Source organism: Schistocerca serialis, chromosome 3 (genome assembly GCF_023864345.2).
Source record: "Schistocerca serialis cubense isolate TAMUIC-IGC-003099 chromosome 3, iqSchSeri2.2, whole genome shotgun sequence".
NCBI lineage: Eukaryota > Metazoa > Arthropoda > Insecta > Orthoptera > Acrididae > Schistocerca > Schistocerca serialis.
Genome location: NC_064640.1, coordinates 119,345,030 through 119,417,118, shown reverse-complemented (window position 1 = coordinate 119,417,118; position 72,089 = coordinate 119,345,030).

Genomic DNA, 72,089 nt, shown 5'->3' with positions numbered 1-72,089 from the left:
GAAACTTCTACTATTGCTTACTATGAAATAGTTAGATGACGTTAGTAGTCTTTTGCTACACTGAAATATTTTGGTGAAACGCAATTTGATTATTATAGAAGTGACAAGGCATTACATGGGCAGCGCTCTGCACTGCGGCGACAAAAGTCATTGGATAGCTATATGCTCATATACAGATGTGTACCGCGTACGCAAGGTACAGAAGTACAGTGCATTGTTGGAGCTGGGCGGCGCAGTGATTAGCGCACTGGAGTCACAATCGGGAGGACTGCGGTTCAATCCCGAGTCCGGCCATCCTGATAAAGGTTTTCCGTGATTTCCTTAAATCGCATCAGGCAAATGCCGGGATAGATCCTTTGAAAGGGAACGGCCGATTTGCTTTCCCATCCCACCCTAATCCAATGGGACTGATGATCTCGCTGTTTGGTCCCCTCCCCCAAATAATCGGAGCTGTCATTTGTACTACGGTGATTCATCTTAATGGGTTTTCAACGTGATCATGACCGCACGACGGGAAGTGATAGACTTTGAACGTGGAATGGTAGTTGGATCGAGATGCATGGGACATTCCATTTCGGAAAACGTTATGGAATTCAATAATCCGAGATTCACAGCGTCAAGAGTGTGCCGAAAATACCAAAATTCAGACATTACCTCTCACCACGGACAATGCAATGACCGATGGCCTTCACTTAACGACCGAGAGCAGTAGCGTTTGCTTAGAGTTGTCAGTACTAACAGACAAGCAACACTGTCAGAAATAACCGCAGAAATTAATTTGGGACGTAAGACAAACGTATCCGGTAGGGTAGTGCGGCGAAATCTGGCAGTAATGGGCTATGGCAGCTAACGTCAGACGCGAGTGCCTTTGCTAACAGGTCAACGTCGCGTGCAGCGCCTCTCCTGGGCTCATGACCATATCGGTTGGACCCTAGAAGACTGGAAAATCGCTGCCGGGTCAGATGACTACCGATTCCAGTTGGTAAGAACCGATGGTAGGGTTCGAGTGTGGCGCAGACCCCACTAAGCCATGGACCCGGATTGTCAACCAGACACTATACAAGCTAGTGGTGGCTCCATAGTAGTGTGGGCTGTGTTTACATGGAATGGACTGGCTCCTCTATTCCAAATGAACCGACCATTGACTGAGAATGGTTTTTTTTTTGGCTACTTGGAGGCAGTCTGCAGCCATTAATGGACTTCAAGTTCTCGAACAACGATAGGCTTTTCACCGGCCATAATTCTTCACCATTTGTGTGAAGAACATTCTGGGCAATTCGAGCGAATGATTTGGCCACCCAGATAGCACGCCATGAATTCCATCGAACATTTCTGGGACCTAATCGAGAGTTCAGTTCGTGCACAAACCCCACACCGGCAACACTTTCGCAATGATGGAAGCTATAGAAGCACCATAGTTCAGTATTTTTTCAGGGGACGTCCATCGACTTGTTGAGTCGATACCACGTTGAGTTGCTGCTCTACGCCTGCGAAAAGAGGTCTAACACGATAATAGGAAGTATCCCATGACTTTTGTCACCTCATTGTAGGTCGGCAATGTTGTGCTTTTCCTGCAGGCGAATCCTTGGTAGTATACATTGCAAACAAGGCATGTGCTGTGCTACAAGGACGGTTACGATAATTATAGTGACATCCTCTCTCATTTCACACTGCACCAATCAACCATAAGATGAGGGCGTGCCGCCAAGTAGCACTTTCTTAATATTCCACAGTACTCTGTTGTGATCCGTCAGAAAGTTAGTGCCGCATGTGAGATGATATTTAAAACGATGGTACTGATGTACATGGATTATTCAATCTAAGTTTTCACTTTAGCTCATTATTTATAACGTTTTTAAGGTGGCTATAATTTCGTACCTTACAAGCACCGATCCACATACTTTGCCGTGACCTACAAACACAATTAGGTATCATGTGATAGGTTGTACATTGTATATATGAATATATAAAGGAGACAGACGTTGTCACGTATGCCTTGTAAATAATTGCTAACGTTTATTGCATGAAAAGTGACGGTGTGTCTTTATTATCATACTAGTAGAGGTTGGAACGACAGTGGAAATGAAATAGGCGGAACTCAGGCCCTGGGTGGAAGGCCCACACAGGTGTGTTGGTCCTGCTTAAACACAGGAAGTAGCAAGACGGACGTTGGGAAGCTGAGCGCTGGGGCACAATATAGTCGTGACCGGCCGGCTGGTAGCCGGACGGGAAGGATTATACTTCGGAAACTACGAAAATCTTGGATGCAGCTGAGAGGAACGAGGAAGCATCGCCTCGGAAACCACGCGGGCTGGGTTATTTCCAAGGATTTTTACTCAGAAGCGTCCCATTGTATGAGTATAGGTTTTTCCTCGCAAACTTTCCGCGCTGGAGACAAAAGACTAAAATTGGTTGGTCAGCTTTCGGAAGAATCTGTAGAGAAGGAGAATATTCCATGGTTTCGAGAATATGATTCGTTTTCGGAATTACGAGGGTGGGGAGCCGAGCCTTGCTGGGAGGCCAGCGGTGGAGAGACGAGGCCTTCTGCTGTGAGTGCCCGTGTGTGATGGTCACTCTATATCAGCTTTGTTGGTACGGATGGACTCGCTGTCTTTGCTCTCAGGAGAGTTTATAAAAAATGGCTCTAAGAACTATGGCACTTAACACCAGAGGTCATCAGTCCCCTAGACTTAGAACTACTTAAACCTAACTAACCTAAGGACATCACACGCATCCATGCCCGAGGCAAGATTCGAATCTGCGACCATCGCAGCAGCGCGGATCCGGACTGAAGCACCTAGAACCGCTCGGCCACAGAGGCCGGCAGAGTTTATAGTTAGAACAGTTAGGCACTGTACTGTTGCGAACCTATACGATTCTGGAATTCACCTCCGGGTTGTAAGTCGTCATTGAGTACGCAGCGTTCAGTAATTGAGAGCACTTACTTTGTCTATGCTTACGTTGAGACGTTATCTAAACTCCGTCCTTGTGGCTGGGAGTTCGCGTTTCTCGTCTGTAGAACACACTGAGGAGACGACAGTATTAGAGTATATTAGTCAGAGGACCGCCTTCTGCCGTCCTAGTGTTTGAAAGAGTTTATTTTTGGCTGGAGTTCTTCCTTCCTCGCAGACGAGTACGAGAACCATCACTTCGACGCACCGGACGCAGTACATACAGTGGTATCGCAAATTGCTTCCGCTTATTAGAGCTATAGGAGCTAAACAGCTGTGATCACGTTAGTTTATTTCCACTGAGGTTCCACACCACCGTAGATCATCTTTGAAAGTAGTGTCTTCTAGTGTTCGGTACATAGATGATGTCAGTCATTTATTGATATTAGACCGCACAGTCATAATAACTGGCAGAGTTGGGCAATTGATTAGTAATTTTACTTAGGAAATATAAACTTTGTAATATAAAGTTTTTTTTTCAATCTACAATAAATATATAAGCAGGAACAACGTTTATCATTTAGTAGGGTTAGTTGCCTTCATCATTCTATTATGTTTAGATTATAATTTATAGTATTAAAGAGATCCTAAGATATGCTTCCGGGAGTAGTCAGACAGGGCCAAATCTTCATTTTAGCGTTTATTATTTTCCGTTGCGCACATTCATTTTACACTCGCTTGGAGTAGCATATTGGGCGTTTACCACTTCCGGAGTCTCTTGCAGCTGCAGTACAAGCACAGTTTCGACTTTAGACATGAAGACATGTAAGATATCGTAAAGTTTATCATATTAAAATTGCATATTACTAAATTTTACAACTTCCCTAAAATTTACATTTACCGGTACCGTACTTCCAAATATCCCTCTTTCTAACTGGTAAAGACAGATTATTTCAACACCAAATACTAGATGTCACCATCCTTATGAGCATCTCAGTCTGAAGATGAGTCAGATCATCTTGCCACAGGTAACGGATCAAAAATAAAAACAACTAGCGCAAGGTAACAGTCTGATGTTACCTTCTGGACGTACTGCGTAGCACTTTCGAAGTATAGATAATTTGATGCACAGTTTCGGCAGGATTACAGGGTACGGGTCACTTAACGTAAACCAGTATATTTCGTTCCTCAGCTTTATGCATAGATTATAGAACAGGTTCATAGCCTTTAGTCAGAATATCTCTTTTTCTAGGCAGCATTCCCTGTTAGGAAAGAACGTCATTGGCATGGGGTACTCAGAGATCGGTATTACTATAACATCAGGCCAAATCACCAGGTCATACTTATGCTCCGACAGTTCAAAGAAGAATCTACAGAAAAAGATCGAGAATTCAGATCAACCAAATGAGCCTAGTGTAACCTCCGCGTGACACAGTACTCGTTAAAGCCTGTGCTATGGTAAGTGAGCGGGGTTCATCTTATGAGAAAGGATTTTCGTATAGATATCGACCGCGTGTACCTGAATGGTGGCTAATCAGACTTACACCCACTCTGTAATAATGATACGTCAAGTAAGTTCGAAATGCAATTACACGTCAGGATGGACCAAAAGCAACTCTGAAGATGCTATCAATTTCTTAATAATACGGTCGCCAGCCTAATTAGGCATTAACTGAGTTTCTTCCCTGTACAAGTTGGTATATATTCAGGCAAAACAACAAGTAGTAACACTGCATAATATAGTAGAATTTTAGAACCAGAAAATCTATTGAACTGATAGTCTCACGTCCTGTACTGATATGGAAAAACCATGAATACGTAACACTACACTACAATACATACTACAAAACTTTATACTGTCTATTAATCTGATTAAAATCGGGCATAGGTTACCCTAGAAATAGCACTTTCGAGCCACACACAAAATGTCAATTTTGATAAAGATAAAACACTGATAAATTTTGACTTTAACTTTTGCTGGTCAAACCAATTTAGAACACTTCAGAATTCAAGTGAAAGGGGGGGGGGACCTTGAAACTGTTATGATCGCTGTATTTAAAAAAAAATTACTGAATTTATTATGCGTTCAAGATTTCCAGTATACAAGTTACTACTCTTTTCATCTTATTTACTGCTCACTTAAATACCTTTATATCTGTCTCGAAATAATAAACTTCATTACTATATCAATATTAAAGTTATCTTTCAACTTCGTTAGACCTTCGTTATTCATTTACTGGTTCATTAACAAAACATTTCTTTAAACACCATTCTAACATAGCTAGTTCTACAAATAATTATTATTAACACAAAATTTAATTTTTCATTTCGGGACACTCGGATTGCACAATAATTGGAAAGGACCCTGTCTAGGTTAGTTGTGAGGATCATTAAATGATGGGAAAGTTCTGGTAAAATTTAGGTTATTATTGCACAGTTCACTCTCTGATCCATACGAATACAGTACTAAAAGTTTCAACCTGCTAGTATCGATGCGGCGGTTGGCGGGCGGCGTGATGACTAGGCACAGAGCACACATACAACCACAGCTATGGCTCTTGATGTATCGGCACTTTAATTCTTCTTAGCGTCGCAATACTTTTCCATTTAGTGCCTATGGAATTTTGCCATGCTGTGTGGTCGTTGGAACAGCATACCCGAGGCTCAGTGAAGCTATGTCTTCCAGGATAGCCTCCTCGCTCCAGAAGGTGTTGCTCAAACCAGTGCCAAACTCCAACTACTATTGCTGAGCCCGTTGTACCGTGCAGTGCCCGTGCGCATTTTCCCGCGCTCGCCTGCCGTCCACCTTTTACCGCTCCCTGATAAACCGGGTATTCACCCGAGGTTTTGCATTCTACATATCCTAACACATTGCCTACGTATGGACCAGACGCACAGTTACAATTTTAAACATCTTAAGACAGTTTCAACATTAGTTGCATTTCAATTCTATTACAATATTGCTTGACATTTGACATAAACATTACTATTCACATTGAAGCTTATTTACAGTTCTCTTAACATAATGACATGAAACAAAAAAGAAATGAAATCAGAACATCAATTACACAAGTTTATCGAAAAATCAGAAGAAAAAAATTACTAATATGTACAACAGTGCAGCTTCGTTGTTGTTACACTTGTACTAAAGCAAATAAACATTCTACTTAATTTATGCCAACTCACAGACGTCTCAATGGTTTTATATCGCTATTAGGTCATGAATTATTGTACAGACATTTATGACTGACGGGTTCTTTCAATCCTGTCTCATTAAAGGAGGTTGTTTTTACTGCGTATATGCTATGAACTCTTCAGCTTCTATAACATACCGCAGTCGATCTCGTTGCCAATGAGTGTCCCTGTTTGCAGACAGTTATTGACGAACTCCAGCAGAAAAGTTCTGCGATAAGTCTTCTACGCTATAAATAAAGAATAAGACAGATTCTCTAACAGATTTCGCTTCACTTTAGAATCAAGTAATGTCAGTGTATTCCTCAAATACTAATTTGATCACAAATTGGCAGAGAAAATGCTGAGAGAATTAAATAGTGAACTAACAATTAGAAAGTTCATTTTGGCGAGTAGAAAGAGCGGATAACTGGTTGCAGTACCTCCACTAACTATCGTAAGGGCTCTTAGTCTCAGTCAATATTGCGGCTTTTAAGACAAGATTTAATTTGGTATAGTCAAAATACAGAAATATTTTTGGCCATGGTTCGTTACGCAGAGTGCCCACTATTTGACCCGAAACTATGCACTATATGGTCATGCTACATAAATCGCAGATAAGCCCATGATAACTGAGGCCAATAAGAGAAGCCTCTAAGGAAACGACCCACTGACATATAGTCAGCACGCGTAAGGAAAATATCGTTCTTGTGAAACACACTAGCTCTCTGTTTAAACGAAGTAATGGAGTGCTATTGATAGGGGAGCTCGAATAGATTCCTTATTTCTAGATTTACAGAAGGCTTTTGACACCGTTTCTCACAAGTGGCTTCTAATGAAATTGCGTGCATTTGGAGTATCGTCGCAGCCCTGCGACTGGATTCGTGATTTCCAGTCAGAAAGATAGCAGTTCGTAGGAACCGACGGAAAGGAAATTGGAAATTTGTGGTAAGTTCGTATGGGACCAAACTACTGAGGTCATCGGTCGCTAGGCTTACACATTACTTAATCTAACTTAAACTAACTTACGCTAAGGACAACACACACACACACATGCCCGAGAGAGGACTCGAACCTCCGACGGAGGGAGCCGCGCGAACCGTTTCAAGGCGCCTCAGACCGCACCGCTACACCCTGCGGCCCCAAGGAAAGTCATCGAGTAAAACAGAAATGATATCTGGCGTTCCCCAAAGAAATGTTATAGGCTCTCCGCTTTTTCTAATCTACATAACCTGTTTAAGAGACAACCTGGGCAGCCCTTTTAGATTATTTGCAATGATACAGTCTTTTAGTGGCTCTGAGCACTATGGGACTTAACAGCTATGGCCATCAGTCCCCTAGAACTTAGAACTACTTAAACCTAACTATCCTAAGGACATCACACAACACCCAGTCATCACGAGGCAGAGAAAATCCCTGACCCCGCCGGGAATCGAACCCGGGAACCCGGGCGCGAGAAGCGAGAACGCTACCGCACGACCAGTCTTTTAGTGTCTTGCAAAGTATCAGAAGATCAAAACCAACTGCAAAAGGATTTAGACAAGATATCTATATGGTGAGAAAAGTGGCAATTGACACTAAATAATGCAAAGCGCGAGGTGATCCACATGAATGCTAAAGAGAATCCGTTAAATTTCGGTTACGGGATAGATCACACAAATCGGAAAGCTTCCCACTCAATTAAATACCTAGGATTACAATTACGAACAACCTAAACTGGAACGATAACATAGAAGAAAATGTTGTATAGAAGGTGAACCAAAATTGCCTTTTATTGTCAAAACACGTAGATGATGCAACAGATCTGCTAAAGAGATTTTGCTGTCTTCCTCTGGAGTATTGCTGCGCGGTTTGGGTTCCTTATCAAATAGTACTGGCGGGGGACATCGAAAAATTTCAAAGACGGACAGCTCGTTTTGTACTATTGCGAAATGGAGGAGAGAGTCTCACGGATATGATACTCGAGTTGGGGTGTCAAGCATTAAAGCAATGGCGTTTTTCGTTGTGACGAGATGTTCTGACGAAATTTCGATTACCAACTCCGTCCAACGAATGCGAAATAATTTTGTTGGCGCCTGCCTACATAGAAGCCCGCATGAAAAGATTTAAGTGTTAATTTTACCGTGCGCTGTTCGGTAGTGGAAGGGTAGATAAGTACATCAGTGCAATGGCTGTATTTGACAGTGTCTGTAAAGATCGATGCATGCATGTCCGAAGGAACACTGCATCGATCTTTACAGATACTATCAAATACAAACACTGTAATAATATATTTCATACCAAAGCCGAGACAATCTGACGAGGAAATTACACTGATGAGCCAAAGAAACTGGTACACCTCCCTAATATCGTGTAGGGCCGCCGCAGAAGTACCACAACATGACGTGGCATGGACTCCATTAATGTCTGAAGTAGTGCTGGAGGGAATTGACAGCATGAACCCCGCAGAGCTGTCCATAAATCCGTAAGAGTACGAGGGGATGGCGATCACTTCTGAACAGCACGTTGCAAGGCTCAATAATGTTCGTGTCTGGGGAGTTTAGTGGCAAGAGAAAATGTTTAAAATCAGAAGAGTGTTTCTGAAACCACTCTGTAGCAATTCTGGACGTGTGGGTTCTCGCATTGTCTTTCTGGAATTGCCCAAGACAATTGGAATGCGCAATGGACATGAATGGATGCAGGTGGTCAAACAGGGTGCTTACGTACGTGTCGTCTGTCAGAGCCGTATCTAGACGTATCAGGGCCCCATATCACTCCAACTGCACACGCCTTACACCATTACAGAGCCTCCACCAGCTTGAACAGTCCCCTGCTGACACGCAGGGGCCATGGATTCAAGAGGTTATCTACATATCCGTACACGTCCATCCGCTCGATAGAATTTGAAACGAGACTCGTTCGACCAGACAACATGTTACCAGTCATCAACAATCTAATGTCGGTGTTGACGCGCCAAGGTGAGACGTAAAGCTTTGTGTCGTGCAGTCATCAAGGGTACACGAGTGGGCCTTCGTCTCCGAAAGCCCATATCAATGATATTTCGTTGAATGGTTCGCACGCAGACACTTCTTGATGGCCCAGCATTTTTTTCAGTCGTCGTTGGTCCCGTTCTTACAGGATCTTTTTCCGGCCGCAGCGATGTCGGTGATTTGATGTTTTACGGGATTCCTGATATTCACGGTACATTCGTGAAATGGTCGTACCGGAAAATCCCCACTTCATCACTACCTCGGAGATGCTGTATCTCATCTCTCGTGCGCCGCCCATAACACCACATTCAAACTCACTTAAATCTTGATAATCTCCCATTGTAGCAGCAGTAACCGATCTAACAACTGCGCCAGACACTTGTTGTCTTATACAGGCGTTGCTGACCGCGGCGCCGTATTCTGTCTGTTTACATTTCTCTGTCTTTTGTTGCTTCAGTGTATGTCAGTCTAGCGCTACAGTCTGGAACTGCGCGACCGCTACGGTCGTAGGTTCGAATCCTGCCTCGGGCATGGATGTGTGTGATGTCCTTAGGTTAGTTAGGTTTAAGTAGTTCTGAGTTCTAGGGGACTGATGACCTCAGCAGTTAAGTCCCATAGTGCTCAGAGCCATTTGAACCATTTGTATGTCAGTCTCTCCCTGTGCGGGAATCACATAAATGTGCGAGCACTATGGGTAACAGCAGACACTGGGACATATGGAAGTTTGGGTCTGTCCGTGAAGCTTGCTCAGATTGCCGATTCGATTAAGCGACCACTCGCGTAGATTGGGAAATCCTGGTTCGAGTCCTAGTCCGACACAACTTTTCATTTGCTTCCATTAAATTGTATAGCCGTGAGGGTGCCGCATTTGCAATCTGTGAATACATTTAATGGTCGAGAAATAGTGTTAAGCTGGTTCGATGAAACCTCTGCCAGGCACTTCCGTGTGAACTGAAGAATAGGTATACAAATGTAAATGTAGAAACATGTGAGTTCAGATAAAAATTAAATTATATTGTATGTATTTTTGTGACATGTGAATGAGGCATGACACGGGAACAGGCATAGTACTCACCTAGTTGGAGATCTTTCTCGGCTTAATCAGCTGCGGGCCCAACACGTATTTCCAGTATCAGCGGAGTTCTATCTGCAAAGAAGTGATCTGTTCCTCAGTGTAGACATTGTTAATCAATGGATTTCGCAAAATGGCGGCCCTGAGTTCTAGTACACATTCTTTTCTAGCAATGTAACCACGATTTTGTACTTTTCTCATGTCAAAAATATGATTCCGTTGTTTATTTTTGTAACATACTTACGATCATGGAACTGAGTGAGCCAAACAATGACCTAAGGTGTCCTGACAAATGAAAATTTATTCCAAATCGAGATGCGAAATGTTATCCTCTGGTTATCTTGAGCAGTCTCTTCAAATATTAAAGGAATTCAAGTGGTCCTTCAGCACTTCAATTTTCCTCGTATTTACTCGAACAAACAACCAGGGAAAATTAGTGGGAAATTTAAGCAGTGTACCGTAATGACATGAGAATGCTTCCCATTGGTGGTCAATAGTCATACCGACTGAACTGCCCGAGAATGATACACAAGTCCTCCTCACAGTTTCAGTTATGTCAGTAACGATCTCCTTTTTAAGAAGGAGAAGCTCTTCTGCTTATCTTGATGGACTAGCGCTTCTGGATGATACGAATCGCGAAAAACAGGCCGCACTTCAGCTTGGGGTTTGTTTTCGGAATGAATCATTCACTCTGCAGCAGTGTGTGTGCTCTTTTGAAACTTCCTCACAGATTAAAAGTGTGAGCCGACTCGGGACTCGAACCCGCTAGTGCCGCAAGTTATTCGAGAAAGCTTCTGTGGAGGTTGAAGAAAAATAGAAGGAAGTAAAATTAATGTTTACGTGCTGTCGATGTCGAGGTCATTAGAGACGGAGCACAAAGTCGGGTTAAGCAAGGATGGGGAAGGAAAACGGCCGTATCTCGTCAAAGGAACCATTCCGGTATTTACCTTGAGCGATTTAGGGAAATCACTGAAAACCAAAACCAGGATATTCGGACGGGCGCGCGCGTTTTCTGTTTTCCATTGTAACAAAGAGCGATATTTTGACAAATTTAACAAATTGAAATACGATGCTTTTTTGAGGATTGCTTGCTTATGAACCAAACCACGAAACGTAAATTGACATTTATGATTATAATAAGATAATGGTACTATAACGTATAACGTGGAGTTTCATTTTCGCTGGTGACCTCTTGGGATGCGTCCCCTAGTATGTTAAGTTGGCAAGAAGAGCGCGCAGGTCCGCATTGCACCTTATTGATCCGTGGTGTCAGTCTTAGGGAACGAGGTTATTTACGGAAATTATGTAAAATTTAAGTAGCGTTCATCGTCTCCGGCATCGATCGTGCAGGGGTGGGAACAGATTTGCGGCAGATGGGAGCTCTGTCGCCTGCGCCCGGGAGAAGCACGAACCCTTTTTCTAGCCTACTTCCGTCGCAGTCTACTCCAGTCATTTCATTTCAAGTAACTGTTCTATACATTACATCATTCTCCACGAGAGGAGTGCATCTTCCACCTTTTGACAAGGACCAGAGTAAATATCGCCTGTGATCGTTTTGTTGCAATGGTGGAGGCGGTGCAGTGAGTGAGTCTGCCAAAGCACCAGTCTAGATATCTTGTCACTGTTAATAAGAGCACAGGTGTTTTAACCTCGTTGTTTTTTCTTGTCGTTCAGTATGTGTAACCTGATTGTATTTATTAAAGATTGTACTTCTCCTGAGAAAAAATCGGTTATTGGTTTTAACAATACTGTAATATTCAGACACAGTAGAAGCCATTCGATTGTTAAGGAACATTACTGTTCGTGCCAGTAGGTCAGCGTGACAGTGAAAATACATTAAACTGATGATAAGAATGGATACAGAGTTTGCAGATATTGCCAACTCAATAATAATGCAGGAATGATTTTAGAAAGGGACATTTTTTTGGCAAGTGTGGTTTTCTGTTTGTATGGAAAACCAAGGTGTGATGCAAGAGCAACGAATGTTGTTAACAAGTGATTCTGGTAGCAGGATGAAGAATCTGATCTGGTCTATCGAATGTAAGGACGCTTCCGGGCAAATTTTGCAGAACGCCAGGAGAGAGAGGAACTTGTCCTCTTATAGTGACAGCCTTCGTTGCTAGGCCTGATGTGACGCGCTTTCAACATGTGCTGGGATGTTGTCCATAAGGTGTTCAACAAATGTGGAATGACAGCTGTTATTTTAACATTTGGTGAACACCTTATGGACAATAAACATAGACCAACAGACATCAACACTGATTTGAAAATTTTCAAATGCAGCAACAACCCCCTACAAAATCTAATAATTGAAGAAAATTACCAAATACAAAACGCCATAGTTGAACGAAAGCAAGTAATAAATGAACACACAGCTCTCTGCAATGGAACTCTGTTCTGTGCCCTCAAAGAATTATTAGATAATACCAACCTATAGAACTCCCCCCCTCCCCCCCCCCCCCACGTACACACAGACACATATATACATATACACACATACACAAATAAAACTATATATATATATATATATATATATATATATATATATATATATATTCTATAATAATGCTAAATCCTCAAAGCTACTCTCTACCTCTCTCTCTCTACCTCTTTCTTTTCGCACAAAAAAAAGTGGTTCAAATGGCTCTGAGGACTATGGGACTTAACAGCGGAGGTCATCAGTCCCCTGGAACTTAGAACTACTTAAACCTAACTAACCTAAGGACATCACACACATCCATTCCCGATGCAGGATTAGAACTACGGCCAATGACAACTTCAACTGTTCCACTGTCTGCCACCTTCTTTTCACAGTTTCTACTATTCCACTGTCCGCCATCTTGTTATACAGCTGGTAAACAGTGACAGTGACAGCGACAATTCAATACATAGAACTTGACAATGAAGAAGATGACGAAAAAAGAAACCGTAAGTGAAAAATAATGTAAATAGCTACACACACACAAAAATGGCTCTGAGCACTATGGGACTTAACTGCTGAGGTCATCAGTCCCCTGGAACTTAGAACTACTTAAACCTAACTAACCTAAGGACATGACACACATCCATGTCCGAGGCAGAATTCGAACCTGCGACCGTAGCGGTCGCGCGGTTCCAGACTGTAGCGCCTAGAACCGCTCGGCCACTGCGGCCGGCTACACACACACACGTACACACAAACAAACTTTAACATGAATAATTAATCGGAGGCATAGCCATAACAATTTAGAAATCGTAATTTTTACGTAAATGCTTAGCCTACATTAAGTTGTATATAGTTGACAAACTGTAAAGATAAACAGTCACTGTAAAAACGTAACACAGCAGGAAAACGACACCATGTGGTAAGAAGGTAGGAATACACAATTTTATGTGCTTTTCAAAAACCTGTAGTTACGTTTTAGAAACTAATATTTATATGTATTTAAACAGTAAAGAACATTCCTTATGTTTAACAGCCATAATAATAATAAACCCACTGATGATACTGCAACTGCAGTGAAACATGTCTGGGACAAAAAATAAAGTTGTGTTTTGCTAAAGGCGGACCCCACTCAGAAACATATGTTGTTGTTAAAGCAAACACAGACAAAAGAGGTTCAACATCAAGATGATTATCACATTTTAGCAGTTTGAGACTACATTCTAACGAGAGGGCAGCAGAAAATTTGAGCGTAGACCTGTCCTCTATTTTAGCTGATGATGAAGCGCGTGTGGTACAGATTTTAAAAATTTGTGAACTGTCCAACTGGCGGTTTTACTGTGTTATACGGTGTCTGGAGCGTCCTTTTTTTGTTTAGTGATCAGCTAACCCTTACATCCGTGATAGTCTCTTCATACTTTCTTCCGGAGCTCTGTTTCTTGCTTTTATTCTTTTTTTAAGAGCTGACATATGACAAGGTTTTATAGTATTTTTTCGCTTGTGTGTGTGTGTGTGTGTGTGTGTGTGTGTGTGTGTGTGTTTTCCACAAGAGAGGTTTTAGCAAACATTTTATCTTTTTATTCTGCAATGTTTATTCGTTTTAGCTACATTCGTCTTGACAGGCTTTAGTAGAGATGCTAAATAGTTCCATCATTCATCCAGTCTGTCTTTTATTTGTCTCAATGTAATTAATACCATCCAAGAAAGTGACATGACAAAAATTATTGACACAATGGGCGTATATTACTTTTTTAAAATCTTAGAGTGGGATGGAAAAATACTCTTTCAGAACAAATTTTGTAAAGGGTAACTGCAATCAATTTACCTATGGTACAGAATAAGACAAATTTAAAGGAAATGAAAGCAATTTTATTATGCATTAATTACATTCATGCAGTTGGCATATCTAATCCTTTCATTTGCAACAGATTGCAAATGCCACACTCAAGCGTTATTGCTATATTTGATAGTTAAGAACTGAAATTAACAGAAATGACCTTCTCAAGCTGAAGAATGTAATAAATCCATCACAACATAAATTAACTTCCAGAGTGGATGTAACAAAAGCATCACTATGTAAGTAGGCTGTTTAGGTTTTTTTATTGGTAACGCCACCTCTGTATGAAAATCACTGGCTGTGCTGTGTGCAGTCTGTGGCTGCTTTGCATTGTTGTAATACTCGCCATTGTAGTGTTAGGCAGCTGGCTGTGAACAGCGCGTAGCATTGCACAGTTGGAGGTGAGCCGCCAGCAGTGTTGGATGTGGGGAGAGAGATGGCGGAGTTTTGAAATTTGTCATGAACTGCTATATTTATACATGATGATATCAAGGTAAATACATTGTTTGTTCTCTATTAATATCTTTCATTAGCTAACTATGCCTATCAGTAGTTAGTGCCTTCCATAGTTTGAATCTTTTATTTAGCTGGCATTAGTGGCGTTTGCTGTATTGCAGTAGCTTGAGCAGCGAAGATTTTTGTGAGGTAAGTGATTTGTGAAACGTATAGTTTAATGTTAGTCAGGGCCATTCTTTTGTAGGGATTTTTGAAAGTCAGATTGCGTTGCGCTAACAAAATATTGTGTGTCAGGTTAAGCACAGTCATGTATAAATGTTCAAAGGGGACGTTTCATATGTCGACTTATTTCATCCTTTGTTTCCACCAAAAAAATTCAATCTAAGCATGCTTTCTGTATTTATATGTTCACACATTTCTTACCTCAACATTTATTTCCAAGAAAATCCTACCTAAACCTGTTTTCTGTACCTTTTTTTTGTATTTTTATGTTACCAAATTGTAATTGTCACCAATTCATGATATTATTAACTTGTTAGTTACATTTCACTGCACACGTTTCTGTTGGTCATAGTATATGGACAATATGTGAGAAGTTGGGACTGTTAGTGTTTGCACGTGTGTTACTAATTCAGCAAGGGACTGGATAACAGCATTGCTGGTTCTAAGGACAATTTCAAAAACTTTGTGAATGCACAAGTGGTGGTTATGGACTTGCTATATTGTCCGCAAGACTCTTCGATGGTGATTGTGCACCTGCACATTTGCAACAGATGGCTGCTGGCCGTCTCTACCAGGACTACAGTGGGTCTGCATCTTTGATGGCCCACCAATTGCTACAAGGACTGCAGTGGGTCTGCACCTCTGGTGGCCCACCAGCACCGTAATTTCTACCAGGACTACAGTGGGTCTGCTCTGTGATGACCTAACTACCAATATTCTTCAAAACGTCGACTGACTCTGCTGTGGGTTTACTCTGTTGTGGCCCATTACCTGTCTGCATGTCGAGTCAGCACTGTCTTTCCGTTGGAAGGACAACACTACTTCTTCAAGACTGCATGGAAATCCACTACGTCTGTGTGCATTGTCTTTTACTGCTCAGACTTTGAGAAAAACACTGCAATTTTACTGTGACGAATGATGAGGACTGTCTTTATGGACTGTGAGAAAATTTTAGCTTTTGACCAACATTGTATCAATAAGTGTGTGCCTTTGATTTCTTTGTTATTGTAATTGTGAAAAAAATTTTAACAAATATGTATTGGCCAGTGCCCAAAAAAATTTGTAAAATTTTTTTGGGTAGCATGGGGGCTATGTAAGTAGGCTGTTTAGGTTTTTTTATTGGTAACGCCACCTCTGTATGAAAATCACTGGCTGTGCTGTGTGCAGTCTGTGGCTGCTTTGCATTGTTGTAATACTCGCCATTGTAGTGTTAGGCAGCTGGCTGTGAACAGCGCGTAGCATTGCACAGTTGGAGGTGAGCCGCCAGCAGTGGTGGATGTGGGGAGAGAGATGGCGGAGTTTTGAAATTTGTCATGAACTGCTATATTTATACATGATGATATCAAGGTAAATACATTGTTTGTTCTCTATTAATATCTTTCATTTGCTAACTATGCCTATCAGTAGTTAGTGCCTTCCATAGTTTGAATCTTTTATTTAGCTGGCATTAGTGGCGTTTGCTGTATTGCAGTAGCTTGAGCAGCGAAGATTTTTGTGAGGTAAGTGATTTGTGAAACGTATAGTTTAATGTTAGTCAGGGCCATTCTTTTGTAGGGATTTTTGAAAGTCAGATTGCGTTGCGCTAACAAAATATTGTGTGTCAGGTTAAGCACAGTCATGTATAAATGTTCAAAGGGGACGTTTCATAACTACGTAAAACAACTGTCCAGTGTAGAGGTGGTAAAAAAAAAAAAAAAACCAGCGCTACAAATGGTTTAACCACCAAGTCACCTCCATCGATACATTCCCTAGGGGAAAAGTGAACTTATTTGGCAATTATTTCATCCCTGAATTACTTAGACATATAAAATATGCTCTGTCTCGATGACGCGTAGTATCAATCACTTTTCTTCTTCAGCTAGCTTGCAGAAAGATAATTTTGTGTCGATGGGTGGCAATTATGAGGCTGTCAAATGATAACTGAAATAACACGTTATACATACAGAAGACCATTCCCAAAACCCAGCAGTTTATTCGCCCTGAAGAGGACGCCGGCAAAGACGATAGAAACGTCCGCTTTATATGATTTTAGTGTTTCATGATGACACGACGTAAAACCCAAAAGGATTTATGCGATTTCAGCCTTTCTCGGCGTATACCACTGATGAATTCTTCTCGCCAGAAGATGATGGGTACGAAACTCATTAAAACGTTGCGACAAGACGACGCCACCATTCGGCTGATAACCCGAGAAGAATTCATCAACCCAAAAGGATTTTATTCGAATCTGTCAGAATGATCTAACAAAAACTCCATGGATAAAATGGGGATTGTGTGGGTGCCTTGATCACTTGACATCATTCCTAATGAGAACAATGGTTCATGTCAACGACAGGGTACGGTTACGTCGGAAACCACGTGAGGCAATGGATTGCTATTGAAAATAGTGCACCACTCAAGGCAGTGCTTAAGGTATTCTCGTGCGTGTTTGTGTGTGTGTGTGTGTGTGTGTGTGTGTGTGTGTGTGTGTGTGTGTGTGTGGAGTCGTGAATTCCGGGATGCTTGCATGGGATAAATGGGGTCTCTGGTATATTTTTATTTATGTACACGTCAAGTTCTGTAGGACCAAGTTGAGGAGCAAATCTCCAAGGTCATCCAACGTGTCAGTACATGAAATTACAACATAAAAGTAATAACAGATAAAAATAAAATGTTTATGAACCCGAAAAAAGTCAAGCCATAAGATTAAGTAAACGCAATCAACAATACAACAAGGATCAGCTTAATTTTTCAAGAAACTCCTCGACAGAATTGGCGTGACCCATGAGGAAATTCCACAGTTTCGATTTGAAAGCGCGTGGATTACTGTTAAGATATTCAATTATAGTGGTAGCTTATTGAAAATGTATGCAGCAGTATACGGCACACCTTTCTGCACAACAGTTAAGGAGGTCCGATCTAAATGCGGGTTTGATTTCTGCCGAGTATTAACTGAGTGAAACCTGACAGCAACGAATATATATATTGTGAGGACAATTTCAAAATACCCAGACTCGTGAACATGGGTCGACAAGAGGTTCGTGAACTTACACCACTTATTTCCCGAAACCCCCGTTTCTGAGCCATAAACATCCCAAAACATAATACCATACGACACGAGCGAGTGAAAAAAAGCAAAGTAGACTAATTTTCGTGTAGAACGATAACTCACTTCAGATACCGTTCGAATAGTAAAAATGACAGAATTAAGTGTTTGAACAAGATCCTGAATGTGTACTTTCCACGACAGTTTACTATGTATCTGAACATCTAGAAATTTGAACTATTCAGTTTCACTAATCATATGGCCATTCTCTGAAATTCAAACGTCAGGTTTTGTTGAATTGTGTGTTAGAAACTGTAAAAACTGAGTCTTACTCTGGTTTAGCGTTAGTTTATTTTCTAAAAGCCATGAACTTAGGTCATGAACTGCACTACTTGAAACCGAGCCAATGTTGCACACAATATCCTTTAGTACAAAGCTAGTGTCATCAGCAAACAGAAATATTTTGGAATTACCTTTAATACTAGAGAGCATATCATTTGCAAAATAAGGAACAGGAGTGGCCCAAACACTGATCCTTGGGCACTCTCCACTTGCCCGTACCCCACTCAGACCCTTCCACACAGCCATTCTCAACACTGTGAATAATGACCTCTTGCTGTCTCTTGTTGAAGTAAGAGATGAACCAATTGTGAGCTACACCCCGTATTCCGTAATAGTCTAACTTCTGGAGCCATATTTCGTGATCAACACAATCAAATACCTTAGTTAAATCAAAAAATTTGCCTAGCGTTCGAAACCTTTTGTTTAACGCATCCAGTACCTCACAGAGAAAAGTGAAAATAGCATTTTCAGTTGTTAAACGACTTCTAAAGCCGAACTTTACATTTGATAGCAAATCATGTGATATAAAGTATTCAATTATCCTTACATACACAGCCTTTCAATAACTTTAGCAAACACTGAAGGCATAGAAATACGTCTAAAATTGTCTATATTATTCCTTTCTCCCTTTTTATGAATCGGTTTTACTACTGAGTACTTTAATCGTTCAGGAAACGGACGATTCCTAAAGGAAAAATTATAAATTTGGCTAATTACAGGGCTATCATGTGCTGCTCAGTACTTTAATATTCTGCTAGGCACTCCACCGTATCCATGAGAGTCCATAGGCTTCAGTGATTTAATTATTGACTCAATCTCACCCTTGTCTGTATCACAGAGGAGTATTTCAGACATCAATCTCGGAAAGGCATTTTCCAAGAGAGTTATATGATTCCCTGTAGAAACTAAATTGTTATCTAATTCCCCAGCAATGCTCAGAAAATTATTGTTAAATACTGTACATATATCTGATTTATCAGTAACAGAAATACTTTTACTACGAACTGACTTTATATCGTCGACGTTGTGCTGCTGACCAGACACTTCCTTCACAAGTGACCATATGGTTTTAATTTTACCCTGTGAATTAGCTGTTCTATTTGCGTACCACATACTCTTTGCCTTCCTAATAATATTTTTAAGCAATTTCAATACTGTTTGTAAGGGGCTACTGTAACTTGATTGTGACTACTTCTAACCATTTGAAATAATTCCCGCTTTTTTCTACATGATATCTTTATTGCACTAATCAGCCACCCAGGCTGCCTATTACTGCTAGTACCTCGTTCAAAAGTTCTAATGGAAAGCAACTCTCAAAGAGCATGAGATATGTGTTAAGGAAAGCATTATATTTATCATCTATGTTATCGGCACTATAAACATCCCGCCACTCTTGCTCCTAGACATAGTTTTAAAAAACTCTCCATTGCTGTTGGATTAACTTTCCTACATAGTTTGTAATTATATGTGACATTTGTTTAAGTGCAAGAGCCTTTTTACTAACAGAATGCCCATCTGCCCATCACTGTCTCTCAATGACGAACGACATAGGACTCTAATGAAAATTACTGGCAGATTCAAACTGTGTGCCGGACCGAGACTCGAACTCGGGACCTTTGCCTTTCACGGGCAAGTTCTCTACCAACTGAGGTACCCAAGCACGACTCACGGCCCGTCCTCTTAGCTTTACTTATGCCAGTACCTCGTCTCCTACCTTCCAAACTTAACAGAAGCTCTCCTGCGAACCTTGAAGAACTAGCACTCCTGAAGGAAAGGATATTGCGGAGACATGGCTTAGCCACAGCCTGGGGGATGTTTCCAGAATGAGGTTCTCACTCTGCAGCGGGGTGTGCGCTGATATGAAACTTCCTGGCAGATTAAAATTGTGTGCCGGACCGAGGTTCGCAGGAGAGTTTCTGTTAAGTTTGGAAGGTAGGAGACGAGATACTGGCAGAAGTGAAGCTGTTAGGACCGGGCGTGAGTCGTGCTTCGGTAGCTCAGACGGTAGAGCACTTGCCCGCGAAAGGCAAAGGTCCCGAGCTCGAGTCTCGGTCGGGCACACAGTTTTAATCTGCCAGGAAGTTTCATATTACCGCACACTCCACTGCAGAGTGAAGATCTCATTCTGGAAACATCCCCCAGGCTGTGGCTAAGCCATGTCTCCGCAGTATCCTTTCTTTCAGGAGTGCTAGTTCTGCAAGGTTCGCAGGAGAGCTTCTGTAAAGTTTGGAAGGTAGGAGACGAGGTACTGGCAGAAGTAAAGCTGTGAGGACGGGGCGTGAGTCGTGCTTGGGTAGCTCAGTCGGTAGAACACTTGCCCGCGAAAGGTAAAGGTCCCGAGTTCGAGTCTCGGTCCGGCACACAGTTTTAATATGCCAGAAAGTTTCATATCAGCGCACACCCCGCTGCAGAGTGAAAATCTCATTCTGAATAGGACTCTTAATATCTGCTCGAAGATGTGTCCAAAGCACACACACATCGCTCGGTAGCGCCAGTGTCCATGTGTTGTGGGCGGCGGTTAAGCAGTTACAGGTCGGGAAGACTCCTTCGTGGTTTTGGTGTCTCGAGGAGTTTCTGCTGCGACATGTCATTGCTCTCACGAAGGTGAAACGGGGCTCTAAACGCTCATACGTAGATTTCTCTAATTCAATTACTCCTGAGGATATTAACAAAAGGAAACCTAATATTCAGAAAACTATCGTGAGCACTTAATCAAACAAATCACTCGCGACGGAAACTAGCAGATATCTTAGCGACAAACAGGCCCTCACTTCCTGACAAAATGAACGTAAAGGTAGGAATTAACGGACACAAGTCTACTGTAGCTTCGTTGACCACGGTTGTGGAACGGCGATAAGTCTTCTGAAATGTAGGATTTCAACTCAAGTGCACGTTCTAGATTGGTAGGTGTTATGCAAGCCAGTAAGGGATGAGAAGAATCCACCAATAGTATCAGAATCGTAATGCGAAATCAGTAGGAGCTATATAGCAGATTTACATGAAACCTAGTCATTGTTGTGAATTAAAAGCTGAAAAAGTTGAAAACATATTGACAATTATGCAAGAAGCAATCACAATATTGAAAGCGTTATCATGCTTGTAGAGTTGTCAAAATATCCAAAATCATTTTAGTGTTATGTAGAATCTTCCAAGCGCTTTTCAGAATTATTTCAAAATCGCGAAAGGTTGACTGATTCTCGTCGGTTTTGGAAATAAACGAAGTCGTCTACTACTTTTCTGCCTCTCACAGTTATTAATTTAAAGGTATTGTTCAGACTAAAGATCTGTTGGGTACGTGACCCTAGCATCCGCGTTATTAGGCTATTCGCCTGTTTTATCGAATTGAATGTGGCCACGGAAAGTACTTCGTAAGAAACAGTCACTGGGGAATTCATTGATATTACTTAGAGTCACTTCGGCTTCCCTCTTTATTCGATTAATACGTGAGGGCGCAATCCATCTCTCTGGAGATTTTTCTTTTCAGAGATATTACAGATCAGGTTACGTAACTTTTCTGCTTCGTTTTCCCTTGAAATTTTCTACGTTCTACTATTACCCCATCTACTCGTAACGATTTACTGTATTCAAGATATTATACCTTTTTCTGAAGGCTCCGGTTGGTTGAATAAAAGCTTAGTTCATGTTGTTCCTTGAAATACAATGTTTCTGATTGCTGTTCTTGCCTTACAGGGGCTTCGAAATGTCTGAACTTGAGATAAAAGCTCTCATTGTTAGTGACGGTTTTCTGAATAATAAAACCGAGGCTTGAAAGCTAGTGTTTCTTCTATCTTGCTCCGAAATTCTTTCTAAATTCCTCGGTGGAACTGTATGTTTATAAAGCCTGCTTACGGACTTTACAAACTGTTTTTCATACATTTTAATTTCTTCGCAAATACTTTTAGCTCATTAAATGCTTTCAGTTTGTTAGGAATACCGTACCTTCCAGTTCTTAAGTCTCGCAAGAGTATCATATCAGGCCTTATTTTCCTATCACTACTTCCTTTATTTCCTGTGTCCTCTTTGTCTGCTAATGGTCAAGTGGTCTTTGACCGTCAATGTAAATGTTTTTTTTTTCCGTTCCTCTGTGTTTAGGTGCTTTCATTAATAATTCTTATGATTTGATCCAGGTTGTCCGTCATTATTTTTGAATACGTATCCATGTTTATCTGATGACTAATGTAGGTTTCATGGTGACTTTGATTTAATTTGTATGAAGTTGAATATTTTCTTAAATTTCAGGAAGTGCAGAGTATCTGTTTCTTCACTCTTGTTGGCGCGACTATACGTAAACGAGAAGAAATATGTACACACTAGATTGCCTAAAATCTTCATTGAATTCAGTTTTTTTTTTCTGAAGGCGTACCAAACGGCTAAGTGCCGGCCGCGGTGGTCTCGCGGTTCTAGGCGCGCAGTCCGGAACCGTGCGACTGCTACGGTCGCAGGTTCGAATCCTGCCTCGGGCATGGATGTGTGTGATGTCCTTAGGTTAGTTAGGTTTAAGTAGTTCTAAGTTCTAGGGGACTGATGACCACAGCAGTTGAGTCCCATAGTGCTCAGAGCCATTTGAACCAAACGGCTAAGTACATTGTTGTTCTGGAAGGTGTTATCATAATATTAAGGTTAATTTACGCGAGAGCTGGCTGAAACCCGAAGTAGAGAGTTCCGAAGTATTTAGCAAATCACGGAACGTAACTCCAAAAGACAGATTAGACGTCGAAGGAAGGGGAGTATTCTTTGCAGTCTACAAAAATATTGTGCCTGTCAAGGCCGAAATTGAGTCTAACTGTGGCGTTTCTAGACGCAACTAACAGGCTAGGTGAGCTCAGGTTAATTTCTGGATGTTTTTCCCGGCCACCTGATTTCGCCATGATAGTTTTAGAGTCATCTGAAGCAAGTCTACTCTCAGTAGTGCGGATGTACATAGAGCATGTAACATAGGTAGGAGGCGACTTTAGCCCACCGAGTGTCGACTGGGACGTCTATGTATAGGTTGACGGTGGTACTGACAGATAGTGCTGTAAAGTAGTTCTGAACACGTCTTCCGAAAACTGCCTTGAGCAGCTAGCTCGACAACCCGTACGAAACGGATAAATTTTAGACCTTGTCGCTACTTATCGACAATGTCATTACAGACACAGATTACCGGTCATGGGGTCATCATGGCCATAATGTTTACTGAAGTTAATAAATCCATCAAGAAGGCGAGTACTTATCCTGGAAAGAGCATACAAGTAGCTGTTAGCATCTTACTTAGACAGTGAATAGACATAATTTAGTTCCAATAAGACGGGCATAGAGGAATTATGGGCAAAGTTTAAACTGTTTGTAAATTACACTCTGGAGAAATATGTAAGGAGTAAGTGGATTAAGGATGATAAAAACCATCGTATTAACAAAAGTCGGAAACAAGCTGAGGAAGCAGAGATTGTCCCACACTCTGTTCAAAAGAGAACCTGCAAACGAGGGTAGGCAAATGTTAGCAGAAAGTGCGCTTGTAAAAAGATCAATGCGCGAAGCGTATAAAACCTTCAACCGTCACATCCTAGCAAAAGATGTGGCCGAGAACCTGAGAAAATTCTGGTCCTACGTAAAACCCCTAAGTGGGTCCAAGGCTTGAACTCAGTCACTAGTTGATCAGTCTGGTATGGAAACAGACCACAAAAAAAGGAATGCTGAAGTTTTAAATTTCGCGTTTAAGAAATTATTCGCGCAGGAGGATCGTAAAAATTTATCATCGTTTGACCATCGCACAGACTCACGTGTGGAGAACATAGTAATAATCATCCCTGGCGTAGAGAAGCAACTGAAAGTGCTGAAAAATAAATAAGTCGCCACGTCCGTATGGAATCCCAATTCGGTTTTACAAAGAGCACTCTACGGCACTGACCCCTTACTTAGCCCTTACTTAGCTTGTATTTATCGCGAATCTTTCGCCCGCCGCAAAGTCCCATGCGATTGGAAAAAAGCGCAGGTGACTCCTGTATATATGAAGGATAAAGGAATGGACCCGCAAAATTACAGACCACATTTCCTCTTCAAATCCAGATTGTTCGGAGCTGAAAACAAGTTCCTTATTGAGTAATGGGGTAAGTTTGTGTATTTTATCTACAAATTTTCGGACGATTCCGCACTTTGCTGTGCATCGTCAAGTTGACGCTTTGTTTCAAATTTCGTTATCTTACATCTTCTTATTCTGTAGCACTGAATGCAGTTATGCAGCCATCCACGGCTTCCTTTGCAATCACTGTAATCAATGCCGCGCGCAGTTTAATGTGCATAACGTAGTGGGCCACTCTCATGTACATCCTGTAAATTGTATCGAGCATCGTTGAAATGTGCAAACACCAGTTTCTGTAGCAAGTACGCCTTGTCCACCCTTGACTATCCGTACGCGGTCATACTTCTGTGGACGTAATCGAAGCTTTTTCATAATTGTTATCTTTACTATGCTGCGGATCTACATCTACATCTACATCCATACTCCGCAAGTCACCTGACGGTGTGTGGCGGAGGGTACCCTGAGTACCTCTATCGGTTCTCCCTTCTATTCCAGTCTCGTATTGTTCGTGGGGCTCTAATCTCTCTGATTTTATCCTCATGGTCTCTCGTCCATGTACGTAATTATGTTTAGTACCCGCTTCTTGGACAACGATTATCCCTTACAACGTTTCACTGGAGACAGGATTTGTGGTTCCCTGTCACACAGGGATGATGAACTACATGGGTCGACACCTATTTCAATACCAGTTTCACTTAAGAAGCATGTATCGTCCTCATTGTACTCGTCCTATACATTGTCCGCACAATCGCCCGAATACGACACCACCTATTAGACTGACTCATCTTGCAGAAACGCTGATATTTCATCTGCAACTTCTTTCTCACTCTGCCAAATTCCTTGGGTTTCTTTGTGACAAAATGTCAACTTCGCCTACTGTTGTTGTAGATATAATGCAATGTTTGCTTTTTATACCGTTGCCATTGCTCTGCTTTGTATCAACACCACTAGCACTGTGGCACTGTTGTGAGTTACTCGTCGACCAAGCAGTTCAATTACGCTTCGTAGCCTCATGCTGTGATCACCATTGGATACCTCCAGCCCCTCCCCTGCTGCCATTAGCAGCCCATATTGCGGTTGCATGGTAGACAATACGTGGGGCGTCGAATGCCGTAGACGTCATTGGCCTTTTGCGAACTCTCACTCAAGGGGTTCCTTGGTTCAAATGGCTCTGAGCACTATGGGACTAAACTTCTGATGTCATCAGTCCCCTAGAACTTAGAACTACTTAAACCTAACTAACCTAAGGACATCACACACATCCATGCCCGAGGCAGGATTCGAACCTGCGACCGTAGCGGTCGCGCGGTTCCAGACTGTAGCGCCTATCCAGATGGATAGAGCGTCTGCCATGTAAGCAGGAGATCCCAGGTTCGAGTCCCGGTCGGGGCACACATTTTCAGCTGTCCACATCGAGGTATATCAACAACACCTGTCAGCAGCTGAGGTTTTCAGTTAGTCATCACTTAGTCCAGGGAAAAGTTGCACGGTCATCAACAGTAACTGTTCTTTCAAGAAAAAGTTACTGTCTTCGTATATATGAATGTTTTAGTTGGACCACTATTTTCGCTTTGTGATAGATGGCGCTATAATAGTCACAAACGTGTAAGTACGTGGTATCACGTAACATTCAGCCAGTATGGACGGTATTTGCTTCGTGATACATTAGCCGTGTTAAAATGGACCGCTTACCAATTGCGGAAAAGGTCGATATCGTGTTGATGTATGGCTATTGTGATTAAAATGCGTGTGCTATGTATGCTGCTCGGTATCCTGGACGACATCATCCAAGTGTCCGGACCGTTCGCCGGATAGGTACGTTATTTAAGGTAGCAGGATGCGTTCAGCCACATGTGAAACGTCAACCACGATCTGCAACAAATGTGTTTTAGCTGCTGTCGCTGCTAATCCGCACATAAGTAGCAGACAAACTGCGCGAGAATCGGGAATCTCAAAAACGTCGGTGTTGAGAATGCTACATCAACATCGATTGCACCCGTACCATATTTCTATGCACCAGGAATTGCGTGGCGACGACTTTGAACGTCGTGTACAGTTTTGCCACTGGGCACAAGAGAAATTAGGGGACGATGACAGATATTTTGCACGCGTTCTATTCAGCGACGAAGCATCATTCACCAAGAGCGGTAACGTAAACCGGCATGATATGCACTATTGGGCAACGGAAAATCCACGATGGCTGCGACAAGTGGAACATCAGCGACCTTGGCGAGTTAATGTATGGTGCGGCGTTATGGGAGGAAGGATAATTAGCCCCCAGTTTATCGATGGCAATCTAAATGGTGCAATGTATGCTGATTTCCTACGTAATGTTCTACCGATGTTACTACAAGACGTTTCACTGCGTGACAGAATGGCGATGTACTTCCAACATGATGGATGTCCGGCACATAGCTCGCGTGCGGTTGCAGCGGTATTGAATAGCATATCTCATAACAGGTGGATTGGTAGTTCACCGGATATGACGTCCCCAGATTACTTTCTGTGGAGAAAGTTGAAGGATATTTGCTATCGTGATCCACCGACAACGCCTGACGACATGCGTCAGCGCATTGTCAATGCGTGTGCGAACATTACGGAAGGCGAACTATTCGCTGTTGAGAGGGATGTCGTTACACGTATTGCCAAATGCATTGAGGTTGACGGACATCATTTTGAGCATTTATTGCATTAATATGGTATTTACAGGTAATCACGCTGTAACAGCATGCGTTCTCAGAAACGATAAGTTCACAAAGGTACATATATCACATTGGAACAACCGAAATAAAATGTGCAAACGTATCTACGTAATGTATTTTAATTTAAAAAACCTACCTGTTACCAACTGTTGGTCTAAAATTGTGAGCCATATGTTTGTGACTATTACAGCGCCATCTATCACAAAACGAAAAAAGTGTTCCAACTAAAACATTCATATTTCTTTACGTACTACACGAATATGTAATAAAAAATGTGGGTTGCTATTTAAAAAAACGCAGTTGATATCCGTTTGACCTATGGCAGCACCATCTGGCGGGCCAACCACAGCGCCATCTGGTTTCCCCCTTCAAGCTATACAAGTTTCGTTCTTTGTAGTTTTTTCGTTTGACGCTTATTTCGTGAGATATTTGGCCCGGTCACGATCAATGGACCACCCTGTATACCTGCATAGGAGTCACGCTACGTTGCATATACGGTGGAGCAACGCCCTCGAAAGGATACTTTTTGATCGTCCCTTATGCATTAGTTTCTCTTTCTGATCGTTAAATTTGCAGATAAATTGTAACTAAAAACTTCTACATAAAGAGTAAGAACGCCACATCTGTGTAAGTGTTGCAAGAGGTTGCTAATAAAATAGCTGAGCACGATTCCCTGTTTATCAATATTGCTACTTGCAAAAAGCATACGACCAGGAACGTCGCACAACTAATACGGATTTCCTAGCTGGAATGCGGGTGTAAACAAGCCCGCGGTGTGGTAACACTATCTTATTGCTGTTCATCGCTTATAGCTGGATGGTCCAGTAAGTTTCGTAACACCTTTACTGACTAGTCTTCCTTGTCGGATCGCAACGTCGCTCCCAGAGCCACGGGAGTTATACGCCACGTTCAGGGATAACGTAGCTGGTTTAGGTGGCTGTAAAAACTAGACAGTCGTCTACTTCCTACAACAGAGACAGGCTTAGATTGCGCCAGAGCCCACAGGAGTGTGCTCCCCTGACCCATTGCGTCAGCGGAAATGTATGCCGCCGTCCCGGATGTTGAACGGGACCTCCGGTAGCGGCGCAGCCCTGCTCCTCACAGATTAGCTGATCGCCGACGCTCACCCGTGGGCCGCTGCGACACGCCTTCTTTTCCTTCCTGTCTGGCCAACGGCGCCGGGCGAGTTGGAGAAGTGGCTTGTACACTGCACTCGCATTCAGTGGATTACCGGTTCAAATCGGCGTCTAGCCATGCAGATTTAGATTTTCCACAGTTTCCCTAAATACAGAGGGGTCCAAAAAATATATCCACTGTTTAAAAGTCCATAACTGGCAAACTAATTGACGGAGTTGTCTCACCTTTGGTAGTGTAATAGTTTGTAGTTCCGGCAATCGCAATTGCGTTGTTTTGTTTTGTCGGATGACGGTCGCCAGATAGTCAGTGTTTCGTTCTTAGTTGCACCTAATTACTCGAGTAAACATGGCTGGCGCAATGCTTACATTCGATGAAAGGAAGTCAGTTTTGAAGTGGTATTTTAAGTGCGAAAACATTAATGAGGTTCAATGGCAATGGCGAAATGAGTATCAAACAGAGCCACCGACACGTTTCACGATTCGTCGCATTCGAGACAAATTTGAAGCCGAAGGCTGTGTTTAAGATGTACAGAAACAACGATCTGGACGACCTGTAACAGTAACAAGTCCAGCTAACTCCCGTCCTGTGTTACAGCAATTCACTCGCTCACCACAGAAGTCTGTGAGAAAGTGCGCCCGTGAAACTGGAGTGAGTCGCTCAAGTGTTCGGCGAATTTTGAAGACAGCAAAGTGGAACTGCTACATCCCACGATTGCTACACGCAATGAACGAGGACGACCCAGATCGTAGAATGGAGTACTGCGAGTGGTTTACTAACATGGTGCGCAACGATGAAGAGTTTGCAGAGATGATTGTGTGGTCTGATGAGGCACAGTTCAAACTCAATGGTTCAGTAAATCACCGCAATTGCATCTACTGGGCCGCAGAAAATCCGAACGTCCATGTAGACAAAGCCGTGAATTTGCCAGGAGTAAATGTGTGGTGTGGGTTATCTTACCGGGGCTTGATTGGGCCATTCTTCTTTGACGGCACAGTTACCGGTGATGTGTGCCTTCAGAAGCTTCAGACATCCATTTTACCTGCCATCCGAGACTTGTATGGAGACGGAAGAGTTTACTTTCAACAATATGGTGCCCCAGGCCACTACCAAAATCGTGTTAGGGTGTATCTCGACGAAAATATACCAGGAAGATGGAAAGGCCGTAGAGGTGCAGTGGAGTATCCACCACGTTCCTCAGATCTAACTTCTCTGGACTTTTACCTGTGGGGAACACTAAAGGACGTCGTTTATCGACAAAAGCCACGCACATTGGATGAACTTCGAGAATCCATCGTACATTCATGTGCAAATGTCCAACTGAACACGTTGCAGTCAGAAGTTCGTGCTGCAGTTCGACGGCATCGTTTGTGTGTGGATGTCAACGGTGACCATTTCGAACACCTACTGTGATATCTTTGAGTTGGACTTTCACCAGAAATGAGACAACTCCGTCAATTAGTTTGCAAGTTATGGACTTTTAAACAGTGGATACATTTTTTTGGACCCCTCTGTAGATTAAGTACGAGTCTCAAAGAGTCTATTGAAAACGACACGGCTGATTTTCTTTGCAGTCCTTCCCGAAATCCGACCTTACGCTCGGTGTACGGTGACAGGACATTAAACCCTATCCTTCTTCAATTTTTTAAAAATTTGTCCAACGGCTGGTCTAAAGTGGCGCAATACACGAAGCGGGGGAATGAGACTAAATTCGGTTGTTTCACCTCGTCTGTGACTTTCGAAAGAATCTTTCATTTTGTATGAGAGTGGATGTACTGTTTTGAAACTTCCTGGGAGATTAAAAGTCTGCACCGGCCCCAGATTCCAACCGAGAGCTGAGCTCACGACACTGGACTATAGCTTTACTTCCACCAATGCCCTGTCTCCTACCTTCCAAACTTCACAGATGTTCAAGGGCATACATAGCGGGAACAGCGTCCCTGTAGAAATGGCTTAACCAAAGCCTAGGGGATTGTTTCCAGAATAGATATCCATTCTGCAGTGGAGTGTGCGCTGTTCTGAAAGTTCGTGTTAGAGTAAAACAGTGTACCGAGGGAAGCTGTGAGGGCGGGTCGTGGATCTTGCCACGATTGCTCAGTCGGTAAGGCAAGAGCCCGGGTTGTAGACCTGGTCTGCTATAAATTTTTAATATGAATGAAATTTCAACTGTGATTGGTTTGCGTATCGTTCGGATGTTAACCCCCACAGTTATGACATACCAATGAAGAATCATAACACATTACATATGCTTAGAGCGACAGCAGCAACGCTGTGAATGCCAAGCCAAAACAAACAAGAAACGACCTTAACGAGACATTAGCCAATAAAGAGTATAAAGCACGATTTTGGTCACATGCAGCATTTATTTAAAATTACAAGTAAGGTTCAAATGGCTCTGAGCACTATGGGACTTAACATCTGAGGTCATCAGTCCCCTAGAACTTAGAACTACTTAAACCTAACTAACCTAAGGACATCACACACATCCATGCCCGAGGCAGGATTCGAACCTGAGACCGTAACATGCGCGCGGTTCTGGACTGAAGCGCCTAGAACCGCTCGGTCACCGCGCCCGGCTACATGTAAGGACCATTATTAATTACTTGCTCGACAGGAAAATTCATACTTCAGTGAACACTTCACATTAGACTCGTAATTTATGGATGGCTTTTTAACATAATGTTGCACGTCTTTATTGCGACACATGTTACACGTTTTGTTCTGAAATATTTGTCTATTCACATGGATAAAGTCGACGAGGGGATGCTTCCCCTCAACCACTTTCGGTGACCTGTGCTGCTGAAGAAAGCCATAGATCGCTTACGCGGATGTCAAACACATAAAGTCGATGCCCTAGTCTTACCTGTCACGTCTAGCAATTAATTAGAAACAGAAAATGTTAAGCTATTAAATTAGTTTCCGTGGCACATATCGAAACACTGGGGTAAAATCTGCCTTATTAACTGAACGCGATGTTTCGAATGTACACTCCTGGAAATTGAAATAAGAACACCGTGAATTCATTGTCCCAGGAAGGGGAAACTTTATTGACACATTCCTGGGGTCAGATACATCACATGATCACACTGACAGAACCACAGGCACATAGACACAGGCAACAGAGCATGCACAATGTCGCCACTAGTACAGTGTATATCCACCTTTCGCAGCAATGCAGGCTGCTATTCTCCCATGGAGACGATCGTAGAGATGCTGGATGTAGTCCTGTGGAACGGCTTGCCATGCCATTTCCACCTGGCGCCTCAGTTGGACCAGCATTCGTGCTGGACGTGCAGACCGCGTGAGACGACGCTTCATCCAGTCCCAAACATGCTCAATGGGGGACAGACCCGGAGATCTTGCTGGCCAGGGTAGTTGGCTTACACCTTCTAGAGCACGTTGGGTGGCACGGGATACATGCGGACGTGCATTGTCCTGTTGGAACAGCAAGTTCCCTTGCCGGTCTAGGAATGATAGAACGATGGGTTCGATGACGGTTTGGATGTACCGTGCACTATTCAGTGTCCCCTCGACGATCACCAGTGGTGTACGGCCAGTGTAGGAGATCGCTCCCCACACCATGATGCCGGGTGTTGGCCCTGTGTGCCTCGGTCGTATGCAGTCCTGATTGTGGCGCTCACCTGCACGGCGCCAAACACGCATACGACCATCATTGACACCAAGGCAGAAGCGACTCTCATCGCTGAAGACGACACGTCTCCATTCGTCCCTCCATTCACGCCTGTCGCGACACCACTGGAGGCGGGCTGCACGATGTTGGGGCGTGAGCGGAAGACGGCCTAACGGTGTGCGGGACCGTAGCCCAGCTTCATGGAGACGGTTGCGAATGGTCCTCGCCGATACCCCAGGAGCAACAGTGTCCCTAATTTGCTGGGAAGTGGCGGTGCGGTCCCCTACGGCACTGCGTAGGATCCTACGGTGTTGGCGTGCATCCGTGCGTCGCTGCGGTCCGGTCCCAGGTCGACGGGCACGTGCACCTTCCGCCGACCACTGGCGACAACATCGATGTACTGTGGAGACCTCACGCCCCACGTGTTGAGCAATTCGGCGGTACGTCCACCCGGCCTCCCGCATGCCCACTATACGCCCTCGCTCAAAGTCCGTCAACTGCACATACGGTTCACGTCCACGCTGTCGCGGCATGCTACCAGTGTTAAAGACTGCGATGGAGCTCCGTATGCCACGGCAAACTGGCTGACACTGACGGCGGCGGTGCACAAATGCTGCGCAGCTAGCGCCATTCGACGGCCAACACCGCGGTTCCTGGTGTGTCCGCTGTGCCGTGCGTGTGATCATTGCTTGTACAGCCCTCTCGCAGTGTCCGGAGCAAGTATGGTGGGTCTGACACACCGGTGTCAATGTGTTCTTTTTTCCATTTCCAGGAGTGTATATCTATGTCGTGTGGATGAGTTTAACATGTTCATGTTAAATGTGATGGAAATGACACTAAGGGATTCGATGAAGTTCGGTGGCAGTACATAGTTCAACCGATGGACGTTCGCTAACAGTATCACAGGCTCTCACTCTGAGACTAAACATGTAGATGTGGTATTATCCAGGAAAGCTGCCCAGAGTAGAGTGGTATGGCACTGTAGTCCACCACTTTTCCTCTTTTTGACGTCCAAATCAGATACTTAGACTCTCTACAACTACCAGGATTTGAAAATCTACGTCAGGGTGGAGTGCTATTGCGCTGCACTATCGTGCTACGGAGGCTGGCGTAGAGCCATACAGATAATCAGAATTGTAAACAATTCGTATAGTTCCGATGGGACTTCGAAAAGTAAGTTGCACATTATTATTGCAGACCAAGTAACTTTTGTATATATATGTGGTGTGAGCTCTTTCGTACGTGTGACATGTCCAAAAGAACAGACACCATTTTGATCCAGCAGCCGCTATGAAAGAGAGACAAAGGAATTACAGACATTTGCTACGAGGGGGCGTGATTGAAATCAAAGTGGAAACATTTTTTAATTAAAACATTTATTTTTGAAGAACCTTCCTGGCACCCAAATGGAGGAGTTGGGGCAAAGTGGGCAGGGATCGTAACTCGAGACCTCGCCACCGTGACCCGTTCCCCCCCTCCCCTCCCTCTTCCACCCCTTCCACACTGCCCAGGGACCAAGAAAAATGGGAACGTAGAGTATACATAGAACATCAATAATTAATTTATTTAGTAATTTCCTTTTTTAAATTGTTTTTATTATTGCATTTTTGTTTTCTTAAATTATTATTAATACCACCGAAAATGCGAGGAAATCGGTGTGGCGAGAAGGAGAGAGCGGCAGGGCGCCAGACTCCGCGATACAATCGACGCATAGTTTTTCGGAGAACATTCCAGTGAGCACAGAATAACCGGTTCTAAGAGTGGAAAAGGTGTGGATCAACTCCTCATTGAAGATGCACCTCAGCCCTGGGGTGGGTTAAGATAGACACTAAAAAGGAAACTGGAAAAAAATTGTCTGTATTTGGTTCAAATGGCTCTGAGCACTATGGGACTCAACTGCTGAGGTCATTAGTCCCCTAGAACTTAGAACTAGTTAAACCTAACTAACCTAAGGACATCACAAACATCCATGCCCGAGGCAGGATTCGAACCTGCGACCGTAGCGGTCTTGCGGTTCCAGACTGCAGCGCCTTTAACCGCACGGCCACTTCGGCCGGCTGTCTGTATTTGGGTTTTCTGACAACGGCACAATGGCATTCATTAAGGAAGTGCCAAAAGTCAAGGATAATTTTCTCGCCGTCAGCAAACAAGTAGTTAACTACGTGTCCACAAAGCCACTTCGTGGAGTTCGTCTTAGCTTGCGGGAAGTATCCCGAGTCCGGAAAGAGGAGTAGGTGAAGAGGCATCTGATGAGGAGTCGTAAGTGTAATTAGGGCCAGTATCTGTCGCACCAAAAACCAGTCACCTATCGCCGATCTGTTCAACGGGCGGTACTCGTCCGTGTCCAAAACATCACAGGCGACACACAGTTGGGTGTCTGCAAGGTGAATCCCGTGAAGGTGTGACTGGCATAGTTGCCTCCCATTGGCCATTAGGTACCATGCAGACTGGACATCAGTATCAAGATAAGGAGCGCATACCGATCGGCAGACTACACGACAGTCGACTAGGGGATGCTACCCGTCAACCACATACGGTGACCTGTGCTGCTGAAGAAAGCCATAGATCGCCTTCGCGGATGTCAAGCACATTGGCGTATTACAGTATGTACGTAGCTTAGTTCAAGGAAAAATTGTCGGAAGTAAAAGAAGGGCAGCGGGACGTCTGAAACCTGGGTAGGTGCTGAGACAGAGTGTGGTGCAATGGCCTCCAGCGACAGGCTGGTAAGGAACGTAGGACAACGGCGCCGCAGCGCCATATGAGAGCTGACGAGAAGGGCTGTTGCTGTGTCAGGGACATGATACAGACCTAAACCGCGGGAGGGTGAGGGTCTCGTACCTTACCTTGAACAGCAAGCCCTGGCAAACATATCAACCCAATGCCGCTAGCATGCGGCGGATCATGGACGCCGGAGTAGGATTTGTCTCTGCCACGTGGGGGATACGTGACGCCAAATATAAATTTACATACTGTGTCTGATGCAGAAGATCGAGGACTCGTAAACGATGATCTAGTAGTCCAGCCTGTAGTTGAGACAGTAGGCGCTGGTAATTGAGGGCAATCGTGCACAGCAGATCACTTGTGAAACACAGTCCCAAGCCCCAGATAGTGGCAGCTACACGCAATGGAGCAGCGCTGTTCGCAGGAAGCCCCGCACCTATAACACTCGATTTTCGGACGTTAAGGCAGCTACCAGAAGCTTCACTACAGGTGGTAACCCATGCCACTGACTCGCTGAGCTCAGCACCACTACGAAGAACAATTACGAGATCGTCCGTATAAGTAGTGCAGTTGAGCACATGGTCCCCGGGAGACATCCCAGACAGACGTTGACGGAGTCTATAGAGCAACGGTTCCATGGCGAAGGCATAAAACAGCGCAGAGAGCGGGTAGCCTTGACGCACCGATCGGTGGATCAAGCTGGGAGGAATGAGATGACCATTGTAGAGTACATGGGACGTAGCTCCATGAAGGAGACGCATTACGACGAAGACGGTAGTATCAGGGTATCCCACATTGCGGAACGCCCCTTCCAGATAGTTATCGACTCGATCGAATGGCTGGCTGAAGTCAATAGCTGCCAAGAGTCCTAGCACATGACGAGCGTGAGCAAGAGTGGTTATGTCCCGCTGGCGACAGCGGGCAATGCGGATGTTATTGTCACCTCCCAAAGAAGTTTGATCAGGTGAAACCACATACCAGGCCATCTGTTTAAGCTGTTCAGCCAACAGCCAGGAAATTATCTTTGTGTCACTGTTGAGCAACGTCAGGGGGTGGAAATCGCATATCCGTGAGATACCCAGTGGCTTGTGGATGGGAATGATGAGACCATCGAGGAAATCGTTTGAGATCTGCATGAGAAGTGATATAAGGTCCCGACAAATTTCCGTCCACACCGGCGCCAATAGGGAACGAAATATGTGATAAACCTCCAGTAGGAGGCCATCAGGGCCAGGAGACTTGTTTGTAGAACCCACGCGGATAGCATCATGGACTTCATCCTACGTGACGTCAGCAAGCAGATCCAACCTTGCATTCCCAGGAACTGAGCCAAACGAGAGTCGGGAAGCTCCCATAATGTTGGCAGGGTGGTTACATTTTGCAGAGTACATCATAACATAATGTGCATTGGAGGAAGATCCTACGTCGCGTTGGGTATCTAAGCGCCGCCCATCATCAGTCATGAGAACATTAATCAAAGTCCTCCGACGGTGGCGCCGTTCCACTATCACAAGATACACAGATGGACGCTCCTGCAGTAATCCGTCGTGTGAGCAGGCCGTGACCATAACTCCTTCAAGGTGGCGGCGGGAGATGGATGTGAGCTGTGTCTTTGCACGAATCACCATCGTCTGGCGCTCTATCGAATACGGCATTACGGTACATTCCCGGAGAATGGTGAAACAGAAATCCTGCGTTCGTCGCCGCCACGCCGCGACCTCCCTTCCATAACCAGTCAACGCCTTGTGGAGGGCAGGCTTTTTGCATACACGACGACAAGCAGACTGATAGGCATCACAGCGTCGACGACAAAGTGTCCACGTGGTCTCGATGAGCTGCCGGCATTCGGGTAAAGATGACTCATGTTCAGTTTCCATGGTCCCTGGCCAAGCCACACCCTTTGGCGACAGAGATTGATGGCACAGGTATATGCGTCATGGTTAAAAAAAGCAATGGGTCAGACTTCATCAGCCCGCACCCCATTGGCAATATCGCGGGAGATATAAACACGATCGCGACAGCTGGAAGAATAGCTAGTGAAATGCCTAGACCCCAGACGATCACCATAAACATGCTTCCAATAATCCACAAGGTTGAGGTGCTGGAGAAGTGCCGCTAGCGCGGCGCACGGAGAGTGACGCGGCAGTTGGTCTTTGGGCGCCTAGATAGAGTTGAAATCGTCTGCCATGATCATTGCATACTGGCGACCCAGGAAGAGAGGATCGACGGCCTCGGAGAAGAAAGTGGAACGTTCGCGGCGGCGACCCGCACCAGATGGCGCACAGACGTTGGTGACCCTGACGCCACTAGACGTGAGAGCATCAGGAAGATAGGCACCTGTATCAGTGAGGATACCATCACATAGAAGGATCGCCACCTCATTACCAGTATGGGATGCATGGGAGACACATGTTGTAAAACAATAGAGAGCACAAAAGATTATAACATGCACCTCCTGGAGCAGGGCAACATCAACGGCCGCAGCATACAGCATTTCATGGAGTAAAGCCAATTGGCGGGGTACACAATTGATATTGACATTGACTGTGGCTGTGTGATAAGTCTGAAAAGCTGCCATTCCCAGGAGAACGGGCGATTCAACCTCGGGGGAAGCAGAGGGAGCTCCCTGTTATGTCCCCGTGGAAGGGCATATCACTCCCCACCAAAGGGGAGTCCATCGCACTGAACACCTCCAGAAAGTCCATCCTCAGCATCGACGTCGTCTGCCCAGGAGACAGACGTCTCAGGAGGCTGGTTCAGTGGAACACTATCAAAGGTGCACCCATAGGGAGCGTCAGACACAGAAAGGGAAGGAAGGTCGGTGCTGTCCGTAGGTGGACGCTCACTGGAGACGAGGGGATGGGGGGAGAGGGGTGGCAGGAGGGGAAAGACATTGCGTCGTCAGCTGCCAGGGCGTCAGAGGACAGCGCACCAACAGGTGGAGGGTCGTCATCCTGTGCACACATCCGATGAAGGCAATCATCAGAAGGGATACGGCGTTGTCTCTTCCGTTCCCTCGGCGACCGCTACTTTCTAATAAGTTGTTCTGTATCGGTTGCGGGTGGCTGTCGTCCGGCATGTGGCCACACGGCAGAAAAGCGTAGGTCTGTACAACACCACGATAAACATCCATGGGGTCGAAACAGGAGGCTTGCATCTGCTGACAGCCATCGTCCGTTGGTACTTACTCCGGCGGCAATGCAGGAGAGACAGGCAAAACGTCCGTCGCGTTGTCGAGAGGACTCGATGCCGGTGCCAAGTGATTCAAAGTGGGCGCAGCAGGGAGCCCCGCAGCGGACGCATAAGATAGAGTTAACCCAGTGGGCGCCGCAGGGAGAGCGAAGTCTCGGATCGGCATCTGAACCAGCCTACGTCGGAGGCATTCAGAACAGACGTGGGCTTCCTGGCCACAATATGAACAGGTGCGCGGCTGGCCACCGTACATGACGACAGCCCTGCAGCCGGAAATTACCAATTGGGAAGGCACGTGCTTCCGCAGTTTAATTTTTATCTGACGGGCACCACTGAGAACACAGTATGTTCCGAACGTCTTCCACGTTTCAGCAACGTGACTAACGACGTTGCCTAAAACGGCCACCACAACATCCAAGCCGGCCGGAGTGGCCGAGCGGTTCTAGGCGCTACAGTCTGGAGCCGAGCCACCGCTACGGTCGCAGGTTCGAATTCTGCCTCGGGCATGGATGTGTGTGATGTCATTAGGTTAGTTAGGTTTAAGTAGTTCTCAGTTCTAGGGAACTGATGACCTCAGAAGTTAAGTCCCATAGTGCTCAGAGCCATTTGAACCATTTTGAACATACAACGACACCTAAAACGGGAGTTCGAAAACCCGCAACGTTCGGAGGCCAAAATCAGCGTGATCATACAGTCCCTGTATGGCAGGGTATCGGAATGAGATCGTCAGCATGGCGGCACACAACACTTCATTCTTTAGCTTTATATACAAACTGGTACTAAGAATAAGGAAAAATGGATTTCGAGAACATATTGCGGCGGGGGACGCATTTCGTCCCGTATAAATCGTTCATCTTCATATGCTTTTGGTCGCTCATGACCCAAACGAAACATTAATTTCATCGTGGCTTGGCGATAGGAAAAAGCCATGATGGTTCGTGAATTCGGACACGAAGACAGCCATTACTCGGAAGGGAACAAACGCGCGCTCGCTCGCAGGCAGCACAAAAGGCGTGCTCGCCTCACCACTGCCGAAAGCAGACGGAGCCATGCGGTGACAGTGGTCGTTGCAACTGCACGGACTAACATACTTCCCGTCGGACCCAAATTCTCAACTTATCCACTTACTACTAATATAGTGCCCCTTGCCCAGTATCCTTATTACTCGCGCCACGAAAGAATAGACATCACATATGTAACACAGGTCTGCGACATAAAAAGTGGCCGGCCAAAGTGGCCGAGCGGTTCTAGGCGCTTCAGTCCGGAACCGCGCGACTGCTACGGTCGCAGGTTCGAATCCTGCCTCGGGCATGGATGTGTGTGGTGTCCTTCGGTTAGTTAGGTTTAAGTAGTTCTAAGTTCTAGGGGACTGATGACCTAAGATGTTAAGTCCCATAGTTATCAGAGCCATTTGAACCATAAAAAGTGTTTCAAATTTATAAAGTGATTTTCATAGTGTTTTCAACGCTGAATTCGGGAAAAATAGCGAAAAAATTCCATCACGTACAGTTATTTCACAAACTGTTTGTCTAGTTTTAGTTTGTTTCGATATTTCAGTACTGTAGTGAGTTTGAATTTTGGTTTTTAGGATCTCCGTAAACTGTTATTTAGCCGTTTTTGTACTAGACATCCGTAAAATAAAGTGTAATTAGGAGAAACCAGCAGTATTTTCATGTCAGTGCCTGTCTGTCGCGCTGCCTCTTCCCCCGCCACTAAGTAGTGGGCTTCTGCTACTGTCCTTCAATTCACAGTGCCTCTTAACTCTGTGCTGTTAACGTGTTGTTGTTACTAGTGCTTTAAAGTAGTGACTGTTTTCTTGTGTTGCGAAGTTGTTTTATGGACAATGGGTACCAGAGTATGTATACACTCGCCAGATGGCTTCTGCTACGTTTGTGGTAACTATACCGTTAAAAAGCAACAAAGAATCATTTCCGATTTTGTTGAAATAGTATATTTCTCCAATTTTGGTATAAAGTTAGGCAATTAAGATAAGCGTTGGGCCCTACACAAAGTTTGTTCAGTGTGTGTTGAAGAACTGAGGCAATGGTTTCAACGTAAAAAACAATCCTTACGTTTTGGAAAACCAATGGTTTGGAGGGAGCCCAAAAAACATAGTGATGACTGCTAGTTTTGTTCTTACAACGTACGAGGTTACAATTTGAAAAACAAAAAGGATATTTCTTACCCTAACATTCAATCAGCCATTCGCCCTGTTCCTCATGGACCTGAAGTACCAATACAATCTCCTCCAGATTCTTTGGTTGATATAGATGATCACGAGCCATTGGTTTAGCAAGGTGATAGTGAAGAAGACAGAGATTGCTACGATCGTGGCACAACCGATCCCATTCCATTCTCACAATCTGAACTGAACGGTTTGGTTAGAGACCTAGGCCTTTCTAAAGAATCGGCAGAGGTTTTAGGATCTAGATTGAAAGATAAACATATGTCGGCTCCGGGTACATCCTTTTCTTGGTGTTGATCGAGGGGAAAAGGAGTTTGTATCTTTCTTCTCTCAAGAAGATGACCTGGTGTTTTGCATTGATGTTCCTGGACTTGTGGCACGTTTCAGAATAGAATATGCTCATGATGAGTGGAGACTTTTTATTGATTCTTCGAAAAGAAGCCTTAAAGCAGTACTTCTACACAATGGCAATAAGTATGCTTCTATACCAGTTGGACTCTCGGTTCACTTAAGGGAATGTTACGAAAACCTTGAACTGGTTTTAAGCAAACTCTGCTATTCAGACCACAAATGGACACTATGTGGTGATTTAAAATTGATTTCAATGCTGCTTGGTCAACAAAGTGGCTATACAAAGTTTCCTTGCTTTCTCTGTGAATGAGACAGTAGAGACAGTAAGCAACACTACATAAAAAAAGCTTGGCCCTTGAGAAAAACCTTACAGGTAGGGGTTAAAAATGTTGAGGGGAAAAGCCTTGTGGATTCCAAAAAGATGTTACTTCCACCACTTCACATTAAGTTGAGGCTGCTGAAACAATTTGTTAAGGTTCAAAAATGGTTCAAATGGCTCTGAGCACTATGGGACTTAACTGCTGAGGTCATCAGTCCCCTAGAACTTAGAACTACTTAAACCTAACTAACATAAGGACATCACATACATCCATCCCCGAGGCAGGATTCGAACCTGCGACCGTAGCTGTGGCGCAGTTCCAGACTGTAGCGCCTAGAACCGATCGGCCAGCCCGGCCGGCATTTGTTAAGGCATTACCAAAAGAAGGGGAGCGTTTCAGATATCTTTGTGGACAGTTTCTTGGTTTATCCGAGGCAAAGCTAAAGGAAGGAATCTTTGTCGGACCAGACATTAGAAAACTAATGACAGATGCCAACTTTATGGACAAAATGAAAGCAAAAGAAAAGGCAGCATGGACATCTTTTAAATTAGTTGTTACCGGTTTCCTAGGAAACAAAAGAGATCCAAACTACAAGACAATCGTCGCAGACATGCTCGACAACTTTAAGAAGCTGAGCTATAAATGAGCATTAAAGTTCATTTTCTCCACTCATATCTTGAATACTTCCCTGCCAACCTTGGTGATGCAAGTGAAGAGCAGTGCGAAAGATTCCACCAAGAAATCAAAGAAATGGAAATAAGATATCAAGCAAGATGGAACGTCAACATGAAAACGGACTACTGCTGGATGATAGAAAGAGATGATCCTCAACGAGCCCACAGACGGAAAAGCAATAAAAGAAATTTCGGCTGAAAGCGAAAGCGTTATTATAAGGATTATGAGCTTAAAGAGAAATGGAAGTGTACTGGAAATGTAGTTAAGAACATGATTTATAAAGAAAATATAATTTTATAACATTGGAAAAAAATGTGATAAATTGCTTAAATTTTTTTATTATACTCAAAAATACTTCCTTTTTTGTGAGAAAACCTGACATGATAGAAAAAATGGATTGCATTTTTGAAATCAGCGCTGAAGAGTACATAAAAGTCAGTTATCAAATTCCAAAAACCTTCAAAAAATAATTTTTGCAGACTTGTGTAATTAACTTGAGGCTGGCCGACGATCCCCTCTGTGCAGATGCACACTACGCTTGGACTCTTACAGAAATCGACGAAATACCGAGGATAATGGGCAAAGGACACTACATTAGTAGTGTTGGATACGTTGAGAATTTGGGTCTGACGGGAGGCGTGCTAGGGTAGTCCGTGCAGTTGCGATGAGCACTGTGTCCGGATGCTTTAGTGGAGCCGTTACGGTAGCTCAACGTGTTCGGTCAGGGGGTTATGTGCCCTCTGGAACACAAAAAAAAGATAAAAAAACTTAGTGAATAGATCAACGATTAACTTGAATGCGTCGAACGGGACGTCCATCCCAAACAAATGCAACGAACAATAACGAACAAAATGAGATTAAAGAAAAGTGGTCAGAGCATCTGCCTAGTAAGCAGCAGACCTGGGTTCGAATCCCGGTCCGTCACAAATATTCAACTTTGCTTATTGATTTCAATCAATGCCCGCTCGCAGCCGTTGTCTGTAATTCCTTTGTCTCAGGTAACTTTTACTGAATGCTGCATTGCACCTCAAATACATGGCATTATTTTTCGAAATATTACCAAGCCCTTGTAAACAACGGACGGAACGCTCTACTAGTCGATATAAATCGGCTCCTCGATCAGGGAGCCATACTGATGGCATAGAAATAGGTCTAATATTGTCTACATTATCCTTTTTCTCCCTTTTTATAAAGCGGCTTTACTACTGAGTACTTTAATCGTTCAGGAAACTGACCATTCCTAAAGGAAAAATTGCAAATATAGCTAAATACAGGACTAACATGTGCAGCACAGTAGTTTAATATTCTGCTAGGCACTCCATCATATCCATGAGAGTCCTTAGTCTTCAGTGATTTAATTATTGACTAAGTCTCCCCATTGTCTGTATCATAGAGGAGTATTTCAGACATCAATCTCGGAAAGGCATTTCCTATGAAAGTTATATGATTCCCTGGAGAAACTAAATTTTTGTTTAATTCACCAGCAATGCCCAGAAAATGATTGTTAAGGGCTGTACATATATCTGATTCATCAGTAATAGAAATATTTTTACTACGAACTGACTTTATATCGTCGACCTTGTGCTGCTGACCAGACACTTCCTTCACAAGTGACCATATGGTTTTAATTTTATCCTGTGAATTAGCTCTTCTATTTGCATACCACTTACTCTTTGCCTTCCTAATAACATTTTAAGCGTCTTACAGTACTGTTTGTAAGGGCTACTGCAGCTTGATTGTGACTACTTCTAACATTTTGAAATAATTCCCGCTTTGTTATACATGATATCCTTATCGCACTAGTCAGCCACACAGGCTGCCTATTACTGCTAGTACCTCGTTTAGAAGTTCTAATGGAAAGCAACTCTCAAAGAGCATGAGGAATGTGTTAAGGAAGGCATTATATTTATCATCTATGTTATCAGCATTATACACATCCTGCCACTCTTGTTCCTTGACAAGGTTTAAAAAACTCTCTGTTGTTGTTGGATTAACGTTCCTACATGTGACATTTGTTCGAGTACAAAACCCTTTTAGTGTTAAAATTTGTGCATCATGGCCTGAAAGGCCATTCACCCTTTTACTAACAGAATGCCCATCTAGTAATGAAGACTGAATAAAAATATTGTCTATGCCTGTGCTGCTGTTCCCCTGCACCCTAGTTGGAAAAAACACTCTCTGTATCAGATCATATGAATTTAGGAGATCTAGCAACATCCTTTTTCTTGTACCATCATATACAAAAGTTATATTGAAGTCACCACATATGCCTAATTTCTGGTACTTCCTACAAAGTGAATCAAGAACCCTCTCTTGCTTGAGCAGAAATGCTCTGAAGTCAGAGTTAGGGGACCTATAAACAACAACAATTAGAAGTTTAGTTTCACTAAATTCAACTGCCCCTGCAGAACATTCAAGTATCTGTTCAGTGCGGTTCCTGTCTGCAGGAAACCTGGAACATTTTCTCTCTTCTGACAAAGCGTCACTTTGGATGCACTATAGCCTTAGCGTGGGACGATGTGTATAACTTACCTTTCGACGTCGTCTCATAGTACGTATTTAACCAAGTTTTTGTTCAGTACCTCTAACTAGACTTACTGTGTCTACAGAAAATATATTACTTTATCTTGCTTGTATACTGTGAACATAATGTTTGAGGTGTCGGCATTTTCTGAAAGCATATCTGAAATAATGGGAAATAAATGTAATACGTTTTCACACACATTGTGAAAACGATAACCAGGAGCATTTACACTACTGGACATTAAAATTGTTACACCACGAAAATGACGTGCTACAGACGCGAAATTTAACCGACAGGAAGAACATGCTGTGATATGCAAATGATTAGCTTTTCAGAGCATTCACACACGGTTGGCGCCGATGGCGACACCTACAACGTGACGACATGAGGAAAGTTTCCAACCGATTTCTCATACACAAACAGCAGTTGCCCGGCGTTGCCTGGTGAAACGTTGTTGTGATGCTTCGTGTAAGGAGGATAAATGCTTACCATCAAGTTTCCGACTTTGATAAAGGTCGGATTGTAGCCTATCGCGATTGCGGTTTATCGTATCGCGACATTGCTGCTCGCGTTGGTCGAGATCCAATGACTGTTAGCAGAATATGGGATCGGTGGGTTCAGGAGGATAATATGGAACGCCGTGCTGGATCCCAATGGCCTCGTATCACTAGCAGTCGAGATGACAGGCATCTTATCCGCATGGCTGTAACGGATCGTGCAGCCACGCCTCGATCTTTGAATCAACAGATGCGGACGTTTTCAAGACAACAACCATCTGCACGAACAGTTCGATGACGTTTGCAGCAGCATGGACTATCAGCTCGGAGACCATGGCTGCGGTTACCCTTGATGCTGCGTCACAGACAGGAGCGCCTGCGATGGTGTACTCAACGACGAACATGGGTACATGAATGGCAAAACATCATTTTTCGGATGAATCCAGGTTCTGTTTACAGCATCATGATGGTCGCATCCGTCGTTTTGGCGACATCGCGGTGAACGCACGTTATAAGCGTGTATTCGTCTTCGCCATACTGGCGTATCACCCGGCGCGATGGTATGGGGTGCCATTGGTTACACGTCACGGTCACCTCTTGTTCGCATTGACGGCGCTTTGTACAATGGACGTCACATTTCAGATGTGTTACGACCCGTGGCTCTACCCTTCATTCGATCCCTGCGAAACCCTACATTTCAGTAGGATAATGCACGACCGCATGTTCCAGGTCCCGTACGGGCCTTTTTGGATACAGAAATGTTAGACTGCTGCCGTGGCCAGCACATTCTCCAGATCTCTCACCAATTGAAAACGTCTGGTCAATGGTGGCCGAGCAACTGGCTCGTCACAATACGCCAGTCACTACTCTTGATAAACTGTGGTATCGTGTTGAAGCTGCATGGGCAGCTGTACCTGTACACGCCATCCATGCTCTGTTTGACTCAATGCCCAGGCGTATCAAGGCCGTTATTACGGTCAGAGATGGTTGTTCTGGGTACTGATTTCTCAGGATCTATGCACCCAAATTGCGTAAAAATGTAATCACATGTCAGTTCTAGTATAATATATTTGACCAATGAATATCCGTTTATCATCTGCAGTTATTCTTGGTGTAGCAATTTTAATGGCCAGTAGTGTACGAGAAAGCACGAACCGCAAATGAATTCGCCACAATTTGCATCTTCACCTTGTTATTCAGAAATCTGCTTGTAATAACTCTGTAGTGAGCTTGATAAATAACAAATGACAATTTGAACTTCAGAGGACGCTAAGTCCCTCCCATCTCAGCATACCATGGTTACAGGCACAAATGTTTGTGTACAATTGTGACAGTAAAAATTGTATATGTGATATATGGGCTTCACAGCACAGTTTGCGTACAAGTTAAAGCACAAATGAATTACAGAATAGCATTTGACTAATGAATTTCGGATATTCATTTGGTGAGAAGCAGTACGTGATGGAGTGACAGTTTCTAAACGTCGCACACTGAAATCAAAGAGGATGTGTAAATGTTTGTGGGGATTCAGTTCCACATGACGCGAACGCCAATCCACAACACGTTAACCATGGTACCTAGATCACAGTGACGTATAAGCTGCCGGCATACTGTACCCGAGACACGTTCGATGATCTACAAGGGAAGACCACCCAACCTGCGCCTGCCTGGGAGAGAGCTAATGGGCACCCGGCATTGCCCGTCCCCTAAGGGGCAACGTTCAGCCGCCTGATACGCATGTTAGGCTAACATGCAGTTGTCTTTACACAAAGATGGCTTACACAGTCTTCACCATAGATGCCTAACATCCATTTCACAGGAGTTTTTCTTGTTTTGGATGTCTGGAATGGTGCTCGTAGGGTTTGAAGTGCTTAGACACGCGCACGCAGTCTCGCTAGAGAAGCTGCGCTGCACAGAGATGAGTTAGCAGTGAACTTTGCTCTGCGATGATGCCCACCAGATTTATCTGTTAATCGTGAGGGGAGGAGAGAAGACACAGTTGAGCTTTGGTGTTAGATATAAACAACTGAATTTTGTTTTAATAGCAGTAAACAGCAAATAATGAAGAATTCTGAGAATTACGTTATGGAATAATGCAAGATTTATTACGGAGGGAAAAAAATTGATTTTTACTTGGCTTCGATTACACTCTTTGTGAAGAATGGATTACAGGCAATCATTAAGTTTGTTTTATATGCGTCAGCGCTTTGATAATTTGGAATTCTTGGTTCGTCAGACATCCATACTAGGAATATTTTTGCTTTTCATTTCTTTGTTAGAATTTATCGATCATTGTGAGAGAAATGTATTCAAAAATAATTTTGTTTCAGAAAAGCTAATACATGTGAATTTTAATTTTTTTAATTCTTGGATTATAGTTGCGTGATTTCATAGAAAGCTTAAACAATAGCACCGACCACCTTAAACGGCAATCGATACTAGCGGTAAACCTGTGCGAGGAATTTTTGAGAAAGTTGTGCCGTGATATAACCTAATGGAAACAGAACAATCAAACTGGGATTCGTTTCCGAAGCACTCCAGCAGAGTATAACCAATAGTAAACAGGTGGGTCAGGAACAGACGTTCTCCCAGTACAAAAGTAAGTTGTAACATTACATATTAATATTGGTCGCCAGCCTAATTAAACCTTCTTGTGTCAAGCAATATCATAAAGCTGAAGGCAGTGCTAACGCTAGTCTAACCTTCCTTGACACACACACGCACACACACACACACACACACGCACACACACACATACACACACACACACACACACACACACACACACACACACACACGCCTCTCAACAACACGTACCTTAAATGAACTAGATGCAGCAGTTTACAGAACCAATCACCAATACACATGAAAATAGTAGCAATACTAACCAGGGAAGAGCATGAAATGATTCCGATTTAAATCAGGGGGTCGTTTAATGATCATCTTCTAGAACACCATTGCTTAGTACAGGGTCTCTATGCCTGTGCATTAACAAACTTGCATTAGAATAGCTAACACAGCAAATATTTTTTTCTAAAGTTCGGTTTGAAGCAATTAAACAGAATGCAAATCTAACTATATGGGCTCTGAAGAAGCCTTTGCTTTGCTTCATTAACTCACTAGCCTAATACATGAGGGCCCCTAAACTTTCATGATTTGAAGAAACATGCTCATTAACAAAACTACAGAAGTATGTATGAGAAATGGTAAGTATTCTCATAAATAATTATTAATTAAGTAGATCACAACAAAGTATAACTCTTTAAATAACAAATGTGTTTTGATAAGCAGCCTTTTAACCAACTCAAAATTTAGTTGGCTGTCCAAATGTCAACAAAATATTTCTCATGAAATGAAGATTGATAAAACTTTGTAATTCTGATCAAAGTGCATAAATGCAACAATTAATGATCTTTAAGATCAACTTTATTATTTTCAAGCAGCTTTTCAGGTAAGGTAGATTATTTAAGAAAATGACTGAAGATTGGTTTAAAATTGCACTGGATTTGGAGTATTTCTCAAACTGTAAAACCGAACTTTAAACACTAAAACTCCACACACTGAAAAACAGTCACAGTTATATTTACAGTTGCCGAATACTTCTTTCCATAATAAATTAGGACACTGGGAATTACATTCACTAGGACAGGATTCCTATCCGGGTTTGTGATTTGGGATAATCATGGGTGTAAGATAATTTTTAGCAACACCGCGATTATTATTAAAATCAACCACATTTCACAAATACCTGATCAATTTACAGAGTGCAAAATATAAAAAAATTTAGAGGAAGGTTGGTGGCACTGGTGGCGTAATTTGCAGTGGTTGTTAACATGGCGGCGATGCAGTCGTGGTAGTACTGTTGGCCTCGCTCTGTTACAGATCTTCTTGGCGTCGGAATTATATTTTTACAGGGCCAAAAACTATGCCATGGTAATAGTATCACCAAAAGCAGCATCCAAAACCCATAAATACCGCCCTTAAGATCCTCCGGCCTCAAAACTCCAAGAATATGAGCCACAACGATCCGCTACTGCTAGCGAGATGTTAATTAAAGCACTGCTCAGCCCAGATCCTTATCCGTCACGAAGGACAAGTTGCTACTAGCGCGCCAACTATACCTTTTCCACTCCGCCAGGCTACTTTCGTAACTGCGGCGCTTCCCTACATCTTTTACATTCAACCCTACGTTCCCTAACTATGGACCAAGTCATTTACAGTACATGATATAACTATCATTCCATTAGTTATTTAAATCCATAAGCACAATTTAAACAACATCGTTCAAAAGTGCACATAACTGAAATATGTATACATAGTCAAAGATTTCCATGACAAATACAACACTCTACATAAGCAACACTACAAATTGACATAGAAATATCGATAAAGATACGAAATAGGTCGAAAATAGGTGTTACAAGCTTAGCTATGTTGAAGTTTCATTAAATGTTTTTAAGTAAAATGATTTGTGATTGCTACTGAGTTTATTTAAACCAGTCATTGTCCATTTCCCAACAGTCAACTAATTTTAAATTTATTTAAAACCATTATCAAAAATTATGAACCAAGAATGATAGCAATGTTTTTAGAGAATGCACTGCACCTTTCCATAATCTCAGTAGTTAGATTTTGCATCTCAGTTATCGAGACGCGCTGTAGTTACGACAGCAGTTTGACGGAGTTATCCAGAACAATCCAGGTAAGCCAAATAGTGTAGAAGACAGATTATTTCTTAAATTTAATTTCACAGGGACCAACTTTAGTTTTAAAGTAATCAGTTTTTCATCAAAGTTCATAGTCAAATTTTGAGATATCAAAAAGTTTCAGACAGGGCATGCTTTTTCTTAGGTTTCTCGCAGTTAGAGTTCTCTATGGGTTCTCGCAGTTGAATTTCGTCACCAACAGTTACCGTTATGCAAGTTATCAGCTTCGATGTTTCGTATGCGCACAATTCAAAAGAAGCCCAATGTTTAGCATATAACAGACAAGATAACATTAAAAACACAATCAACATGACAGATCCACTTTCACTAAAACAAATTTAAACAAAGAACGCTCACTTGGCGACATTCCTTGTAGGTTCGGGAATCGGAGAATTTTCTGAGAGTTTTTTTTTTTTTTTTCAAGTAGTCAGATAAAGTGCATTGCCCTCGGTCGCTAGTTGCTTGTAGTTTTGTTTTGCTGCTGCGTTATTTACAGATCAGTTGTGTCTTCTTGCAGCACATTGGAATGATTTCTGAAAATTTCTTTGTTTATATTGAATATTTTTCTTTGCTATCATAATTGCCACGTCTTTCAACACAGTAAACAGCAAGTCGCACAGTACTCAGTCTCAGACAGCCGATGTCCAAAATTCAAGTCATAACAATACTTACTTTCTGATGAGTCACTTATTAATGCTGCAGAGGCTAATTCAGAACAACAATGCTTGAGGTAGATGCTTCCCTCCCAGTCAGTCAGGTTACGAGGTATATGCATAATACACAGAATTCAGATGGCAACATTTTTGCTATCTTAAATATTTCTTTTGATGATGAAATGCGATACTTGAGATTAAAAGTTTTAGATTCTGCACAGTCTGACGGTATCACCATACAGACAACGCAAAATTTTTCGAAAAAACAGAGGTGAATGAAAACATAGATGAACAATCGGTTCATCACACAACAGTTAGCACGGATTCTTCGCTGAAAAACGAACTTGCACTTATGCTTCAGCACGTATTACAACAAAGTAACAAAACACTAGCAAATCAGTTATCAATACACCTTGAAACAAAATTACAAGAAAACAACAAGATAATTGTAACAAGATTACAAGGAATCAACAAAATAATTGAAACAATACAAAAAGAAAGCAATGATTCATTCGTAAAGAATGTAACGACAGGCATGAAAAAAGAATAAGGGAAAATCTCTACAAGAATAGCAGAAATTGCAAAAATACAGACCCAAATGGATCAAATGGCTCTGAGCACTATGGGACTCAACTGCTGAGGTCATTAGACCCCTAGAACTTAGAACTAGTTAAACCGAACTAACCTAAGGACATCACAAACATCCATGCCCGAGGCAGGATTCGAACTTGCGACCGTAGCGGTCTTGCGGTTCCAGACTGCAGCGCCTTTAACCGCACGGCCACTTCGGCTGGCAATACAGACCCAATTACAACGCCAGTTTTCTTAGAGTGTGGAAGGAGTTGACAGAAAATTTACAGAAATAACAGATACATAAAGAAAACAAAGCTTCATTTAGTAAAAAAAATTAATAAAGTAATTCGTAGTGCCGTGGTCGCAAAATTGCAGTGCAAATCAGAAAAACATTCCGAGAGGATACAGAATTTAGAACCAGAAACAAATGAAAGTGACACCGGAGCAAAAGAACACTTTGAATCACTGAAAGGACAGATCAATGAACTTCCCAACAAAGTTGAGCAAATCTAAGTAAGAACAGACTATCACTTAGCAGACACACAACCAATATAAGTTAGGGAGACGAAGAATTTAAATCTATAGAGTGTTTTAAACAAGGACAGTAGCTGACACTGAAAAGCATTCGACCCAAGGACAAGATACAGTGAGAGCTCTCACGGACGAGAAAAAGTTGCAAGAAGAACATTTTGGCCGACTTAGATGTGAAAGAGACTTTTAAAATAAACACCAACATTCACAAGCCTATTTCAGCCGAAAGAACTTTAACGACTTGACAAAACACGACGGATATGACTACAAACATTTTTATCGGTTAGAAAGTTTAATGTTTCTCGCAATGACACTAATGATTTACAGCCTTTAGATTGGATTCCACAGTTCAGCTTTTCTTTACGACGAGATTGGCTAGTGACACAGAGTAATTCCTTGGGCATTTTTATTTATTTATTTGTTAGTCAGTACACATTTCTTAGCATCACCATGTTGTGATCATGTGATTTTTTTCATTGATGGGTGGATTGTTGTAAATATGTAGAAGTAAAGTCATGAGCCATTTCGTTTTATGTATGCGTAGAACGTAATTTTTTTTCTCTTACATAAGGTAGAAGAGGCTGACCATTTCTTTGTCTTTCTTTTATTTTATATATTTTTGTTGATATAACGCACTTTGCTGTTACAGATAGAAATTGCAATGGCACCAATAATGAATCTTTTTGGCGGTATGTCTAAGCATTCTAAGGATTCTATCAAAACTACATTGAAAAAAGGATGCAGCCTCGTTTAGTCGAGTATAAATGCGTAATGGCAGGAAACTATGTATGTTCTATGGTAACGTCGGATACTGCGTGAAGCAATGAAATTTTTCTTACAGGCTGACACACTGAATTATTCAACAATTGGATGGTATTTGGCAAGTATTGTACAGTACGCAATTGTGGAACAGGTAGAGAATTTTTGGATGGATTTAACATCTTTTGTTACTAATCGGAGATAGTTTCTTATTTTCAGCATACAAAACTGAATCCAGAGTAAGAACCATGAGTACAGCGTCATATGAGGTTCTTTGAGTAATACCATATATCGTATGTGACAGAAGTAATTATGAGTTTATAACGATTATTGGATGACATGATGAAGATGCTGATTTTGTGGATTTATGAGTTATGCATTTGAGGAGATATGTTTTAAGAGATCAGGAGATAGGCACTGAGGTTAGGGACTGTTAGGGACTACGTGATGATTTGCTTGTAGCTTTGAGCCGTTGTGCTTTAGTGATTTTTGTGTGGGGTAGGAGATTTATTACGAATGGAGACGAGATGTAGTGGGAAATTTGCTACTTTATTTGATACACTGTAAAGAGAACTTTCTGGCCTGTAAGAATTTTAATGTCTGCTATTTATGAGAGACGACACTTCTGTTCATGTGCTTTATTTGACAACTGTTTGGTTTTGCTTGTCCTAACAACTTTTCTGTCTCGCTTAACAAGTTAATGATATTTTTTACTTTTTCAGCTCAGCTTAGCAGATTTAAATACATTTACTAACCATTTAGCACAATTACTCTATATCGTATTTGTATAGCTGTAAGGCTACACATAAATATACTTTGCTTTTCTTGCACTGGACGTATGCCAAGCATTTTTTTACATGATAATGATTAGTTAGCACGTGCACTGAATTAGCATCTGTGGCCACATTTTCACTCTGATTATGTTTTGTGACGGACTGACAGTTGACGCTTTAATGTAATTATTTTCTTTTGACATGTACAACAATAATTTTGTGCAAAACTATTATTTCTTTCCTTCATCGACTTCCCTTCTGTGTAGTTACTCGAGCTAGAAATTTTTGTCGGATGTAGTATGTTTTGTGATTACTGTACACTGCAAGTAAGAAAACCTTACGGAAGCTTTTACTTTTGCAACAGTACTTTGACAGATATTTGTACGACAATGCTACGATTTTTATTCTCAGTTCATGTCTTGTATGCATACAATGTTTTACTTATGTTTTACTGTACTGTACCCAGAACACTGTGTAACAGTGATGTAAAAAATGTCATTTATACGTTACTGTGGAACGTTTATGGCAATTTGTCAACTTTAGCTATTTATTGTGCATTGGTCTTGAATACCACCACCAAAATCAATCTCTTATGGAAACTTACTTTAGGTATTTGTTTGCTTAACAATATGGTAACAAACACACATTTCAATTTTTATCCTAGCTTATGTATTTACTCATTTGTAACAATGATTGTCTATTATGTATTATGCTGAGTCAGAACATTCATGGAAATATTTAAGCATACTCTTATGCGCCATGAGACACTTACGAACGAATGGACGTTTTTTTACAACGATACGTTAGGTCACTTAAACTGGGTTTATGGAATTATTTCACTGACACTTGGCGAACTAACGCTACGTTTCCGCCTTACTGTGGATCTTTACTGTACTGTTGTGAGAGACATGGGCACTGAGTTGTCAGTGGAATATTTATGGACCAATACTGCATCTTCTGAGACTGCTTTTAGCCTCCTCACAAATAAACCAATACAATGATGCACGTCATACCAATGTTTATGCCCTGAGTCTTCGACAAAACGTGTTTACTTCAAGACACACTTCGATGAGTTTTCTTTAGTGGCGTACTGGGTACACTTAACTTAACGACGATTTTGCAATGACATAAAAGATAAGTGACATTTCAGTGAAATTTTGTTTTCATCCTTATCACGCAACAAATTTCTTAACAGTGGACTCACACGCTATGGGCGGAATAAAACAGTCAGCTGGTTACCATGAATGATATTATCACATCTGTTTTTTTCACTGAACTTCTGAGCACGCTATTGTTTATGGGACTGTCGGTGCGTCTGTGCACAATGATTTAAAACAATTTGTCATGGACTTGTTTGTGCTCCTGTGCATAATGATTTAAACCAATTTGTCATGCAGTTGTTTGTGCGCCTATGCACAATGATTTAAAGCAATTTGTCATGGACTATTAGTGCACCTGTGTATGACAATTGAAAACAATTTGTAAATGCTATGAATCATGTTCTTTTTTATACCGTTATCATTCATTTATTGAAACCCATGTACCTGGTATTTTAACTTCGTTTGCCGAATTTTGCAGTATAATCTTTGTCAATTAAAAATCTAATCCTGAAAAATTCTGGCCTGAGAGGCCGAGGGATTGTGAAATGTGTGTGTGAACTTTCGTAGAAACATTTCTTGTTCTGAACGTCTTGAACCACGCTCGTAAGGTTTGAATTGCTTAAACACGAGGGCAGCCTAGGCAGGACAGCTGTGCCGCACAGAGATGAGTTAGAGGCGATCTTTACTCTGAGAATATGCCCACCAGGCTTATTTGTTGATCTAGAGGAGAGGAGAGGAGACACACGGTTAAGCATTGGTGTTCGATGTGAACAGTCGAGTTTTGTTTTAGTAGCAGTAGGTAGCAAACAATGGAGAATTTTGGGAATTATATTATGGAATAAAGAAAGATTTATTCTGGAGAGAAAAAAGGATTAACTTTTACACTGATACGATAATACACTTTGTGAAGAATGAATTAGAGGTAATTATTAAGTCTGTTTTATTTGCGCCAGCATTGCTGGTTCGTCAAACATCCAGATTAGGAATGTTTTTGTTTTAATTTTCTTTTTAGGATTTATCAATCATTGTGAGAGGAATGGATTTAAAAATTAGATTTTGAAATAATGTTCAAGGAAAGTTTATACATGTGAAGTCTATTTTTTGTAATTCTCGGGTTATGTTACGTGATTTTAAAGAACGTTTCTTTAAACGTTTCTGAGTAAAGTGATGTGATTGCTATTGAGTTCATTTAACCAAGAGTCACTGTCCACATCACAAAGGTCAATTACTTTTCAATTTATTTAAAACCAAGAATGATATCAAAGTTTTTAGGGAATGCATTGCACCTCTGAATATCTCAGTAGTTAGACTTTGCAACTCTGTTATCGAGACGCACTGTATCTACGAGAGCAGTTATCACGGAGTTATCCATTGTGACCCAGGTATGCCAAATAGTATAGAAAACAAATTCTTTCTTTAATTAAATTTCACAGGGACCAACTTTAGTTTCAAAGTTATCAGTTTTTCATCAAAGTTAATAGTCAGATTTTGTGATAACAATAAGTTTCAGACACGACATGATTATTCTTAGAATTATCGCAGTTAGATTTCTCTATACATTCTCGCAGTTGAATTTTGTCACTAAAAGTTAACATTAAGCAAGTTATCAGCTTTAAGATCTATTATGCGCACCACTCAAAACAGGAAGCCCAATGGTTAGCATCTAGCAGGCAATATAACATTAAAACACAATCAACATCACAGATTCACATAAAATTAAAATAAATTTAAACATATAACTTTCAAGTTGAGCGAAGTATGGTATGGAGATGGCTGGAAGAGGGGGCGTACACTGGTGTGGAAATCATTAGGACGAAAGTGTCTTTCGCGTGCTGTATCACTGCAAAGTAATACAGCTTGATGATACTTGAAACATACACTCCTGGAAATTGAAATAAGAACGCCGTGAATTCATTGTCCCAGGAATGGGAAACTTTATTGACACATTCCTGGGGTCAGATACATCACATGATCACACTGACAGAACCACAGGCACATAGACACAGGCAACAGAGCGTGCACAATGTCGGCACTAGTACAGTGTATATCCACCTTTCGCAGCAATGCAGGCTGCTATTCTCCCATGGAGACGATCGTAGAGATGCTGGATGTAGTCCTGTGGAACGGCTTGCCATGCCATTTCCACCTGGCGCCTCAGTTGGACCAGCGTTCGTGCTGGACGTGTAGACCGCGTGAGACGACGCTTCATCCAGTCCCAAACATGCTCAATGGGGGACAGATCCGGAGATCTTGCTGGCCAGGGTAGTTGACTTACACCTTCTAGAGCACGTTGGGTGGCACTGGATACATGCGGACGTGCGTTGTCCTGTTGGAACAGCAAGTTCCCTTGCCGGTCTAGGAATGGTAGAACGATGGGTTCGATGACGGTTTGGATGTACCGTGCACTATTCAGTGTCCCCTCGACGATCACCAGTGGTGTACGGCCAGTGTAGGAGATCGCTCCCCACACCATGATGCCGGGTGTTGGCCCTGTGTGCCTCGGTCGTATGCAGTCCTGATTGTGGCGCTCACCTGCACGGCGCCAAACACGCATACGACCATCATTGGCACCAAGGCAGAAGCGACTCTCATCGCTGAAGACGACACGTCTCCATTCGTCCCTCCATTCACGCCTGTCGCGACACCACTGGAGGCGGGCTGCACGATGTTGGGGCGTGAGCGGAAGACGGCCTAACTGTGTGCGGGACCGTAGCCCAGCTTCATGGAGACGGTTGCGAATGGTCCTCGCCGATACCCCAGGAGCAACAGTGTCCCTAATTTGCTGGGAAGTGGCGGTGCGGTCCCCTACGGCACTGCGTAGGATCCTACGGTGTTGGCGTGCATCCGTGCGTCGCTGCGGTCCGGTCCCAGGTCGACGGGCACGTGCACCTTCCGCCGACCACTGGCGACAACATCGATGTACTGTGGAGACCTCACGCCCCACGTGTTGAGCAATTCGGCGGTACGTCCACCCGGCCTCCCGCATGCCCACTATACGCCCTCGCTCAAAGTCCGTCAACTGCACATACGGTTCACGTCCACGCTGTCGGGGCATGCTACCAGTGTTAAAGACTGCGATGGAGCTCCGTATGCCACGGCAAACTGGCTGACACTGTCGACGGCGGTGCACAAATGCTGCGCAGCTAGCGCCATTCGACGGCCAACACCACGGTTCCTGGTGTGTCCGCTGTGCCGTGCGTGTGATCATTGCTTGTTCAGCCCTCTCGCAGTGTCCGGAGCAAGTATGATGGGTCTGACACACCGGTGTCAATGTGTTCTTTTTTCCATTTCCAGGAGTGTACATAGAAAGAACTGCTACACTGTAGTACAGAAGGTAACTAAAAGAATCCGCAATCAGACGAACAGATATGCACTTGTATTCAAAGACAATCATTACCGCCTCCGGTAGCTGAATGGTCAGCGTGACGGATTCTCAATCCTCTGGGCCCGGGTTCGATTCTCGACAGAGTCGGGGAATTTTCTCCTCCCAGGGACTGGGTGTTGTGCTGCCCTCATCATCATCCTATCATCCTCATCGACTGCAGGTCGCCGAAGTGGCGTCAAATTGAAAGACCGGCACTCGGCGAACGGTCTGCCCGACGGGGGGCCCTAGCCATACGATTAAATAAATAAACAGAGGCCACCGCAATGTATGATGAACCCCTGGATATTACACAAGGCGGGAAATGGTTCGTAATGGGCGTGTGGTAACCACGAATGCAATGCACTGCACTGCAATGTGCTTCCATGCTGGCCAAAACGTTGATATGGTGTTTTTGTGGTACGGCGTTCCATTCCTCCACTAGCGCCATCAGTAACTGCTGGACGGTCAGTGGTGGATGTGGATGTCGTGCAGTACGTCTCCCCAACACATCCCACACGTTCTCGATGGGATTTATGTAGGGGAACGGCAGGCCAGTCCATTCGCCGAATATCCTCTCATTCCAACTCCTCCAGCTTCGCAGTGGAATGTGGTCGTTCATTGTCATCCATAAAAATGAAATCAGGGCCGAATACATGCCTGAAAAAACGCACATGAGGAAGGAGTACAGCGACACAGTGTCTTAATAATGATACGTATATTGCAGTTGTTTCAAAGAAAATGCCTTTTTTGCATGCTGCACATCGAAATTTTTATTTATGCACCCAGACGTGTTTCGCCTTTTTTACAAGGATCTTCAGTGGGTGCCTTGAAATATTACTGATTTTTACACATAGGTTATGGTTTCACATCTAGGCTATAGATTTAAAAACAGTTCCTTAGCGTTTTTTATGAAATGGAAAGGTACTTACAGGTAACTTCTAATTCATTGCATCTAAGCAAACTGCTTTTTCTCATCTGGCAACCAGGTGGACATCTTACAGTTCACTTTCAGTTCACTGTTTACGTTACAAATCACTGTAACTGCCATCTTTTTAATACAGAGTTTCATTTGTTTTTCTAAGTGTTACCAACATTATCACTTCCGCCGGCTGCCTGTATTTACTGAAGATGGCCTGAGAACCCATGTGACTGTGAATTGAATTTTACTTTACCACTGTGAGAAGCTACCTTATTGCGTATAAATTACTTCATAGCACTGGTAATGGTGTTTGCTGTGCAGAGCTTGAGCAGGTTGACTATTTTTTATGTTGTATTTTACTTTTAATTTACAGCTTGATTCCCTTTTAAAATAAATATGGTATCAAAAACTCATGAGGACGGTAAAACACTTTTAGAGCAATTTATTTCAGAAGGAACTAGGTTGACATTTCGGTTTGACCAACACGATTTGGGTTTCCTATGGACTGTTTAAAACACTTTAGGCTAATTCCGAAATAAGTAATTTAAGTAAGTCGTAGCCAGTCTATTTGAGATAATTCTCTAGCTCTGCCTACCTTGTAGGAGATGGGTTATTGTAGCCCCATAAAAGCAATGTTTTAACAACAGGTGGTCCGGCACACAGTTTAATCTGCCAGGAAGTTTCAAATCATCGCAAAATTTGCTAGAGACTGAAAATTCATTCTGAAAACAATCCCTAGGCTGTGGTTAAGCCACTGCTTGACAGTTTCGTTTCTGGCAGAAGTGCTAGTCTCTTACTCGAAAGCAACCTGGAGATCCAGAATATGGGCAGGGAACCTACATTCAGGAACGTGACAAGAAGTAATTGTCATATCTTTTGGGACAATTCTAATGGGCCGCTATGTCAAACAATGAAATGCGGTGTCGGAACCATCCTTATCTGGCCAGATGTATATTAAGTTCGAGGTTGAAGTGGGTGTTAAACAGACCAGTGACGCAGTGACGTCTGCCATTATATTTAGAAAACTACCTAATCCAAGAGGAACTTTGAGGAAGAAGGGTAGTGACTATACAAGGACAGCAAGTGAGATGCTTGGTGTGCTTGCCATTGCTCACTTCCCTCAATGCTCTCTGACAGGTAATACAGACCAGGAGTCAGTCTCGGAGAGACACTGGTTTAGGTCTGGAGAACAGGGAGGCCACTCCATTCGCCTGATATCTTCTGTTTCAAGGTACTCCTCCACGATGACACCTCGGTGGGACGGTGCGTTATCATCCATCAGGAGGAAGGTGGGACCCACTGCACTCCTGAAAAGGCGGACATACTGGTGCAAACTGAGAATCTGCCTCTGAATGAGTTGATTTTTAAAACATTTCGGAAGGCGGTAAAAACGTTTCAGCTGTTCTAATCACTAGGCCCGGATGGAATCCTTCCAGCTCTACTGCAACATGCAGGAGGGAGCTTAATTAGACTCCTATGTAGAACGTTTGGAATGAGCCTAGCACCAGGAATCAGTCATAATGTTTCGAGGACAGTGAAAACAATTTTCATTCCGAAACCAGAGAGAGTTGATCATACCAAGCCCAAGGATATGAGACCGACATTAAGAAACTACACTCATGCTCATAAATTAAGGATAATTGCAGAGTGTGGTGTCACACAACGTGGCACTACACAAAACTGGCGCTAATAGCATAGACACATAGCGAACACACACGACACACGGTACTGGCGATAAGTTGAGAAAACCGTCCCGAAACACATGTGCTACAAAACGCCACTGGTTCCTGTGCACGTACCCCCCATCAATATGGGATATGATCACCATGCACACGTAAACAGGCCGCACAACGGGTTGGCATACTCTGGATCAGGTGGTCAAGCAGCTGCTGGGGTATAGACTTCCATTCTTGCACCAGTGCCTGTCGGAGCTCCTGAAGTGTCGTAGGGGTTTGAAGACGTGCAGCGATACGCCGACCGAGAGCATCCCAGACGTGTTCGATGAGGTTTAGGTCTGGAGAACAAAGAGGCCACTCCATTCGCCTGATATCTTCTGTTTCAAGGTACTCCTCCACGATGACACCTCGGTGGGGCGGTGCGTTATCATCCAGCAGGAGGAAAGTGGGACCCGCTGCACTCCTGAAAAGGCGGACATACTGGTGCAAAATGACGTCCCGATACACCTGATCTGTTACAGTTCCTTTGTCAAAGACATGTAGAGGTGTACGGGCACCAATCATAATCCCACCCCACACCATCAAACCACGACCTCCACACAGGTCTCTTTTAAGGACATTAAGGAGTTGGTGTCTGATTCCTGGTTCACGCCGGATGAAAACCAGGCGCGAATCACTGTTCAGACTATACCTGGACTCATCGGTGAACATAATGTTCCAATTACCATGTACTGTGTTCTTGACACCAGGCTTTACGGGCTCTCCTGTGACCAGGGGTCAGTGGAATGCACCTTGCAGGTCTCCGGGCGAATAAACCATGTCTGTTCAGTCGTCTGTAGACTGTGTGTCTATAAACAACTGTTCCAGTGGCTCCGGTAAGGTCCCAAGCAAGGCTACCTGCAGTACTCCGTGGCCGTCTGCGGGCACTGATGGTGAGATATCGGTCTTCTTGTGGTGTTGTACACTGTGGACGTCACGTACTGTAGCGCCTGGACACGTTTCCGGTCTGCTGGAATCGTTGCCATAATCTTGAGATCACACTTTGTGGCACACGGAGGGCTCGTGCTACGACCTGCTGTGTTTGACCAGCCTCCAGTCGCCCTAGTACTCTACCCCTCATAACATCATCAATAAGTGTTCTTTGAGCCATTTTCAACACACAGTCACAATTAGCATGTCTGATAACGTCTGCACACTTACTCGCTGTACTGTACTCTGACATGCACCAACACACCTCTGCGTAAGTGGAATGCTGCCAGCGCCACCTAGCGACGACCGCAGGTCAAATGCACCGCATGGTCATACCCCGAGGTGATTTAAACCCGCAAACCACCCACCAGAGTGTTGCTTCACCATGTATCAGCATTGTCCTTAATTTATGAACATGGGTGTAGTTAACGTGCACATTATGGAAAAGAAGTTAACAGAAGTTTCTCTACACTTAAACCAACACGCGTATCAGTCAGGCAAATCGTGTGATACAGCAATTCACCATCTTGTTGGGAAAATGGGAACAGCACTACACTTTCAGAAAACTTCTCTCTGCATCTTCCTCGCTGTCGAGGGGGCTTTTAGCAATACGACCTTTGAATCCATGATTCCAGCTGCAGAAGAGCATGGCACTGAGACCACCATATAAGATTAGATTAAGACTATGCTGAGCAGAAGAAAGGTAGAAGTCACCATGCTGAATGAGGAAATGGCGACCAACACTTGCAGAGGGAGCCCACAAGGAGGAGTTTTGTCCGCACGACTGCGGAGCCTAGTGTTGAATAAACTCGCTGAAGAGCTGTATACTAGAGGCTACTTTTGTCAAGTGCAAGCAGACGACTTAGTTACAGTAATACTTGGCTAATTTGCTAGTAATGTTAGGACAATGGCACAATGTGCACTGAACACAGTGCAAAACTGATGCAAGGCACAGGAGATCATGGTCAACCCCAAGAAAACTGTTGTTGTACTATTTACGAGGAAGCATATCCAGCACTATTACTGGAATCTTAAACTTCTCGATTAAACTCTACATGTAGAGGGGTCAGTGAACTATTTACGAGTAATCGTGGATGCGAAGCTATCGTGAACCCCTCACATGAGGAATATATGTTCCAAGGTGAAAGGTACTCTTACGAGCACTAGAAGAGACTGTGGAAAAATCTGGGGTCTAAACCCCAAGAGGATATACTGGCAGTACATCATTGCAGTAAGACCTACGCCGCCCGGGATAGCAGCATGGTCTAGGGCGCCTTGTCACGGTCCGTGCGACTCCCTCCGATGCAGGTTCGAGCCCTCCCTCGGGCAAGTATGTTTGTGTTGTCCATTGCATAAGTTAGTTTAAGTTAGATTAAGTAGTGTGTAGGATTAGGGACCGATGACCTCAGCAGTTTGGTCCCGTAACACCTTACCACAAATTTCCAAATTCTCTAAGACCTACGATAATTTGTGGGGATACGATGTGTTGGAGCAAAATAGAACAGAAGGTGGCTGCTAAGGGGCTTCGGAAGGTGAGGATACTGGCCTGCTTAGCCATAACAGGCGGAATCAACATCACACCCACTGCTAGGATGGAGACCATGTTGGACATGCCTCCTTTACAGCTGTTCGTCAAAATCGAGGCAGCAGCAGGAACATACAGGCTAAAAAGTACAAATAACTGGATACCTTTAAGGTATGCAAAATCCCGTACCAAAATAAGGAATGTGTTAAATATAGGAATAGTCGGGGAAATTCCAGCAGCTTCCAAAATACACTACTGACCATTAAAATTGCTACACCAAGAAGAAATGCAGATGATGAATGGGTATTCATTGGACAAATATATTATACTAGAAATGACATGTGATTACATATTCACGCAATTTGGGTGCATAGATCCTGAGAAATCAGTACCCAGAAGAACAACCTCTTGCTGTAATAACGGCCTTTATACGCCTGGGCATTGAGTCAAACAGAGCTTGGATGGCGTGAACAGGTACAGCTGCCCATGCAGCTTCAACACAATACCACAGTTCATCAAGAGTAGTGACTGGCGTATTGTGACGAGCCAGTTGCTCGACTACCATTGAGCAGACGTTTTCAATTGGTGAGAGATCTGGAGAATGTGCTGGCCAGGGCAGCAGTCGAACATTTTCTGTATCCAGAAAAGCCCGTACAGGACCTGCAACATGCGGTCGTGCATTGTCCTGCTGAAATGTAGGCTTTCGCAGGGATCGAATGAAGGGTAGAGCCACGGGTCGTAACACATCTGAAATGTAACGTCCACTGTTCAAAGTGCCGTCAATACGAACAAGAGGTGACCGTGATGTGTAACCAATGGCACCCCATACCATCGCGCCGGGTGATACGCCAGTATGGCGAAGACGAATACACGCTTCCAATTAGCGTTCACCGCAATGTTGCCAAACACGGATGCGACCATCATGATGCTGTAAACAGAACCTGGATTCATCAAAAAAAAATGACGTTTTGCCATTCGTGCACCCAGGTTCGTCATTGAGTACACCATCGCAGGCGTTCCTGTCTGTGATGCAGCGTCAACGGTAACCGCAGCCATGGTCTCCGAGCTGATAGTCCATGCTGCTGCAAACGTCGTCGAACTGTTCGTGCAGATGGCTGTTGTCTTGCAAACGTCCCCATCTGTTGACTCACGGATCGAGACGTGGCTGCACGATCCGTTACAGCCATGCGGATAAGATGCCTGTCATCTCGACTGCTAGTGATACGAGGCCGTTGCGATCGAGCACGGCGTTCCGTATTACCCTACTGAACCCACCGATTCCATATTCTGCTAACAGTCATTGGATCTCGACCAACGCGAGCAGCAATGTCGCGATGCGATAAACCGCAATCGCGATAGGCTACAATCCGACCTTTATCAAAGTTGGAAAGGTGATGGTACACATTTCTCCTCATTACACGAGGCATCACAACAACGTTTCACCAGGCAACGCCGGTCAACTGCTGTTTGTGTATGAGAAATTGGTTGGAAACTTTCCTCATGTCAGCACGTTGTAGGTGTCGCCACCGGCGCCAACCTTGTGTGAATGCTCTGAAAAGCTAATCATTTGCATATCACAGCATCTTCTTCCTGTTGGTTAAATTTCGCGTCTATAGCACGTCATCTTCTTGGTGAAGTAGTTTTAATGGCCAGTAGTCTAAGGTCCAGTTGCTTCAATAAATCTTTCAGCGTAACAATTGGTAGTAGGGAACAACGGAAGAACGATTCATGGCGTCGTGCAGGATACATAGTCTGGTTTACTGACGGTCGAAAACAGATGCTCTGTGACCGGGGTGTACGGAATAGAGCCTAATATAGAGAACGCAGTCTTCCTAAGGAAGCTGGCCAGGGTATTCCAGGCGAATATATCCGCTATGAGGGTGTGAGCGGAGGAAAATTTGCGTAGGCACAAGAAAGACAGTAGTACATACATTTCAACAGAAAGCTAAGCATCTCTGAAATCCATATCAACGAGATGTAAGATCGTTGCACAATGCCGCAAAGCCCTTGTGAGACTATTGGAAAGCAACAGGGTAAACCTACTGTGGATTCGTAGTCACTAAGGAATCAGTGGCAATAAACAAACTGATAGGACGGCTGGGACACGCGCGACGACTCCAGTTATCAGACCGGAACCTTCCCTAACCACACCAAGGCGATGGTACTCCCCCCTCCCCCGTGCGCAAGGTCGCCAGCGCACGCTTGTGCTGTGCGGCTCGACCTGGGGTAATCCGGTTCTTCGAATCCTGGTGGTGGAAAAAAGTTTCACTGCCAGTATCTGGCGGGCAAGGAGAGGAGATGTGGTGGAGTGAAGTTCGTGATCACCGGACTTTGTGCCAATGTCGTGATTTAAACACAAAATCTCTCTGCCGTGTCTCATGAAGTGCGGGCATGTGACACTGTTGATGGTGTTCCGTCCGTCGGATGAGGACATTAAGCTTCGCGACCGCCTTGATGCTATTCACGAGGAGTAGGCACTGGGTTTCACCCACTCCCTTCTCTCATGGTACAACACAAACATTACACACACATACACACACACACACACACAGAACACATACAATTAGTACTGCAAATGTTGTAATGGAATACACTGCAAGTAAATAAACAAAGTATGTGAAGTATGTAAGCGAGGACGGATGTATGAAAACTGCGCCCAGTGAAAGTTGTGCCCATAAAAGATCTGTGAAACTTGCGCCCAGTATTCCTGGAAATATTCCGCTCACTAACCACAGCTTATCTGCAGCCCGAGAGTCCTCGTCTACTGGAAAAACTCCATATGCCAGCAGTGAGATGCCATTTTTCAGCAATACAATGCATGACCAAATGTCGCTGCACGAACACGTAACTTCTTGGTGTCACAGGATATCAGCCTTTTCCCCTTGCTCGCCAGATCACCAAACTGGTCTCCAATCGGAAATGTGTGGGAGACGGTGAAACGACGGGTGCAGCGCTGTGGCCCAATGCCAACCACCACAGATGAACTTTGGAACCAGATGAACGCAGCGTGGATGGCTATACCACAGTACGCCATTCGCGCCTTATATGCTGAAGAGCCAAAGAAACTGGCACACCTGCCTAATATCGCGTAGGGGCCCCGCGAGCACGCAGAAGTTCCTCAACACGATGAGGCATGGATTCAGCTATTGTCTGAAGTGGAGCTGGAGGCAAATGACACCATAAATCCTGCAGGGCTGTTCATAAATTCGTAAGAGTACGAGGGGGTGGAGACCTCTTCTGAACAGCACGTTGCAAGGTATCCCAGATATGCTCAATTGTTTTCATGTCTGGGGAGCTTGGTGGCCACCTGAGGTGTTTGAACTCAGAAGAGTGTTCCTGGAGCCACTCTGTAGAAATTCTGGACGTGTGGGGTGTCGCATTGTTTTGCTGGATTGCCCAAGTCAGTCGGAATGCACAATGGACAGGAATGGATGCAGGTGATCAGACAGGATGCTTACGCACGTGCAACCTGTCGGAGTCGTATCTAGACATATCAGGGGTTCTATATCACTCCAATTGCACACGCCCCATACAATTATAGAGCCTTCACCAGCTTGAACAAAAAATCGTTCAAATGGCTCTGAGCACTATGGGACTCAACTGCTGAGGTCATTGGTCCCCTAGAACTTAGAACTAGTTAAACCTAACTAACCTAAGGACATCACAAACATCCATGCCCGAGGCAGGATTCGAACCTGCGACCGTAGCGGTCTTGCGGTTCCAGACTGCAGCGCCTTTAACCGCACGGCCACTTCGGCCGGCTCTAGCTTGAACAGTCCCCTGCTGACATGCAGGGTCTATGCACTCATGAGGTTGTCGAAACAATTTGAAACGAGACCCGTCCAACAACATGATTCCAGTAATCAACAGTCCAATGTCGGTATTGACGGGCCCAGGCGAGGCATAAAGCTTTGTGTCGTGCAGTCATTAAGGGTACACGAGTGGGCCTTCAGCTCCGAAAGCCGACATCGATGATGTTTCGTTGAGTGGTTCGCACGCTGACACTTGTTGATGGTCCAGCATTGAAATCTGCAGCAGTTTGCGGAAGGATTGCACTTCTGTCACGTTGAATGATTCGCTTCAGTCGTCGTTGGTCCCGCTTTTGCAGGGTCTTTTTCCAGCCGCAGCGATGTTGTAGATTTCATGTTTTACCGGATTCCTGATATTCACGGTACACTCGTGAAATGGTCGTACTGGAAAATCCCCACCTCATCGCTGCCTCGAATGCTGCGTCCCATTGCTCGTGCACCGACTATAACACCTCGTTCAAATTCACTGAAATCTTGATAACCTGCCATTGTAGCAGCAGTGACTGACCTAAGAACGGCGCAAGACAGTTGTCTTATGTAGGCGTTGCCGACGGCAGCGGCGTATTCTGCCTGTTTACACATCTCTGTATTTGAATACGCATGCCTATACCAGTTTCCTTGACGCTTCGCTATATGAAACGAGGCCATCGCGCATGGAAAAAATTATCAGGGCCCATGGCGGATCCTGTGCCTACTAAGCAACGGACACATGGTGAATACTGAAATACTAACCATTTCTGCAGAACATACTAATGTGCATGCCCTGTGAATATGAACGTCCTATCTCTAATCGTTCGAAATATTGTGTTTTTTTTTCGGAACATGAGTGTACGTTACCGGTACCGTATGCGATTCAGGGGTATGTACCACATTTGATTTTATATGTATTTTAAAGTATGCTTTCTGAAGTGTAAGAGATACGACTTTTAAATTTCGTGTTTGTAATTTGGTTTGTTTTCCATTGTAGTTTGTGAAGACCTGGTGATAAGTAAAAATTTTATAATTGTGTCTGACAGAAAATAAAATAAACTACAATCACTTTTCATTGTAAAAATGTAGACATTACAGCTCTTATTGGAGCATTTCCAGCCGTTTCCATTATTACAGTACATACGAGCCCTCTCGTCTTCTAACTGTCGGGGAAGTTCCGAAGTTCGCTCGTTGGAATTATTTGCTCCGGTTAGAAAAGTAACGATCACGCTGTTGGCTGAAGAGGTGACAGGTCCGATAATGCGTCGTGGCTGGGGAGTATTTCTTCCGGTCCCCCTGGGGCTGTTCTCGAGACGTGTGACCTGTCTCTCGCTGCGATCGACCGGCGCGCGGCGCGTGCCGGGTTGTCGACCTCGCTTCTGCTCGGGCCCTCAGAATTTCCACGGGACTAACGGCATCCCAACTTCGTTAACACGTGCTCGGAGGCCGCCCAACTTCCTAACAACGAGGAGCACGCTGGCAAATGTGATTCACCTCCCTCGTACGTGATCAGAGCTGCCGCGAGAGGGCAGAGCCATGCTTTGCCTGTCTGGCGCAGTCTACAGCGTGGTTACAACTAACTTTCACTGCTTGAGCCAGTGCAGACGAGAAAATACCGTATGTGTATTTTTTTTATTTTATTTGCTGCTATTTACTAGTGACCTGCCTAAGACAGGTCATATTTTCACAGTATTAAATTGTGCTTGCACAGATTGTGAAACGTATTTGATATTTCTTATTTGTAATAAGGATTAATAATATTGCAGCAGCAAACGCTTATAGACGTAAAAGTAATTACGATAGAAAATCTTAAAATTAACGATTTATTAATAGAAGGTAGGAATTAAGAAAGATAGGAAAGAGGTCATGACATATTATAGCCTTATAACGTATTTTAAATTCGGAAAATTTTAGTAAAATGACAACAGATTTGCATTTAAGAAGAAGAAATACAAGATAATAGAACCGTACATAAACTTGTATTAGAAGTCCCACCACCTAACTATGTCGGGTGTGAGGGTATGGCAGATCATTGAGCCTGTCACATTCGATGTAGCGTACATATATTTAATATTCATTGGATAAATTTATGTGTAAAGACGTGTATTTGTATTACTCTTACTTCACACTTCTTACACGTCATATGCACTAAACACAGGGCATAATCGGTACATTATTTGTGCGTCTATGACTTCCTTACTTCTACATGGGTTTTGTATTGTCTGTAAGGTAAAACCAATTGTGCTATTCTCATTACAAGTATTAATTTACCTAAGCTTAATAAACAGTTATATCACTGAAATTACACGTGTTACTCAAGGCATTTCTGCATACATTAAAATATTTTGTGACAGCTGATCCTGTTCTGTGTTACTTAATTTAGACTTATCTTACATCTAGGTGCCGGCCGGAGTGGCCGTGCGGTTCTAGGCGCTACAGTCTGGAGTCGAGCGACCGCTACGGTCGCAGGTTTGAATCCTGCCTCGGGCATGGATGTGTGTGATGTCCTTAGGTTAGTTAGGTTTAATTAGTTCTAAGTTCTAGGCGACTGATGACCTCAGAAGTTAAGTCGCATAGTGCTCACAGCCATTTGAACCATTTACATCTAGGTCTGTACATTAATCACAATGTTTGTATCTGGTTCAGCATCTGAATCTGTTTCTGTGTCTGTGTCTGTGTCATTCCAAGTGACCTGTTCCAGTGGTGGCCGAGCGGTTCTAGGCGCTACAGTCTGGAACCGCGCGATCGCTACGGTCGCAGGTTCGAATCCTGCCTCGGGCATGGATGTGTGTGATGTCCTTAGGTTAGTTAGGTTTAAGTAGTTCTAAGTTCTAGGGGACTGACGACCTCAGAAGTTAAGTCCCATAGTGGTCAGAGCCATTTGAACCATTTGTTCCCGTGGTTTGTGTGTTTGCTCTTATTTGTTCTTGTTTGTGTGATTCGTGTAAGATACGTGACAAGTTATCGATTATGTCATTCAGTATACATCGATCGTCCGGCTGTCGTAGGATTTGTCACATGGGGTCATACTCAGTTCGAGGTCGTATGTCTGTGAGTCTTTCACAGTGTAAAATGACATGTTCAGGAGTTCCTGGTGCTCCGCATGAGCACATGAGTGTTCGGCTGAGACTAAAGTGTTGGAGGTGTTCTAGGTATGGACCACTGTGTGTCAAATGGTTCAAATGGCTCTGAGCACTATGGGACTCAACTGCTGAGGTCATTAGTCCCCTAGAACTTAGAACTAGTTAAACCTAACTAACCTAAGGACATCACAAAAATCCATGCCCTGGGCAGGATTCGAACCTGCGACCGTAGCGGTCTTGCGGTTCCAGACTGCAGCGCCTTTAACCGCACGGCCACTTCGGCCGGCCACTGTGTGTCAGGAAATGGACCATGCCACGTGTGAGATCTCTATGTTTTACTCTCATTCGTTCCTTGATGTTGGGGAAACAGGTGTAGACACGACGTCCTGTTCTATCGAATCCCACTCTCTCTGGTAGGTATCATTTTGCCAGCGATTTAGTAAGCGCCTTTCTGTGATGTCCTCTCATATAATTTCAAATACCTTGTCGCGCCTCCCTTCCTTAGGCGGATGGTGATGTTAATGGATATTCAACTTTATGGGAATGATGTTCAGATTATGTGCTGCAGGATTTGCGTTGTTAGTGTCATGACTTGCCGTTGGGCGCCGGTACTGGTACGGCGACAGAGGGTTGAAATACAAGCATCCATGTGCATTACAGTTGCCGACAGTCAGCTTGGGTCTGGACAAGGTCAGCAGAACATTACTCGTAAAGCTTCTTTATTGACACAACAGCAAAAATGTCGCTCCTCTTCACGAGTATCGACGTATTAAAGGTATACCGAGAGGTCCTCTTTTTGGACTGGGTATGAAGAATATGGTTCGCAAGCTCGAATTAACTGACAATTTGGAGATTTCTCCTGGCAGAGGCCGACGACCAATTGCGCCACGAATTGCTGAAGAAGTTACTGTTTCTGTGGCTGAGAATGCTGGACGCAATGCGCGCTCTTCAAGCAGTGCACGAGCTATATCACGACAGCTGAGTTTTCCATCGTCCACTGTTCGAAAAATGGTGTGAACAATTATGAAATGGTATCGCTAATGCGGTTAAGGTTGTTGTGGATGCACATGGCTGTCCCATTTAGTAACAGTTCTAATCTGGACGTAAACACGGTACGCGATTAACAAATGTTACTCTCTATTGTAGAAATTAATATGTGTTTCTTTAAATGGTTTATTCGTTACTTCCCTTTCGCATGTCCTTAAAAATGTTTCCACAAAGTAAGGTTGTCCTTCGATCACTCATTTTTCATGGGGGCCCTCTCAAGCAACGACAGCTTAATTACACTAAAGCCGAAACAAACTGGTAAAGGCATGCGTATTCAGATACAGAGATATGTAAACAGGCAGAATACGGCGCTGCTGTCGGCAACGCCTACACAAGACAACTAGTGTCTAACGCAGTTGTTAGATAGGTTACTGCTGCTACAATGGCAGGTTATCAAGATTTAATTGAGTTTGAACGTGGTGTTATCGTCGGCGCACGAGCGATGAAACACAGCAAATGGTTCAAATGGCTCTGAGCACTATGGGACTTAACTTCTGAGGTCATCAGTCCCCTAGAACTTAGAACTACTTAAACCTAACTAACCTAACGACATCACAAACATCCATGCCCGAGGCAGGATTCGAACCTGCGACCGTAGCGGTCGCGCGGTTCCAGACTGTCGCGACTAGAACCGCTCGGCCATCCCGGCAGGCGGGACACAGCATCTCCGAGGTAGCGATGAAGTGGGGATTTTCCCGTACGACCATTTCACGAGAGTACTGTGGATATCAGGAATCCGGTAAAACATCAAATCTCTGACATCGCTCCGGCCGGATAAAGATCCTGCAAGAACAGGACCAACAACGACAGAAGAGAATCGTTTAACGTGACAAAAGTACAACCTTTCCGCAATTTGCTGCTGATTTCAATGCTGGGCCATCAACGAACGTCAGCGTGCGACCATTCAACGAACCATCACCGATATGGGTTTTCGAAGCCGAAGGCCCACTCGTATAAGCTTGATGACTGCACGACACATAGCTTTACGCCTCGCCTGGGCCCACCAACACCGACACTGGACTGTTGATGACTGGGACCATGCTGCCTGGTCGGAAGAGTCTCGTTTCATATCGCATCGAGCGGATGGACGTGTACGGGTATGAAGACAACCACGTGAATCCAGGACGGGACTGTTCAAGCTGGTGGAGGCTCTATAATTGTGTGGGTCGTGTGCAGTTGGAATGATATAGAACCCCTGATACGTCTAGGTACGACTCTGACAGGTGGCACGTACACAAGCATCCTGTCTGATTACCTGCATCCATTATTCATGTCCATTGCGCATTCCGACTGACTTTGGACAATTCCAGCAGGACAATGCGACACCTCACGCGTCCAGAATTGCCACAGAGTGGCTTTAGGAACACTCTTCGGAGCTTAAACACTTCCCCTGGCCACCAAACTCCCCAGACATGAACATTATTGAGTATATATGGGATGCCTTGCAACGTGCTGTTCAGAAGAGATCTCTACTCCCTCGTACTCTTACGGATTTGTGGACAGTCATGCAGGATTCGTCGTGTCAGTTCCCTCCAGCACTATTTCAGACATTAGTCGAGTCCATGCCACGTCCTGTTGCGGCACTTCTTCATGCTCACGGGAGGTCTACACGATATTAGGCAGGTGTACCAGTTTCTTTGGCTCTTCAGTGTATAACCACACTGCACTAAAGAAACCGCACAACGACTGTATGAGTAGGGCTGCGGCAGTTTCCTCACCGGATTTTTCCGAAGTCGTCTTAAGGGGTCCCTCCCAGTGCCTGAAACAAACGACAGTAAATGGTAGCCAACTACTCCGTCACTTAAACGTGAAATAACTACTTCCTCTCTCCCGTAACTGTGTTGTACTGTCACTCTGTAAGTAGGCTGTTTATGTTTTCTTATTGGCAACGTTACGTAGCGCTCAATATGAAAATCACTGGCTGTGCTGTGTGCAGTCTGTGGCTAGTTTGCATTGTTGTCTGCCATTGTAGTGTTGGGCAGCGGCAGCTGGCTGTGAACAGCGCGTAGCGTTGCGCAGTTGGAGGTGAGCCGCCAGCAGTGGTGGATGTGGGGAGAGAGATGGCGGAGTTTTGTAATTTGTCATGAACTGATATATATTATGACTTGTGATGATATTAAGGTAAATACATTGTTTGCTCTCTATTAATATCTTTCATTTGCTAACTACCCCTATCAGTAGTTTGTGCCTTCAGTAGTTTGAATCTTTTATTTAGCTGGCAGTAGTGGCGCTCGC